Source organism: Mixophyes fleayi, chromosome 7 (genome assembly GCF_038048845.1).
Source record: "Mixophyes fleayi isolate aMixFle1 chromosome 7, aMixFle1.hap1, whole genome shotgun sequence".
NCBI classification, from domain to species: Eukaryota; Metazoa; Chordata; class Amphibia; order Anura; family Limnodynastidae; genus Mixophyes; species Mixophyes fleayi.
Genome location: NC_134408.1, coordinates 153,569,217 through 153,621,207, shown reverse-complemented (window position 1 = coordinate 153,621,207; position 51,991 = coordinate 153,569,217). Strand labels below are relative to the sequence as shown.

The following is a 51,991-nucleotide window of genomic DNA, read 5'->3' as shown; positions in this document are numbered from 1 at the left end:
GCGGACGGTACTGGTTAAAAGTAAACCATCACTCCAGATTGTTCCAGGTCCGTCTTCAGCTCTTTGGATGTTTTCCAGTTTGTACAAACATTCAAAGACTTCTCACATCGATTTTCCTCCAGAAAGGTTCTCACAGTTCCATGAGCAACAAACTTCTTAATAGCATTGTACACTGTTATAACAGGAGATGGCCTTGTACCACGTGAGCACTGACAATTATCACAGGTGATTCATTTTGAATGTGTCAATTTATTAAGTCTAATCTAGCACTTTTAAAAAAAAAAAAAAAAATAATATCTGAATTGCTCAAAAGGAGCCAATAATTGTGTCAGGGAAATCTTTCAATTTCATCGTTTTTCCTACTATTACTTTTTAAAATTATTATTGTTTTATCTTTAGCTGTTCTGTGCCGACCATCAGTGTCTATAGACCAAAGTTATTTCACTGCCCTATCAGGAGATATTGTACATGATGTTCTTAAAGTTCAGGGGTGCTAATAATGTTGACAACAACTGTGTATATATATATATATATATATATATATATATATATAGATTTATTTATTTATTATGTATGAACTTGATCTTCAGTACTTGATTTCAGTAGAATTAATGACGATCGGACCCCTTGTTACACAAGAATAGAACCTGTTACACCATGATGAAAATTTCAGAAAACTTTATTTTTTCCTTATCTCCTCAGTAATTACATTTCTGTATTAATCCCGGTAACATTACCGTAAGCACAAAACATTTGGTTTGTAAACAAAACTTCAACCAATTCCACTGTTCTACATGCAAGTTAAAGCTACAAACTGAGCGTTGCTGTATAACAAGACAAAAATAAAACTGTTAATATGAATAAAATTGGGAGCTTGTTACAACGGTGATTAGGAGACACTGATTAGTCCGATCCTTCAGTATCGTAGAATCCAGTATGGTCGGAGGTCCTCTATTATACAGGGAGGTGGACTCTCCCGCTACTGTATTACAGATGGCAGTAGGGACCATGTGCTAGTGATGGGACGGACATGTCCCCCCCGCTTCTAGAAGGAACATTGAGCCCCTGTAACACAGGATTAGGAATTTGCACACTTGCAGCTTTTGGGGCACTCCTGTAAACACCCCGACACCTTCCCTGTGTCTCCCTCTGGTCCTTACAATAAAGGAAAACCCTCCCCATGTGGACTTCTAAGTTCCTGATCAAACACAAACCTGCTAATAAGAGGTTTTATTAGGAAGGTCTATAAAACGCGTGGGGTGTGGAGATGTGCAACTCAGATACAAGTTTCTCAAACATTAAGAGATGACACTTTAGTACTTACATATATAAAGACCCTTTCAATCCTTTGTTGGACCAATCTATTTTCTGGTGTTATCGAGGTACAATACGATTGCTGTGTGACCCCAATTCTCAGTGTACACAAATATAAATGCAGAAAAGGAATGTGACCGAGGCTGTCGCGGGGGAGAACAGTTCTGGGATTTAGAATGAAGAGGATCAGAGACGCACCTCATCCACGGTTTTCCCAGGTTCCCCCAAAACTCACTTGATTCTCTTCCATTGAAACGAAAACATCTATCCAAACAGAACCTGCAATCTCTCCATGGACGCAGATCAGAGAACACCCCCCCTCTTGTAAGGTCATTGTAGAGGGAAGAGCTTCTCTACACTGGATCAACACATCCAAGTAATGTACAGGTAGCACGTCCAATCCGGCTCAACCAACATTATAGTGAATTAGGGGGGGGGGGCGGGGGAGGGTCTTGTGTAAAATTAACATTTTAAAACAAACAAATGCATTCAGCACAGACTGATCCGGGTCACAATCTCTGTATAGAGGATTGGTCAGCACTGCACTCTACCCCTGAAGTCACAACGATGTCCCATAGTCTGGAGATTTGCTTTTTAGCAAATTCCTTGTTAATAAGTTATATATTTCTGCTGCCCTCTGGTGGAAATGAAGTACTTATGTTATCAATTAGGAATATTCAGAATGCTGGGTATAAATGACTGTAGTGATAAATGTTGGCAGCCGGGTGGGGGTGGTGTCATACTTTGGTTAGACCAGTCGGTGGTGTAACACAGACCGTGGGCTGTAGTGCTCACATAGTACCTGTTCTAACAGGAGAAACAATGGTTTATTATAATACTCTGCTGGGCTCCAAGAGCCCGATGACAGGTAAAACCCCCGACAGCTAAGGTGTCTGATCCTTAACACAAGCTTCAAAATAAACTAAGACTAGTTATATAGGTCTATCATAATCGGGGCAAAATATCTGAAGCAGGTAATGTGTTATTTCTGTGGCCAGGGAAAAGGAGTCAGTTTGATTTACTCCCCCCCCCCCCCCCTTACATAACGCCCCCTCCTGGGTGGATGTCTGTGTCACACATACATAGGCTACTTCTCCAACTCATGGGACCCGCTAATAACAGCTTCCATCTGCCATCCTGTCATATTAAGCAGTGTCCGAGTGCTAAGAACAGACCTCTGGTTTATTTAGAGTTCAACACATTTTCTTCTTACTTCATGACATGGGAAATCTTGGTCCCAATTTCAAAGACAAAAGTGCACAAGGTGTGTAAACCAAATATAACCGAGCTATAGAGAATATACACCAATATGTATCTTCCAGAATGAGACTTAGTAATGTCATATTTGATATGTATGCAGGAAATCATGACCAGTTTATCCATAGGGGAATCCGGTCTCTGGGAGAGATCAGAGGAAAAATATGGAAGTAAAAGAGTATGGATTATTTTTGAACCAACTATGACTCACAGCCGGGGAGGGGGTTCCTCCGCATATTATCATATAACTGACCACTCAGTGGGATCGGTTTATAGATGTGTATAATATTTGTAAAAGGTCAGCTGAGAACAGATCAGGTTATTCTGTCTTGTGCCAGTCATACAGATTATACTGCGCAAGGGTTATATTTCTGTATTTGTATCCCCTTTATTCTGTAACTGTATTGCATGTATAATGTATGTTATTTATTATATCCAATGCCCTGAATTATGTTATATTAAATCTAAAATGTAATATGTTTCGTCCTGGATGCCCTAATGAATCCATTAGCATTTTATAAAGATGCACATTGCTTATCCATGTTAACCCTTCACTACCACGGACCATACTGTGTGCCAGCGAGGACACGTGTGTAACAGAGGGTGGGGTACTATTACTGATTCAGTAGACAGGTGTGTATGGATGTGACAGAGGAATGTTTTGGGGGTGCGATACCGAGTGCTGAAATCCTCTGTAACCCCTACAGTGACGTCATCATGGATGCTGGGAGTGCGTTTCTGACAATCACCGTAACTCTGACTCGGGTAGTAGGACATGTTCATTTATGAGGGAGAATCACAGTAACACTCCCAGAACAGGGTAAGCAATACCCGTCCCTATGAGCGGGCAGCAGGGGCCTCGGCTGGCTCAGGGAACTTTCCTATGGATTAAAAATATTGTTCATTTGGTCATCAAAGGAACATGCAAGAAAGGTCACACAACAGGTGGAGAATTCCGCAGCACACGTCTACCCAGCCACAGATGGGCGGATGCGCGGCGCACGTCTACCCAGCCACAGATGGGCGGATGCGCGGCGCACGTCTACCCAGCCACAGATGGGCGGATGCGCGGCGCACGTCTACCCAGCCACAGATGGGCGGATGCTCGGTACATGTGATCACATTTCCAGCTGAGGTATTATCTGTTTGTGCAGATACCATTATAAGGGATTGCTGACGTAAGCAGCACATTGCAGTATATGTCTCTCCTCACATTCCAGTGCATGTTTGTAAAAAGATAAAAGTCCGATCGCTTCGTACCAAGATTATATTGGTAATTAGTCACTATTCAGCCCAAGCCCTACAGCCCACATTACATTGTCTTATAAACACTCAGTATGTGCAACAGCAAACTCCCCACTTCTTGTTTCACGACCACGTTTAGGGGGAGATTCAATTAAGTGGATGCGCACGACAACCATTATGATAGGAGATCTCCTTAACATTGGCGCCATGTGTCTGGACTGTTCCGGAGACCACGTCCCCTTTAAAGTGACATTGACAAGTCCCCCATCTATTACCCATTACAGGGAAAACAAGGTCACTTAGGCTGACGGAGGCTGAAATCCATACAGAGAACGCGTGGTGGATTCAGTTCTTCTCCCACCTAGAAGTGGAGCCACACTGCGCGGCCGGAGAGAACATTGGCGCAGGGCTGCTGACATGCAGGCTCAGTGGTCACACACAGGTACATTCTACATGCAGGAGCGTAAAGTCCCAACCTATACAAACATTATATTAACAACGCACACAGTACCGACTGAAGCATTTAGTAACAAATGCAGAAAACATTAGGATATAAAAAGAAGGCAAGGTAGCAAAGATTCCAGGACCTGTTCCAGAGCATGCTGGGAAAGCGGACCGTGTTAGTATGTAAACAGTCACTTCATTCCTGCAAGAATTTACCTCATCCCATTATTTTCATATTAAAGTGTGTACTCAAAAAGTCTGCAGCATTTGGGTTTCTAAAAGTTTTGGAAAAATAAAACAAAATAGAAAAAGAAAAAAGTCAGGATCTGGGGTTAATCAGATTTCTTGCGCTCCACGTGAAGAACTTTCCTCCGCTGGTGAAGCATGTGGAAGTACAGCTGTGGGAAGACTGAGGGAGAGAGCGAGTGAGAGACGCTCATACATACATTTCCTCTATTCCCTGTATGTACTCTATAATACTCATCATACCTATATACACTGTATATCTGGCAGTAAGTAGGTATATACATACAGATGTACTCTATGCCCTGTAACTACTCAGCACAGCATCACTCAGTTTAGATCTCTTTATATACACCACCTTTTGTACGCGTAAATAAATGATATGTCCCAGGGTACCAGGGACACATAGACAATGTGGGGTAAAAGAGTTGTACTCACTGGGAATGTAGGACACCATGACGAGGATGAGGAAGGTGTAGTAATCGAATGAGAAGTTGTATTTGTTGGGTAGACTGATGGAATATAACCCCGTCTGCTTGACGTACGGCAACGCAGCATAGATGGTCAATAACTCCCCTGCTACCCCCATGGGGTACAGGACAATGAAGAGGGTGTACCTGAAAGACAGTGGATACTTTGTGAGCGATGTCCTGGTAAATGTACCGTTGTGACTGTGGGATGGATATATAGTGGTTATAAATACATATTCTATCTATATAATATATCTAAGCTCTATCTGGGTTGGGTAAGTTCAGCCAGCATTGCTCACACACTTTAGAGTAATTCCTCCAGGTAAAACACGGACATAGAAGACACCATTTAGTTGGGAGTGGGGTCTACCTTCTATGTACTGGCCACATGGAGCTGTGACTTACATCTATACGTACCTGGCCCACTTGATGATGTAAGGCAGGTGGTTTAGAAGACTGAAGGTATAGAACGAGTAGCGGATAATTTCGGTGATCGTCCACGCCACAACAAACAGCAGCACAGAGTCTTCATTTTGAACCTATGAAACAATATTTCTTATTTAATTCCAATGTCTCCTTAAACCATTGTAAACACAACTCATGGTAGACACCTAGTCAGACGGGTTCTTAGATCTGTACCTCTGATACGATGCAGTTATCAGTGACACTCACCTCCCTCACGCTGTGTGTGACAGCCCACGTCAGGAATACCCGAGATAACACCTGGAAAGCGGTCAGCACCACTGAGGAGGGCACAATCCCTGGGAGAAGACAGAATGTCAGCTGCTTACACAGATAATCTAAGACACCATTATAAGGGACAGCGAGTGGCCGCCTATCCCACAGTTTCTAAATCTCAGGAGCTTTCAATAAAAACTTTTCTTCTAAACACACTTAAACTTTGGAAGAAATGTCAATACATAAATAATTGTGTTTCCTTGCTAGTTCCTGAGGATATGACCCCTAAATTCAGAAACAGATCCTTCTGCAGCCTCAAATACAAACTTGTGTCGCGTACGGCAGAGGGTCTTATTCTCATAGCGAGGTCTCAGTGATGTAATCCTTAAACACAAAATCTACCCAAATGTTCCGGGAAACATATAGGACCAATATCTGGGATTTGTTGTGTGTGTTAGAAACATAACGAGGGATAATTCTTACAGAGACGCAGATTACAGAAGCTGGAAACAAGTGAGAGAAGGAGTTCAGTGTATTTATCAGAGAACGTGCAGTTTTCTGTCTTTGTATTCTTGTGGTTGAGGTTTATTGTAGCATTAATATATAAGGGAAATTGCCTCAATTACACACATTAGCTTTTAAAACAACAATTATACATGTTCCCAAATTTAGGATCCAGTGTATTACAGGGACATAATAGTAATTCCTACAAAGCCGCCGACTCCCAGGAAAATCCATCTGGAACTATTACAGGTAAGAGCCAGAGAGTATAGAATATTACTGCTCGGTCACTGGTCCTTCTGAGCCTCATACGGCCGGTGCAGGGCGTTAGCTGCCTGTTTACACCCCTCTGTGTGGATCAGGTTTGGTTGTATAACCCCTGGACGTCCGACGGCTTCTCTGGACTGTACCCAGCTGCGGCCAGGACTAGATGACCCTGGAGCTGGGCATTTCCTCTATAGACTCCGTCTCTGTAATTATTCAGACCAATCAGATGCTGCTGCTTGGTCACACGGTCAGTATAATATATAGCTGTAATCATTCCATCATCCCAACCCCACGCACAGTGCGGACGCTTCAGGAGAACATTAGTCTTCTGCGCTGTCCATGGAGCTTAGGTAACGGGGAGTTTTGCTGGAGACCCGGTTTGGATCCCAGCGGCAGCTTCCGGTGGTCTCTGTCTGTACAGTGATGGGAACGTTACAATATCTACATAATTATAGATCGGTGCACAATTCCTCAATAATACAGAGAATAAATGTAAAACAAGAAATACAATGAAGTGACATTATAAAGTCACCACAAGATACTACGTATAAACATGTAACACGTATGTTTGTCATACACTTATTTGTAGTGTAAGGTGCAGCGTTCCCTGCAGTGTTTTCGGTCTGTTGGTCATTTGCATTTTTCCATTTACAGGAATTATTTGTATCTTATGTATATTCAGCACTTTCTGGTATAAAAATCAATAAAAAAAGATCTTTACCAAAGCCTCAAACATTGGATAGATTTTATTGACTTACCTACAGCACAATGCACGATCTGAAAACACAGAACAAGATGTCAGTTTCACACAGTTCACATACAAAAATCTCATTTTCTTATTCATTTTTAAATGAAAGCTTTACCTCTAGTAGAGCACCGGTCTGGAAGAACTTCAGGGGGCGCTCTATGGAGTAGTAGAGATTATGATAACTTCCTTTGGCAAGATAGGTACGTACTAAACCGACAGCGATAACCAGCCATCTGCAAGACACAAATTGTTATTAGACCGCGCTTCCAGCTCCTTATTCATATACGGCTCATTTACAGATGACACATCTGCACTTAGAAAATACGTAGGGAGTAAAGTACCTAAGAAGAGCGCGTTTACATATAAATATATTCAGTTGGACGCATTCAGCTCCAAACCAGTAGCGTTTGCACCAGGCGCAGAGAGTGTATACTTACAGTAACCTAGAGATGTGGAGCAACACACTAACCTGTTTCTACACAGTACTGTACTCAGCCGACCTCGCTCGCTGTTCATAGGTCAACAATACACAAATCTATTGTCCAGTTGCAGTATAAAAATATGTATCTCCAATTGTATATAAGCCCCAGTCACAATAAAGCTGTCTGGGAAGGAATATCTTCAATGACTTGGTGTCTTTCTTTATTGTGTAGTTATAAAATAAATAAATATCACCAACTAATTATATGAATCTGTGCCCTGTACATTCATAAACCCTCCAAGAGACACCATCTCAGGGGTAAACAGAGGGGGCAGCCAAATAATATTCAGTTTATAATCCACAGGAAACTCATGCATATTGGTTCCGCCCACAAAACTGCTGCCCCCAGAGTAAATAGGTGACCTGGCCCCTTTAAATCTAGACTATCCTAATGTGTTGATAGCGTGTAGATCACTTACCCAGCTGTCATGATGACATTGTAAATGACCAGATAAGCTGTAGCAAAGGCTCCAGGACCCCTCCTCTTTCTCTGGCTCCCATTGTCCATGGATTGGCTGCTTCCAGACGTAGGACTCGCCATGTCTGTCAGATAATACACTGAGATGTCAGCGGTCATGTCAGGAATGTTACATGCTACATACAGAGGGAACGCTGCAATATCCTCATCCAGGAATCCTGCATTATATCTGTGTAACAGCTTATAAAGGGCGGATGTCGTGGCAGCTACTCTGTTGGTGCTGATAACACATAACTAGATAACACGCCAGAGACCTTGTACTAATATGGCCGAGCTGAACACGATGCAGAGAGAGGGAGAGATAATGAGGGAATGCAGAAAAGAACATCGGGTGAGGCCTGGGGAGCGGATGTAGCTGCTGCTTTATTTGTAATAAGAATCACCTATAAATCTGGTGTCTCTGTACTTAGTATAACCGGCCTCTCGTATCCCTGTGTGCTGTCCATACCCGGCCTTCTCTTGTTCCCCCTTCTCCCGCACATCCCCAGCCTCTCCTGTCCCTCCCTGTTACACAACACACCACCAGCCTCTCCCGTCCCCCCCCCCCCCCCCCCCCCCCCCCCCCCCCCCCCCCCCCCCCCCCCCCCCCCCCCCCCCCCCCCCCCTGCCCCCCCCCCACCCCCCCCCCCGCCCCCCCCCCCCCCCCCCCCCTCCCCCCCCCCCCCTCCCCCCCCCCCCCCCCCCCCCCCAGCCCCCCCCCCCAGCCCCCCCCCCCCCCCCCCCCGCCCACCCCCGCCCCCCACCCCCCCCCAGCACCCCGCCCCCCTCCCCCCCGGCCCCCCTCCCCCCCTGCCCCCCCCCCCCCCCCCCCCCCCCCCCCCTCCCCCCCCCCCCTGCCCCTCCCCGCCCTCCCAGCCCCCCCCCCCCCCCTCCCCCCCCCCCCCCAGCCCCCCCCGTCCCCACCTGCACCGCACTCCCCAGGCCTCTGCCCGTCCCCCCCTGCACCCGCACCCCCCCGGCCCTCTCCCGTCCCCCCCTGCCCCCCGCCCCACCCCCCCGCCCCTCGCCCCCCCCCGCCCACACCCTCCAGGCCCTCTGCCCCCTGCACCGCACACCCCTGCCACCCCGCACCCCTCCCAGGCCTCTGCCTTCCCCGACCCCCCCCCTGCACCGCACACCTCAGGCCTCTGCCTTCCCACTCCCTGCACCGCACACCCCGGCCTCTCGGCCTCTTGACCCCCTGCACCGCACACTCCAGGCCTCTGACATCCCCCTCCCTGCACACTCCAGGCTCTGACCCCCCCCTGCACACTCCGCCTCTGACATCCCCCCCCTGCACACTCCAGGCCTCTGACATCCCCCCCCTGCACACTCCAGGCCTCTGACATCCCCCCCCCTGCACACTCCAGGCCTCTGACATCCCCCCCCCTGCACACTCCAGACCTCTGACATCCCCCCCCCTGCACACTCCAGACCTCTGACATCCCCCCCCCCTGCACACTCCAGGCCTCTGACATCCCCCCCCCTCACACTCCAGGCCTCTGACATCCCCCCCCCTGCACACTCCACGCCTCTGACATCCCCCCCCCCTGCACACTCCAGGCCTCTGACATCCCCCCCCCCCCCTGCACACTCCAGGCCACTGACATTTCCCCCCCTGCACACTCCAGGCCACTGACATTTCCCCCCCCCCCTGCACCGCATACTCCAGGCCTCTGACGTCCCCCGCCTGCACCGCACACTCCAGGCCTCTGACGTCCCCCCCTGCACCGCACACTCCAGGCCTCTGACGTCCCCCCCTGCACCGCACACTCCAGGCCTCTGACATCCCCCCCCCCCCTGCACACTCCAGGCCTTTGACATCCCCCCCCCCCTGCACACTCCAGGCCTCTGACATTTCCCCCCCCCTGCACACTCCAGGCCTCTGACATTCCCCCCCCCCTGCACACTCCAGGCCTCTGACATTCCCCCCCCCCCCTGCACACTCCAGGCCTCTGACATCCCCCCCCTTCACACTCCAGGCCTCTGACATTCCCCCCCCTGCACACTCCAGGCCTCTGACATTCCCCCCCCCCCGCACACTCCAGGCCTCTGACAACCCCCCCCCCCCTGCACACTCCAGGCCTCTGACATCCCCCCCCCCCTGCACACTCCAGGCCTCTGACATTCCCCCCCCCCTGCACACCCCAGGCCTCTGACATTCCCCCCCTGCACACTCCAGGCCTCTGACATCCCCCCCCCCCCCGCACACTCCAGGCCTCTGACATTCCCCCCCCCCCGCACACTCCAGGCCTCTGACAACCCCCCCCCCCCGCACACTCCAGGCCTCTGACAACCCCCAACCCCCCCCCCCCCCCGCACACTCCAGGCCTCTGACAACCCCCCCCCCCGCACACTCCAGGCCTCTGACAACCCCCCCCCCCCCTGCACACTCCAGGCCTCTGACATCCCCCCCCCCCTGCACACTCCAGGCCTCTGACATCCCCCCCCCTGCACACTCCAGGCCTCTGACATCCCCCCCCCCTGCACACTCCAGGCCTCTGACATTCCACCCCCCCCCCTGCACACTCCAGGCCTCTGACACCCCCCCCCCCCCTGCACACTCCAGGACTCTGACATTCCCCCCCCCCCCCTGCACACTCCAGGACTCTGACATTCCCCCCTTCACCGCACACTCCAGGCCTCTGACGTCCCCCCCTGCACCGCACACTCCAGGCCTCTGACATCCCCCCCCCCTGCACACTCCAGGCCTCTGACATTTCCCCCCCCCCCCCTGCACACTCCAGGCCTCTGACATTCCCCCCCCCCCCTGCACACTCCAGGCCTCTGACATTCCCCCCCTGCACCGCACACTCCAGGCCTCTGACGTCCCCCCCTGCACCGCACACTCCAGGCCTCTGACGTCCCCCCCTGCACCGCACACTCCAGGCCTCTGACATCCCCCTCCTGCACCGCACACTCCAGGCCACTGACGTCCCCCCTGCACCGCACACTCCAGGCCTCTGACATCCCCCCCCCCTGCACCGCACACTCCAGGCCACTGACGTCCCCCCCTGCACCGCACACTCCAGGCCTCTGACGTCCCCCCCTGCACCGCACACTCCAGGCCTCTGACATCCCCCCCTGCACCGCACACTCCAGGCCACTGACGTCCCCCCTGCACCGCACACTCCAGGCCTCTGACGTCCCCCCCTGCACCGCACACTCCAGGCCTCTGACATCCCCCCCCTGCACCGCACACTCCAGGCCACTGACGTCCCCCCTGCACCGCACACTCCAGGCCTCTGACGTCCCCCCCTGCACCGCACACTCCAGGCCTCTGACATTCCCCCCCCCCCCCTGCACACTCCAGGCCTCTGACATCCCCTTCCTGCACCGCACACTCCAGGCCACTGACGTCCCCCCTGCACCGCACACTCCAGGCCTCTGACATCCCCCCCCTGCACCGCACACTCCAGGCCTCTGACGTCCCCCCCTGCACCGCACACTCCAGGCCTCTGACGTCCCCCCCTGCACCGCACACTCCAGGCCACTGACGTCCCCCCTGCACCGCACACTCCAGGCCTCTGACATCCCCCCCCTGCACACTCCAGGCCTCTGACATCCCCCTCCTGCACCGCACACTCCAGGCCACTGACGTCCCCCCTGCACCGCACACTCCAGGCCTCTGACATCCCCCCCCCTGCACCGCACACTCCAGGCCTCTGACGTCCCCCCCTGCACCGCACACTCCAGGCCTCTGACGTCCCCCCCTGCACCGCACACTCCAGGCCACTGACGTCCCCCCTGCACCGCACACTCCAGGCCTCTGACGTCCCCCCCTGCACCGCACACTCCAGGCCTCTGACGTCCCCCCCTGCACCGCACACTCCAGGCCACTGACGTCCCCCCTGCACCGCACACTCCAGGCCACTGACGTCCACCCCCTGCACCGCACACCCCCGGGTTTCAGTCACCTGTCTGACCTGCTCTATCTCACGATCCCGGAGTCACAACCGAACCTGCTGACAGATACAACCAGCCCCCTCAGTGATTGGACACCGTAACTGAATGCACCCCGCCCACACAACGCACTGTCCAATCACAGAGGGAGCTGTCTCCTTAATAAAAGGAGTTTGGTTGAAAACTCGGTCAACGGTCACTTGAGAAGGGGAGCAGTCACGTGTCATACTCCAGCCAATCAGCACTCGAACTCCGCTGTCAGTGAGGAGATAGAGTGACGTCTCCCTGGTAACAGACAGAAGCTTCTCCCCCTCCCCGGCACCTGGACCCGGCCGCTGTCACCGCGCTGGGCGATACCAAGTGTGAGAGATGGGGTGACCGGATATAGGGGTACAAGGGGGTGTGGGGATATAAGGGGGCAGTGAGGTACAGGGGGGCTGTGTGTGTGGATATAGGGGGCAGTGAGGTACAAGGGGGCTGTGTGTGTGGATATAGGGGGCAGTGAGGTGCTGGGGGGCTGTGTGTGGATATAGGGGGCAGTGAGGTGCTGGGGGGCTGTGTGTGGATATAGGGGGCAGTGAGGTGCTGGGGGGCTGTGTGTGGATATAGGGGGCAGTGAGGTACAGGGGGGCTGTGTGTGGATATAGGGGGCAGTGAGGTACAGGGGGCTGTGTGTGGATATAGCAGGCAGTGAGGTGCTGGGGGGCTGTGTGAGTATATAGGGGGCAGTGAGGTACAGGGGGCTGTGTGTGGATATAGGGGGCAGTGAGGTACAGGGGGGCTGTGTGTGTGGATATAGGGGGCAGTGAGGTACAAGGGGGGCTGTGTGTGTGGATATAGGGGGCAGTGAGGTGCTGGGGGGCTGTGTGTGGATATAGGGGGCAGTGAGGTACAGGGGGCTGTGTGAGGATATAGCAGGCAGTGAGGTGCTGGGGGGCTGTGTGAGGATATAGGGGCAGTGTGTGGATATAGGGGGCAGTGAGGTACAGGGGGCTGTGTGTGGATATAGGGGGCAGTGAGGTACAGGGGGCTGTGTGTGGATATAGGGGGCAGTGAGGTGCTGGGGGGCTGTGTGTGGATATAGGGGGCAGTGAGGTACAGGGGGCTGTGGATATAGGGGGCAGTGAGGTGCTGGGGGGCTGTGTGAGTATATAGGGGGCAGTGAGGTACAAGGGGGCTGTGTGTGTGATATAGGGGGCAGTGAGGTACAAGGGGGCTGTGTGTGTGGATATAGGGGGCAGTGAGGTGCTGGGGGGCTGTGTGTGGATATAGGGGGCAGTGAGGTGCTGGGGGGCTGTGTGAGGATATAGGGGGCAGTGAGGTACAGGGGGAGCTGTGTGTGGATATAGGGGGGCAGTGAGGTGCTGGGGGGCTGTGTGTGGATATAGGGGCAGTGAGGTACAGGGGGCTGTGTGTGGATATAGGGGGCAGTGAGGTACAGGGGGGCTGTGTGGATATAGGGGGCAGTGAGGTACAAGGGGGCTGTCGTGTGTGGATATAGGGGGCAGTGAGGTACAAGGGGGCTGTGTGTGTGGATATAGGGGGCAGTGAGGTACAAGGGGGCTGTGTGTGTGGATATAGGGGGCAGTGAGGTACAAGGGGGCTGTGTGTGTGGATATACGGGGCAGTGAGGTGCTGGGGAGCTGTGTGTGGATATAGGGGGCAGTGAGGTACAGGGGGGCTGTGTGTGGATATAGGGGAAGTGAGGTACAGGGGGGCTGTGTGTGGATATAGGGGCAGTGTGGGATAGGGCAGTGAGGTACAGGGGGCTGTGTGGATATAGGGGGCAGTGAGGTACAGGGGGGCTGTGTGTGGATATAGGGGGCAGTGAGGTACAGGGGGGCTGTGTGTGGATATAGGGGGCAGTGAGGTACAGGGGGGCTGTGTGGATATAGGGGGCAGTGAGGTACAGGGGGGCTGTGTGTGGATATAGGGGGCAGTGAGGTGCTGGGGGGCTGTGTGTGGATATAGGGGGCAGTGAGGTACAGGGGGGCTGTGTGTGGATATAGGGGGCAGTGAGGTACAGGGAGCTGTGTGTGGATATAGGGGGCAGTGAGGTACAGGGAGCTGTGTGTGGATATAGGGGGCAGTGAGGTGCTGGGGGGCTGTGTGTGGCAGTGAGGTACAGGGGGGCTGTGTGTGGATATAGGGGGCAGTGAGGTACAGGGGGGCTGTGTGTGTGGATATAGGGGGAAGTGAGGTACAGTGAGGTGTGTGTGGATATAGGGGGAAGTGAGGTACAGGGAGCTGTGTGTGTGGATATAGGGGGCAGTGAGGTACAGGGGGGCTGTGTGTGAGGATATAGGGGGCAGTGAGGTACAGGGGGGCTGTGTGTGTGGATATAGGGGGCAGTGAGGTGCTGGGGGGCTGTGTGTGGATATAGGGGGGCAGTGAGGTACAGGGAGCTGTGTGTGGATATAGGGGGCAGTGAGGTACAGGGGGGCTGTGTGTGTGGATATAGGGGGGCAGTGAGGTGCTGGGAGCTGTGTGTGGATATAGGGGGGCAGTGAGGTGCTGGGAGCTGTGTGTGGATATAGGGGGGCAGTGAGGTACAGGGGGAGCTGTGTGTGGATATAGGGGCAGTGAGGTGCTGGGGGGCTGTGTGAGGATATAGGGGGCAGTGAGGTACAGGGGGGCTGTGTGTGGATATAGGGGGAAGTGAGGTACAGGGGGCTGTGTGTGGATATAGGGGGAAGTGAGGTACAGGGGGCTGTGTGTGGATATAGGGGGAAGTGAGGTACAGGGGGCTGTGTGTGGATATAGGGGGAAGTGAGGTACAGGGGGCTGTGTGTGGATATAGGGGGCAGTGAGGTACAGGGGGGCTGTGTGTGGATATAGGGGGCAGTGAGGTACAGGGGGGCTGTGTGTGTGGATATAGGGGGAAGTGAGGTACAGTGAGGTGTGTGTGGATATAGGGGGAAGTGAGGTACAGGGAGCTGTGTGTGTGGATATAGGGGGCAGTGAGGTACAGGGGGGCTGTGTGTGAGGATATAGGGGGCAGTGAGGTACAGGGGGGCTGTGTGTGTGGATATAGGGGGCAGTGAGGTGCTGGGGGGCTGTGTGTGGATATAGGGGGGCAGTGAGGTACAGGGAGCTGTGTGTGGATATAGGGGGCAGTGAGGTACAGGGGGGCTGTGTGTGTGGATATAGGGGGGCAGTGAGGTGCTGGGAGCTATGTGTGGATATAGGGGGCAGTGAGGTGCTGGGAGCTGTGTGTGGATATAGGGGGGCAGTGAGGTACAGGGGGAGCTGTGTGTGGATATAGGGGGCGGTGAGGTGCTGGGGGGCTGTGTGTGGATATAGGGGCAGTGAGGTACAGGGGGGCTGTGTGTGGATATAGGGGGAAGTGAGGTACAGGGGGGCTGTGTGTGGATATAGGGGGAAGTGAGGTACAGGGAGGCTGTGTGTGGATATAGGGGGCTGGGAGGTGCTGGGGGGCTGTGTGAGGATATAGGGGGCAGTGAGGTACAGGGGGGCTGTGTGTGGATATAGGGGGCAGTGAGGTACAGGAGGAGCTGTGTGGATATAGGGGGAAGTGAGGTACAGGGGGAGCTGTGTGTGGATATAGGGGGCAGTGAGGTGCTGGGGGGCTGTGTGTGGATATAGGGGGAAGTGAGGTACAGGGGGGCTGTGTGTGGATATAGGGGGAAGTGAGGTACAGGGGGAGCTGTATGTGGATATAGGGGGCTGGGAGGTGCTGGGGGGCTGTGTGAGGATATAGGGGGCAGTGAGGTACAGGGGGGCTGTGTGTGGATATAGGGGGCAGTGAGGTACAGGGGGAGCTGTGTGGATATAGGGGGCAGTGAGGTGCTGGGGGGCTGTGTGTGGATATAGGGGGGCAGTGTAATATTATGGCTGTATCGGCGATGTCTGTGAATGGAATGGGCAGGGCGGGGGTCTAGTTTTGGTTTCTGCATTTTATTGTGGGTTTTTGTTGCGATTACTTGTATTAGGGTTCAGGGCTTTTTGCGGGATCTGATGGAGAAGAACGAGGGAGGCCATGTCTAACCATAATGTGTGGTCCACAGCTAGGTCCCCTTGGACTCGGTGGAGGAGAAGTTATCTCGGGACCCATAGTTTGCAGAGGAACCTGTACCAGGGGTTGTAAGAGAGGCTGGGCCTAGGGACGGCATGGGGGAGCTGGGACATCGGAGATCTAGTTTATTCTCATAGAGAAGGTTAAGTGGGGAACTGATTTCACCCTGATAAAGCTGTTACATAGATGGCCGTCGTTTTGTTTCCACAGACTTAGTTTGTTGATAGAGACACAGGAACATGTCAAGCCTCTCACGTGGTGAGTATCCAACTCCTGTCAATCTGTCTGTGGAAATGATGAATAAACATCAATATCTGAAGAATAATTATCTGTATAATCCTGGGATAATAATCTGGTCATGTAGAATGTGGTTGTTGAACCATCTGTGTGATTGGAGATTTATAATAATGTTTTCTATATGTCAGTGTAAATGATTTTTCATCTTTCTCTTTCAGTAGTTGATGAAGAGACTTCTAAGGTAACTGAGATGTCCTGTCACGCACACTACCCTGGTCCCATCAGGGACCTGTCTGACTCCTTCTCCCTTATCTACCGGAGACGCCACTAGTGCAATGTGTGTAAGATGTTTGGCGCCGTCTGAGTGGAGCTGCGCAGAGGGAGGGCTCCCTGGCTATGCCCCAATGTCTCCTTGTCCTGTGAGCAGTGCAGAAAACAAATGATACTTTCAAACATTGTCTCTCGTGATTAGTTTAATCCACGAACAATAGAAAGGTTTCATGTAACGAAAGGCTGGCTGTAGTAGTAGACATTGGACCTTTCGGATAGTGCTCCTCATGACATGTCTTCTGTCTCTCCGTAGACCTAGGTCGCACCTTGGGATATGAACCTGGCCCATACTGATCAGTTACATGATCTGACTTCCTGGTGATGAGATTCTCGGTACAGTATTTCCCCCACTATCTGCATATTTATTTCTCATTACAGAAGGAACTGGATGAATGGGAGAACATGAATAAGATTCTAAGGCGTCATGGCTGTAATCCAGTCCACGTGTCAGAGAGCTACAGCATCTCAGGTAACACTAAATGTGACACTTGTGGGGGGTTCCTAACATGGAATTAAGCAGAAGTGGGATGCTGGAGGGGAGGGAGGAGATGAAAGTGGGGGTGTTGTTGTGGCTATCAGCAGGCTGCCTCTAGAGCAGCGAAGGAGGGGGGGTTCGGAGTGAGCTATGTGCTGCCTCTAGAGGGGGATAGCTGGAGAAAGCTTATGGTCCCCGGTGGTGCCCTTATAGATGAGCATTCGGTCTCCCTGACACTTCTCTACATCACCCACTTTAGGTGCGGTTGTGTTGGACCCGCAGGCGTCTCTGGCCCTCAGATCTGCGGTTAAGTTGCTGGTGGAAGACACTGAGAGACGTCAGAATTTGATTCATGGCCTCATCCAGTCCAACAACCAGCTGAAGTAAGACTGTGGTAATGTAACTAATGCGTACTTCTGGGGGTGCAGAGAAATGGATCATCGCTCTCCATTCGTCCAGGCAGGATGTGCGGTTACAGCAGGACCGAGCTGGGCGCCAGGAGCAGAGGGGAAATGAGTTACAGCGCATTCTGGACAGCGTCAAAGTTAAACTCCGAGGCTTGGAGGAGGATTTCATCACTAAGATGCGGCAGCAGCAGTCTGAGATGACAAGTTTACTAAAGGAGAAGCAGGCGGTTCATGTGAGTTACTTTATATCTGTAGCACCTCGTTATTACTTATATATAATGAATGTAGCAAGTTCTCTTGTGTCTGTCTGATTGTTCTGAAGTCATTTCCTGCTATTTACAAAGTATTCTACTATGATTCATTATAATGTATAATATGGATAATATTTAGTTTCACCGTCTCCACTTCTGATAAATGTAACATAGAGAGAAATTAGAATTTCTGGCAGAATTAATTATTCCCACACATTTATTTCATGAACAAGCAAAACTGCTGTTTGGCATTAATATATATGAAAGGCTGTGTATTCTACCTGAAATAACTGCGGGGCCAGTAATATCACAGCAACTCAGTCTAAGCTTTGTGACCTGTATCAGATCCCGTGAGGACACTGTGGGAGGAGCTTAGATGTTTATATTTGACGGGGAGATAATACTATACTGTATAACAGCAACAGGGGAATGTCAGGGTAAATAAAGTATTTTTACATTTTATGGTCCATATCTGTGCACTGGTCCTTTATCCCTGGCTGTTATATAACATGTGGACATTATTATTATTCCGCAGAGAATGCCTTCATCTGGAATTATTTAATTCTTTTGCTGTAATAATTGTTTATGGTCCATTCCGTCTCCTCCTCGGTATTCTAGCTGCTCAGTTACGTCTCAGTGACCCCTGAGCACAGCTCGGACCAGTCATCAGCCGGATGTGTAATCTGTGTCTCCTGTCACATCAGGAATATTGTCAGAAGCACCAGGAGAAGCTGCGAGAGCAGGAGGAGAACATTACTCAGCTGAAGAAGCGTCTTTCTCAGATGGCGGCTGCGGAGGAGAATCGAGTCACGTCACAGAAGAAGTCGTTCCTGCGTCTGATCCACCGGGAACCACGGGGAAACCAGCTCGACCAGCAGTAAGTGACAGGTGGGGTGCCGGAGCCGACCAGCAGTAAGTGACAGGTGGGGTGCCAGAGCCGACCAGCAGTAAGTGACAGGTGGGGTGCCGGAGCCGACCAGCAGTAAGTGACGGGTGGGGTGCCGGAGCCGACCAGCAGTAAGTGACGGGTGGGGTGCCGGAGCCGACCAGCAGTAAGTGACGGGTGGGGTGCCGGAGCCGACCAGGTACCACTGAGCAATACAAGGATCCATTTTATTGGAACTTGAATTAATAAAATTGGGCGCTATAAATTCTTTTTGAAAATACATCATGCAGACGATGGTGTCTGCGCAGCAGCGTGGCCTCTGTCCGTGTGTAAGCTGGTAGCCGGAGGAAGCTCCAGATTACCAGGATCACTTTATCTTTTCCTTTCTTCTTCCAGGATTCTTGATGTAATTGACGGATACGAGAGACAAGTGAAGCAGATGCAGAATGCGCTCAGGTTGGTTTCTGCCGTTATAATTATCTTCTGGATATTGATGAGATCATTATCGGGCCCGCCCTAATACAGACAGAGGGGTAAGAGGGCCCTGCTCCCAAGAGTACAATCTATAGGACAATTGGAGTCAGATACATGAGAGTAAGTGCTACATTTTGCATATTGGTCCAGCCAGATTGCAAAGGTAAAAAGTGCTTACTGGGCTGTATGATCCAGTCACACAGCAATGTTGGTCAGGGGGTGAGAGGGTTGTTGTCCTGTGTGAACTGTGTAGAAGGTGCTAATAGGGTAACCTAGGGAGGTAAGAGGGTGGTTGAGGAATATTATAAGCTTGCCCGAATAGGTGGGTTTTCAAAAAACGCTTAAAAGTTTGTAGACCAGTGGAAAGTCTTACTGTGCGATGGAGAGAATTCCACAAAGTGGGTTAAGCCTGAAAAAAGTCCTGTAACCGGGAATGGAAGGATGTGATGAGAGTGGAAGAGAGACGCAGATCTTGTGCAGAACGGAGGGGTCGAGTTGAGATGTATTTTGAGAGGAGATGTATGTTGGTGCAGCTTTGTTGACGGCCTTGTATGTTAGAAGTATTTTAGATTGGTTTCAGTGAAAAACTGGAAACCAATGTAGATACAGAGTGGTCCAGCAGAGGAAGAACGATTTACAAGGAATCAATCTAGCTGCTGTGTGCAAAATAGATTGTAGGGGTGATAGTCTGATTCGGGGAAGACCAGTAAGGAGGGAATTGCAATAGTTGATGCGGGAGATGATTAGTGCATGAATTATGGTTTTTGCAGTGTCTTGTGTGAGATATGTGCGTATTCTGGAAATGTTTAGATATAGAGTTGATGTGGGGAACAAAGGATAATTCTGAGTCAAGGACCCACACCTAGACAGCGAGCTTGTGGGGTTTATAGTCATGTTGTCAACAAAAATAGAAATGTCAGGCAGGAAGGATTAAGTCTGTCTTTGAAATATTGAGTTTACGTTGGTGAGAGAACATCCAAGACTACGACGAGACTGAACTTCCTCTCTTACCGCTTTGCAGACCTTACTCTGATCATCATCATCATCATCAACATTTATTTATATAGCGCCAGCAAATTCCGTAGCGCTTTACAATTGGGAACAAACATTGATAAGGCAATACTGGGCAATACATACAGAGAGAGAGGTAAGAGAACCCTGCTCGCAAGCTTACAATCTATAGGACAATGGGAGTTAGAAACACAGGGGCATGTGCTACATCATATTGCACAATGGACCAGCCAGACTGCAAAGGTAAAAGTACTGAGTGGGCTGTGTGTGTTGCAATGTTGGTCAGAAGGTTGTTGTCTTGCGTTAGCAGTGTAGAGGATGGCAATAGGGTAATCTAGGGAAATTAAGATGATGGTTGCAGAATATCATATCCTTGTCTGAAGAGGTGGGTTTTCAGTGAACGCTTGAAGGTTTGAAGACTAGAGGTTTGAGACTAGTGCTCACACACTACGGCCTCTTATAACGTGTAGTGCTAATCTAATCCTGATATAATCATTCCTATATGTGTTCCCTCTATTATGTTTGGTATTTATGGCCAGGTCTTATGGTGGTCACAGGACTGCTCAGTTAGTTATGTTCAGTACAACGGTCTCTGATATTGGTGCTTCGTGGGTTCCGGATAGCTCTGTCTGCAAAACCACGTGGTCGCCTTACAAAACTGCTTCACATGTTTTCTGGCTAATTCATTCTTCACTGGCCAGGCACTGCAGCCACCGAGGGCTGGAGATGGCTGTTTATGGAAGAGGAGGAGCTTGTTAACTGCCCCACCTTCTCTGGTGACACCTTTAGGTAGATCCGGGGATTACACCGACTGTACAGGCTGCCAGAGAGGTATAAATCTCACATGCAGTTCATACCATATCTGTCCGGTTATTACTGTAGGAACTATGAGTCCGAGGATTATCCAGTTCGGGAGAGAAAATACTCAGAAGGATCTTTGGATTTGGACCCTATACCGAATTATAAAGCTCTGGTCAAGGTAAAATCTGTTCTGTACACTGTGGTTATTGGTCTGATCCTAATGCTCGAGTTGTGGGATTTCCTTAAATCCCTTTGTAAACTAATGTTTCATTCTTTGAACTCCACTGTGTCGCATCATTCCACTAATCCTGCAATGTTCTGCTCTCTAAAGTCTTATCAAGATCAAATTAAAGAAGCCAGAAAGCAGAGCGAGCAGCTGGTGAGAGAGAATTCTCAGCTTCGAGAGGAGGCGGAGAGCAGGTAGGAGACTCCATGTGTCCTACGTCTTATCATGCTATAATGTCATCCTTCCTCGGCTTGGGCCTAACTGTGCCTGTGGTAAGAGGACGTTTGGACAGTAGCCAATGTAGGCCCAACCTGTGGCTTGGATTTAGGATATGGCAGCAGCTCAGGGTCTCTGGAGCGGAGAACAGTATAGGGCAGGCTGGAAATTGTGATTGTATTCATCAGACCTGGCCAGAGGCTACTCGGTATGTGTGCAGTGGATGGATGGTTGGAAGTGTGTGGTCTTCAGAGAGCTGTGTCCACCATGCCACAATGTCCTCTGCACAAGTGGCAGATGCATTACATGGCTCCCAGGAGTTAGACCATAAGATCGTCTTCTGTTTCCTCCATGATAGGCCGACTGCTCGAGAATTCAAACTGTACAAGCAGCAGATGAGGAAGATGGAGAAGATTCTCCTTCAGAACAATATCCGGTGAGAATCCATATTGTGCTACTCTCCTGGGTGACCATTTATGTAAGTTAAAGTGTTTACATCAACAATGTATTTAGCGCTGATTCTGGGCACCCTGGCAGTGACTGGCATGTGAAATGGCATTACCACCAACATGAGCAGAAGTATTACATTGTGGGGGCCACATTCGGCACAGTTTGATTTTATAGTCTGACTCACAAGTTTCTGATCAGTCCTGTGTTTATGGAGTAGGGTCCGTGGGGTAACACGAGAGAAGAAAGAGACCTCGGTGGACTCAACTAGTACAGAGATCAAGGGTGTCGCTGTTCTGCCAGCTAGCGAGTGCCAACGGCACCTACAGGTATTCACCACGATATCCATGCAGTGCTAGCTACATACATACATACATACATGCACATGTCCTGGCCTCCGTGTAGTATGTACATTCTCTCCTCCACCTGTCACTCGTGTTTTGTGCAGAACGTCTGCAGGGAGCTGAATGTTCAGGATGTGACGGATCTTGTTCCAGTCGCTGCATCTACATCCAGACGAGCAGAGACCTGTTCCAGGCTGCACAAGGTGAGATTAGCATCATTAAAGGTCTATATATTGTATTGTGCTAGTAATATGCCCCCATTGTGGATCTTATCTGTACATGAAAGAACTGCTGCTTCTTCTCTGTCCATTTCTGCACTCGCCATCGACTGACGGAAATGATGGCAAATTCTAAAACCTTTGTAAATGTCCGTTTCACCTAGAAAAGTGTCAGCACCAGTAGTGAGTGACGTGTACACAAGTCTTGTGAACGGTATTAGAAATGCCTCGTACCAAATACAGCCCCCCCCTCCCTTCTTTTCTATATTGGAAAACTTGTTATAAATGTGTCTTTGTCGTAGTCCATGCGCCGGAGTCTGTAAACGTAACTCAGGTGATCCGTCTCAGCAGATTGTCACCGCACATTCATTTTCTCTGATATTTGGTAGCTGTGTCAGAATAATTACTTTGCATTATGTAGTAATTCTGCCTTTCAGATCCTCTGTGACATCAGCTCGGTGCTCAGTGGCCCCCGGGCCCCTCAGCTCCTATATAAACAGAACACCTGGATGCAGAAGAATCAGGGTACAGACACCAGCGATGAGAGAGACTTTATTCTCCTTCTGCCGACAGTAGAATTCTGGGCCGGACAACTGCTGTCACTACAGGTAGGATCTGTGGGCTCCAGAACTCACTGTGGCCATGGGATTTGTGGGGGAGCAGACACTTGAGCAGGGTGAGGACGTTTCTTGCAGAGTAGGTTCCCCCGATGCAACTTAGATTTGTGCAGTCACTAGATTTCCTTTTGAGGAGTGCATTTATTGTAGGGGTTTGGGTCTGTTTTACACCTTATGTTGCATGTCAATGGAGAAGCACAAATATTGTTGAGTAAAAAGCAGTAAACCCTTCATACACATGTGTCACATGTAATACAGACAGTCCCGGTGTCCCCTCACTCTCAGGACACATGTAATACAGACAGTCCCGGTGTCCCCTCACTCTCAGGACACATGTAATACAGACAGTCCCGGTGTTTCCTCACTCTCAGGACACATGTAATACAGACAGTCCCGTGTCCCCTCACTCTCAGGACACATGTAATACAGACAGTCCCGGTGTCCCCTCACTCTCAGGACACATGTAATACAGACAGTCCCAGTGTCCCCTCACTCTCAGGACACATGTAATACAGATAGTCCCGGTGTCCCCTCACTCTCAGGACACATGTAATACAGACAGTCCCAGTGTCCCCTCACTCTCAGGACACATGTAATACAGACAGTCCCAGTGTCCCCTCACTCTCAGGACACATGTAATACAGACAGTCCCGGTGTCCCCTCACTCTCAGGACACATGTAATACAGACAGTCCCGGTGTCCCCTCACTCTCAGGACACATGTAATACAGACAGTCCCGGTGTCCCCTCACTCTCAGGACACATGTAATACAGACAGTCCCGGTGTCCCCTCACTCTCAGGACACATGTAATACAGACAGTCCCGATGTCCCCTCACTCTCAGGACACATGTAATACAGACAGTCCCGGTGTCCTCACTCTCAGGACACATGTAATACAGACAGTCCCAGTGTCCCCTCACTCTCAGGACACATGTAATACAGACAGTGCCGGGGTCCCCTCTCTCTCAGGACACATGTAATACAGACAGTGCCGGGGTCCCCTCACTCTCAGGACACATGTAATACAGACAGTGCCGGGGTCCCCTCACTCTCAGGACACATGTAATACAGACAGTGCCGGGGTCCCCTCACTCTCAGGACACATGTAATACAGACAGTCCCGGTGTCCCCTCACTCTCAGGACACATGTAATACAGACAGTGCCGGGGTCCCCTCACTCTCAGGACACATGTAATACAGACAGTCCCGGTGTCCCCTCACTCTCAGGACACATGTAATACAGACAGTGCCGGGGTCCCCTCTCTCTCAGGACACATGTAATACAGACAGTCCCGGTGTCTCTTTACTCTCAGGACACATGTAATACAGACAGTGCCGGGGTCCCCTCACTCTCAGGACACATGTAATACAGACAGTGCCGGGGTCCCCTCACTCTCAGGACACATGTAATACAGACAGTGCCGGGGTCCCCTCACTCTCAGGACACATGTAATACAGACAGTGCCGGGGTCCCCTCTCTCTCAGGACACATGTAATACAGACAGTCCCGGTGTCTCTTTACTCTCAGGAAACATGTAATACAGACAGTCCCGGTGTCCTCTCACTCTCAGGACACATGTAATACAGACAGTCCCGGTGTCCCCTCACTCTCAGGACACATGTAATACAGACAGTCCCGGTGTCCCCTCACTCTCAGGACACATGTAATACAGACAGTCCCGGTGTCCCCTCACTCTCAGGACACATGTAATACAGACAGTCCCGGTGTCCCCTCACTCTCAGGACACATGTAATACAGACAGTCCCGGTGTCCCCTCACTCTCAGGACACATGTAATACAGACAGTCCCGGTGTCCCCTCACTCTCAGGACACATGTAATACAGACAGTCCCGGTGTCCCCTCACTCTCAGGACACATGTAATACAGACAGTCCCGGTATCCCCTCACCCTCAGGACACATGTAATACAGACAGTCCCGGTGTCCCCTCACCCTCAGGACACATGTAATACAGACAGTCCCGGTGTCCTCTCACTCTCAGGACACATGTAATACAGACAGTCCCGGTGTCCCCTCACTCTCAGGACACATGTAATACAGACAGTCCCGGTGTCCCCTCACTCTCAGGACACATGTAATACAGACAGTCCCGGTGTCCCCTCACTCTCAGGACACATGTAATACAGACAGTCCCGGTGTCCGCTCACCCTCAGGACACATGTAATACAGACAGTCCCGGTGTCCCCTCACTCTCAGGACACATGTAATACAGACAGTCCCGGTGTCCCCTCACTCTCAGGACACATGTAATACAGACAGTCCCGTTGTCCCCTCACTCTCAGGACACATGTAATACAGACAGTCCCGTTGTCCCCTCACTCTCAGGACACATGTAATACAGACAGTCCCGTTGTCCCCTCACTCTCAGGACACATGTAATACAGACAGTCCCGGTGTCCCCTCACTCTCAGGACACATGTAATACAGACAGTCCCGGTGTCCCCTCACTCTCAGGACACATGTAATACAGACAGTCCCGGTGTCCCCTCACTCTCAGGACACATGTAATACAGACAGTCCCGGTGTCCTCTCACTCTCAGGACACATGTAATACAGACAGTCCCGGTGTCCCCTCACTCTCAGGACACATGTAATACAGACAGTCCCGTTGTCCCCTCACTCTCAGGACACATGTAATACAGACAGTCCTGGTGTCCGCTCACTCTCAGGACACGTGTAATACAGACAGTCCCGGTGTCCCCTCACTCTCAGGACACGTGTAATACAGACAGTCCCGGTGTCCCCTCACTCTCAGGACACGTGTAATACAGACAGTCCCGGGGTCCCCTCACTCTCAGGACACGTGTAATACAGACAGTCCCGGTGTCCCCTCACTCTCAGGACACGTGTAATACAGACAGTCCCTGTGTCCTCTCACTCTCAGGACACGTGTAATACAGACAGTCCCTGTGTCCTCTCACTCTCAGGACACGTGTAATACAGACAGTCCCGGTGTCCTTTCCCTCTCAGGACACGTGTAATACAGACAGTCCCGGTGTCCTTTCCCTCTCAGGACACATGTAATACAGACAGTCCTGGTGTCCCCTCACTCTCAGGACACATGTAATACAGACAGTCTCGGTGTCCTCTCACTCTCAGAACACATGTAATACAGACAGTCCCGGTGTCCTTTCCCTCTCAGGACACATGTAATACAGACAGTCCTGGTGTCCCCTCACTCTCAGGACACATGTAATACAGACAGTCTCGGTGTCCTCTCACTCTCAGAACACATGTAATACAGACAGTCCCGGTGTCCTTTCCCTCTCAGGACACATGTAATACAGACAGTCCTGGTGTCCCCTCACTCTCAGGACACATGTAATACAGACAGTCTCGGTGTCCCCTCACTCTCAGGACACATGTAATACAGACAGTCTCGGTGTCCCCTCACTCTCAGGACACATGTAATACAGACAGTCTCGGTGTCCCCTCACTCTCAGAACACATGTAATACAGACAGTCCCGGTGTCCCCTCACTCTCAGGACACGTGTAATACAGACAGTCCCTGTGTCCTCTCACTCTCAGGACACATGTAATACAGACAGTCCCGGGGTCCCCTCACTCTCAGGACACATGTAATACAGACAGTCCCGGTGTCCTTTCCCTCTCAGGACACATGTAATACAGACAGTCCTGGTGTCCCCTCACTCTCAGGACACATGTAATACAGACAGTCCTGGTGTCCCCTCACTCTCAGGACACATGTAATACAGACAGTCTCGGTGTCCTCTCACTCTCAGAACACATGTAATACAGACAGTCCCGGTGTCCTTTCCCTCTCAGGACACATGTAATACAGACAGTCCTGGTGTCCCCTCACTCTCAGGACACATGTAATACAGACAGTCTCGGTGTCCTCTCACTCTCAGAACACATGTAATACAGACAGTCCCGGTGTCCTTTCCCTCTCAGGACACATGTAATACAGACAGTCCTGGTGTCCCCTCACTCTCAGGACACATGTAATACAGACAGTCTCGGTGTCCCCTCACTCTCAGGACACATGTAATACAGACAGTCTCGGTGTCCCCTCACTCTCAGGACACATGTAATACAGACAGTCTCGGTGTCCCCTCACTCTCAGAACACATGTAATACAGACAGTCCCGGTGTCCCCTCACTCTCAGGACACGTGTAATACAGACAGTCCCTGTGTCCTCTCACTCTCAGGACACGTGTAATACAGACAGTCCCGGGGTCCCCTCACTCTCAGGACACATGTAATACAGACAGTCCCGGTGTCCTTTCCCTCTCAGGACACATGTAATACAGACAGTCCTGGTGTCCCCTCACTCTCAGGACACATGTAATACAGACAGTCTCGGTGTCCTCTCACTCTCAGAACACATGTAATACAGACAGTCCCGGTGTCCTTTCCCTCTCAGGACACATGTAATACAGACAGTCTTGGTGTCCCCTCACTCTCAGGACACATGTAATACAGACAGTCTCGGTGTCCCCTCACTCTCAGGACACATGTAATACAGACAGTCTCGGTGTCCCCTCACTCTCAGGACACATGTAATACAGACAGTCTCGGTGTCCCCTCACTCTCAGAACACATGTAATACAGACAGTCCCGGTGTCCCCTCACTCTCAGGACACGTGTAATACAGACAGTCCCTGTGTCCTCTCACTCTCAGGACACGTGTAATACAGACAGTCCCGGTGTCCTTTCCCTCTCAGGACACATGTAATACAGACAGTCCCGATGTCCCCTCACTCTCAGGACACATGTAATACAGACAGTCCCGGTGTCCCCTCACTCTCAGGACACATGTAATACAGACAGTCCCGGTGTCCCCTCACTCTCAGGACACATGTAATACAGACAGTCCCGGTGTCCTTTCCCTCTCAGGACACATGTAATACAGACAGTCCCGGTGTCCCCTCACTCTCAGGACACATGTAATACAGACAGTCTCGGTGTCCCCTCACTCTCAGGACACATGTAATACAGACAGTCCCGGTGTCCCCTCACTCTCAGGACACATGTAATACAGACAGTCTCGGTGTCCTCTCACTCTCAGAACACATGTAATACAGACAGTCCCGGTGTCCCCTCACCCTCAGGACACATGTAATACAGACAGTCCCGGTGTCCCCTCACTCTCAGGACACATGTAATACAGACAGTCCCGATGTCCCCTCACTCTCAGGACACATGTAATACAGACAGTCCCGCTGTCCCCTCACTCTCAGGACACATGTAATACAGACAGTCCCGCTGTCCCCTCACTCTCAGGACACATGTAATACAGACAGTCCCGCTGTCCCCTCACTCTCAGGACACATGTAATACAGACAGTCCCGCTGTCCCCTCACTCTCAGGACACATGTAATACAGACAGTCCCGCTGTCCCCTCACTCTCAGGACACCTGTAATACAGACAGTCCCGCTGTCCCCTCACTCTCAGGACACCTGTAATACAGACAGTCCTGGTGTCCCCTCACTCTCAGGACACATGTAATACAGACAGTCCCGGTGTCCTCACTCTCAGCACACATGTAATACAGACAGTCCCGGTGTCCTATCTGTGACGTGATTAATGTAAGCCGTGACCAGTATATTAGGAGAAAACATAACATGTTAATGCAATGAGAGGAGCGGTGGTGAAGGGGTCGGCGGTTGCTCCATAGAGCAGGGAGGAGGATACACCTGTAAGTGCGCTGGGTGGACCATGCTGGCGTTGTGATGTATAAATGTTAGAGAGTGGTGTTGGATGATTATAACAGTCCCTCTCTCTCAGGCCCTGCACCGAGCACTGAGGACACTGAGCCAGAAGCTGCTGCCGGACCAGCAGTTGTACAGAACACAAGAGCCGCCCGATGGTGTCCGAGTGGAGGAACTTCTGCTCCTTGTGGACACTATGGTGGAAGATGTGGACAGCAGGAATCAGGTGGTGACCTCTGACCTGATGCAAATCTATAAACCGATCACAAAGACTTCAAGTGGCTCATTACCTGCCCGTAGTGGGGACCGCCATTGTTTGGGTTCAGCCAATCATTTCATTAGGAACTAGTGACATCACTGGGGCTTGTGGCAGGCCGTTGGGTGATTGGTTCTGGGGGAGGCCGTTGGGCTGAATAGAACGTTACGAATGTCATCTCTTGTGATCTTTGTGTCCTCAGGATTCCACCAGTGATCCGCGGCACACGCTGCAGGCACTGGTCACGCACTTCCAGAAACTGTTTGACGTTCCATCAGTGATCGGTGTGTATCCGCGTATGAACGAAGTGTACAGCAAGCTGGGCGAAATGAACAACGCCATGAAGAACCTGCGCAGCGTTCTTGGTCTAGGTAAGAACTACCAAACGCTATGTCTGGTCTGTATGTTATATGGACCCTGCAGTCTCTATCACTCCTACAAGCAGCATATGCTGTCCCGCCATTTACACTGCGCATGTCCCTCCTCAGATGACCTGGCCAGTACGGGAACGTTGGTCACCGCCGTATGCAGACTGTGCAGAGAGGTGGAAGAGCAGAGCCAGAATCTGCACCAAGTCCTTGGGACTCTGGATATAGACAGGTAAAGTGACGACGCTCTTACAACAGATGTGTGAGATTTACATAATCCCTGATGCAGCTTCTCCTGAATTGTTTCCTTTCTCATTCCAGTATCATCAACAAGATGGAGGAACACGAGGAGTTCTTTCCAGCGTTTGATGGGTTAATAAAGGCTCTGCTTGAGGTGTTGGGTAGGACATTTACTGTGTGGTGTTGGGGGTAATAGCAGCTGTTCCCGGTGTGTATTGGTCGTTCCCTTCATGTAGTGATGGATAAATGACCCTGTCACTGTGTCCGCACACAGACTATGGACGGTTACAGACTATGGGAGCCGCGAGGTGCCGCTGGCATCACCTTGATGCTGCGCATATTGTCAGTTACTCCGGTACAGATTCTCCGCTTTTTTCCCTCACATGTCTGTGGGACAAACTCGTGGATACATTGTGTCACCTCGCAGCCTATTGAATTTCCCAAATCACTGCTATACTTTACCACAGTAATGGTGGTACTCCCTGTACTGGAAGTACCACTAAATTTGGTGAATACACGGCTAAGGAAATAACACATTTCCCCTTACAGTGATTTTGTGTTCTCCATCCTCCGGAGGTTTCATTGAACACATTAAATATTTTTTAGATTTTTGGTTGTATTTTTTCATATATTTATTTACTAATTTACTTTTGCAGGAATCGGCCACCTAGACGAGATCCTTCCCGAGGTAAAAAGACTAAAAGCGCTGGTCTCACGGGGGCAATAAACTTAATTTCCTCTTCATTTTATCTTTGTTTTGTGTTTGTTTTGTAAATAAATTTGTATAAAACAAGTTTGTGAAATCCCTTTACTTGGAGTACTATATACATGGGGGCTTCTACCCTCCCCATCCCATACTAGTCGTATATATAAGGGGGGCTTCTACCCTCCCCGTCCCGTACTGGTCGTATATATAAGGGGGGCTTCTTCCCTCCCCGTCCCGTACTGGTCGTATATATAAGGGGGGCTTCTACCCTTCCCGTCCCGTGCTGGTTGTGTATATATAAGGGGGGCTTCTACCCTCCTCATCCCACAGTGGTCGTATATATAAGGGGGACTTCTACCCTCCTTGTCCCGTACTGGTTGTGTGAGTGTGTATGTGTGTGTGTATATGTATATACACACACACACATACATACATATGTGTATGGTTGTATCCTATACGGCCTCCCAGCTCAGTGATCCATTACAGGTTATGTTTCTCTGGGTGAATTATTATTCTACATGTTTTTCATCAATGTATCATCTATTTAGTAATTTCTGTATCACTAGTAAAAAAGTAGAGATGGATGGAGATAGATCCATCAGACCCAGGAGAGAAACAGCTTCTAACGTGACCTGACGTATAACTGGGGCACTCCCAAAGCAACATTTAAAAAAAAAATATATATATATGTTTCTATTTTAAAATCCTACCTTTTTATTATATGAAAAAATAATACAGCTTTCAAAGCCCTTTTATTATACATTCCGGCGGGTTTGAAAAACCAATCAGATTCTAGTTATCATTTATTTAGTACATTCTACAAGATGACAGCTAGAATCTGATTGGTTGCTATAGGCAACATCTCCACTTTTCAAACCCACCAGAAAACTCTCAGCTTGATACATTTACCCCCTGGTGTGATATAGTAGGATATAATAACCTGTAGAAATACAGGCTCCCTTATCCTGGAAATAATAATATGAGTAATCCTCTTTTTCTTGTTTTTTAAATAAAAAATGTTGGTTTTTTTTTACAAAAATCTACTTCAAAATCATAAGTATTATTGTCCTGTGATGTCATATTTGTTCTTTAAATATTAGAAATATATTGAATATAATAAACTTTATTAGTCACCAAATAAGTAAAGACTATTTACCCTCTGACAGTCATTTCTTGCATTTAATATTGTGCCCCATTTAACAACTGTTCACTGTTTGGATTATATTGTCGTTTTGTCATAAACAATATCTGGTTATTACACAAACAAATGGAGAGTGGTATTATGTGTGTATCATAGAGAACCACAAGAAAAGACTTGGGGTTATCCCCAGGCGCCTGTAGTGAGGGGACAATCAAGGAATATGTAATAGATGTTTATTGTGATCAAAAACTAAATCAATAAACTGTTTATTGTGCAATCAGCACAGAAACTCTATGCAGCACATGTGACTCATCATACACTATTGTTTGGGGCCTTGTTTTTATGGTGACTGCACCAGTACATTGGACTTTGCTACCATTGCTGCCAACAAACCTACTGAGCAGAATGGGTGTCCATTCAGCATTACATATGTCAGCATGATTGATATGTGCTTGTTGTTTTATTATCAGTGTGATTTAAACATTGTGAGATGCAATAAACATCTATTACATATTCCTTGATTGTCCCATCACTACAGGCGCCTGGGGATAACCCCAAGTCTTTTCTTGTGGTTCTCTATAATACAACCAGGGGGAGGGGTCCCCCCTTTTACAGTGTCCCCGTTTTTGGCAGCCATCTCCTATCTATACTGGTTGTTTGCGCAGGTATTACCCCACAAAATGTGTGTATCAGATCCTGGCTCCATCCCGTCTTCGCAATACGTAGTTATATGGCGGTACAGAGTCTCTGTCCTATTACCGCCTCCACCTCAGATACAGCGCACAGAGGCGCCAGTCACCAATTGTGGCTTTATTATTGGCCACTGATTATACCGCTGCCTTACAGTAACCACACCCACTTCCCCGCCAGCTACAATTCTTATTCCAATCACTTATGTATCCTGTGTTCCCCACTACTCTTAGATTGTAAGCTCATGGGACAGGGCTGTCCTTACCCTCTGTTCCATGTGATTTTATGTTTACTTCTATCATGATGCTGTGTGTTATGTTGGCACATTGACATTATAATATCCATGTTTACTGACACCTTGTTCTACCTCTGAACTTGCCGTAGCAGCAGAAGTTTTTTGATCTTTCAATTGGAACTATGTACCCAAAGGGTTTAAACCAAACAATTGACAATTTTGGATTAGAAACTTCAAATAGGATTAATAAAAGGATACAGAGAGGTGCGGTTAGTGGAGAGATTATATATCTGGTCTAATATGCATCTCTTCTGTAATATATCTTTCTCTTTGATCTCTTTTGGACCTTTCTTGTATTTTTCTGTTTCTTTATTAATAAATATATATTGTGTGTGTATGTGTATGTATATATATGTGTGTGTATATATGTATATATATATGTGTGTATATATATATGTGTGTATATATATATATATATATATAGTCATGAATGTGTTTTATGTATTGATTATTATAGATGTATGTGTAACAATGATGGTTGGCGGCCGGCTGGACTTGCCTTGCCAGCATCCCCTTTCTTTATCCCAAATGCGCCCCTCTTGTCACAGTAGGAGGACCTGTTGCCACCATTAGGCTCCTACATGGTGGCGCCTAGAAGCGCTTCCTTCTGGGTAACTCTCGCTGCTAGTGTACCCCCTCGCTGGTACCCCTGACCTCTTCCTTCAGATCAGGGTTGCTATGGATGGTTCCCTCTGGCCTATCACACTGGCCTGAGCTGCAGGTAGTGGGGAGAGCGTTGGTACTGGGTGCTGGGTCCAAACCTCAGAACACCCGGATAACGAATTAGATGTGGTCTGATCTGTAGGTCACGGGGATTACAGCAGGTAAGTAGGCGTCAAAGCAGGATCTTGAAGCAGGGATGTTTATTAGCTTCAGTGTCCTAATAAGGACAGTTACATACACTAGTTTGTGGTACTAGTGATCTCCAGAAGTACAGATGGTATAATGATACATTACATGGTCAAACAGTGCTCGTTTTGGACACAACCTGGCAGGGGGTAAATCGGACCCTTTTTTTGACTAGACCCCAAGAAGTCTGAAATATTTCATTCAAAGATTAACATCAGGATTTGAGATGTTCTTTAAATTTAGATTTTAAATGCAATTTATACTTAACAAAATTGAAACTAATCTCTGATTTCCCCCATCACCCGGGCTTTCCAGATTCAGGACCCTCAGCCCAACAAATGAGATGGTAGAAGACGGACTACAGAAAGCTGATTCTCTCACAAGTCTGAACCCCTTGGATATATAATATAATATATGTTAGGAACTCCCAAGTCAGTACAGTGAAACTCGGGAACTACTCAGAAGGCCAGGTGTTCGCTGGAGCCCCTAGTGGTGGGGACAGACTGGGCTGCGGGCCGACCGAGGGTCGAGTAACGTATACTGACTTAAAGGAGTTTCCCAGGAGTGATTGGTGGACGGTATATAAGAGAAATCCAAGGTCAAAAGGTCACAGGCACAGATGCAATATCCAAGGGCAAGCGAAGGGTCAAACTCACAGGCAAAGAAGCAAAATCCGAATTCCAGGCAAAAGGTCAAGGTCAGAAGAGAAGGTTCACAGGTCCAATAACAAGCAGGGGTCAAACACGGGTGGTCAAATCTAAGGTAGCAGGAACCTAAATGGATAGCACAAGCAGGCAGCAGGACTGAGGACAGAACGCTATAACCGGCAGTGAGGCATCAGCCCTCATTGCCTTAAATGCAGCCCAGAGCCAATCACAAACAGAGCCACAGTTGCAGACTAATTGCCAGATACTAAAAGGCCAATCAGGGCTTAGCCCTGAATCTCACACCTGCAGGCTAAAGACTGCCCATTCAGCCACAGGCTGAATCTAACTATTAGCCCCTAATGCGCAGGCGCGCCTGGCTGCAGCGACGCTGCCCGGCCGTTGCCTTGGCAACGGTCGGGAGCTGGAAGGAAGCGACGTCCCGGTCGTCATAGCGACGGCCGGGACGCTGGGACCGACAGGATGCGAGCGTGACAATATAGTGCTATTGGTTTTCTAGTCTGTAGTACGTCTGTAATAGGGAATATTGAATCAGAAGACTGATATAACATAAGATGTAGCCCCAGTATAACTATCACAGACAAGAGAAGAAGATATAACAACATGTTGCTCTATGTTCAATTATCAACATAATGCAGGATAATAAGACATCTAAATCTATATTAACATATACTGTACGTTGTGTTCATCTCTATCTCCTGTTAATGCAATGAGAGAAGGAACATTTGAAAATTAAAATCATTTTATTAAAGAACATTCTGCATTGTGAACATAGATTCAGTCTTTATTGTGAATAAATAGTGTGAGCGCCGTCAATTAATAAATAAAAACAGATTTGGGGGATGATTTAATGGTTTGTACATGGTCAGAATATGGAGGAGGAAGTCTATGGTGAGTATTTATATATAATACACTTTACATTTATAAAATAAATACATTGCAGCCACAACCATGTGTGGTCTGGACAAAACAAAAGAATAATATATATTATATATAGATTTTATTTAGCAAAAGTTAGTTACAAATATACATATTTACATATGCAGATAAGATGTAGGTTGATGTAAACGTCCCTGCGTTTAATTAGGAGGTCTGAGGTGGCCGGTTGCTGTCAGCTCAAACCTGGAATCACAGAGGGTCGGTGTTAGAGGAGGGGGCAGAAGGTGAACGTGGGGTATCTAGGGCACAGTTATTATGCACAGAGGGACGATGTTAGAGGGGGGCAGAAGGTGAACGTGGGGTATCTAGGGCACAGTTATTATGCACAGAGGGACGATGTTAGAGGGGGGCAGAAGGTGAACGTGGGGTATCTAGGGCACAGTTATTATGCACAGAGGGACGATGTTAGAGGGGGGGCAGAAGGTGAACGTGGGGTATCTAGGGCACAGTTATTATGCACAGAGGGTCGATGTTAGAGGGGGGGCAGAAGGTGAACGTGGGGTATCTAGGGCACAGTTATTATGCACAGAGGGACGATGTTAGAGGGGGGGCAGAAGGTGAATGTGGGGTATCTAGGGCACAGTTACTATGCACAGAGGGACGATGTTAGAGGGGGCAGAAGGTGAACGTGGGGTATCTAGGGCGCAGTTATTATGCGTCAGTGTTAGAGGGGGGGCAGAAGGTGAACGTGGGGTATCTAGGGCACAGTTACTATGCACAGAGGGACGATGTTAGAGGGGGCAGAAGGTGAATGTGGGGTATCTAGGGCGCAGTTATTATGCACAGAGGGACGATGTTAGAGGGGGGAGAAGGTGAACGTGGGGTATCTAGGGCACAGTTATTATGCACAGAGGGACGATGTTAGAGGGGGGGCAGAAGGTGAATGTGGGGTATCTAGGGCACAGTTACTATGCACAGAGGGTCGATGTTAGGGGGGGGGCAGAAGGTGAATGTGGGGTATCTAGGGCACAGTTACTATGCACAGAGGGTCGATGTTAGAGGGGGCAGAAGGTGAATGTGGGGTATCTAGGGCACAGTTATTATGCACAGAGGGACGATGTTAGAGGGGGGCAGAAGGTGAACGTGGGGTATCTAGGGCACAGTTATTATGCACAGAGGGACGATGTTAGAGGGGGGCAGAAGGTGAATGTGGGGTATCTAGGGCACAGTTATTATGCACAGAGGGACGATGTTAGAGGGGGGCAGAAGGTGAATGTGGGGTATCTAGGGCACAGTTATTATGCACAGAGGGACGATGTTAGAGGGGGGCAGAAGGTGAACGTGGGGTATCTAGGGCACAGTTATTATGCACAGAGGGACGATGTTAGAGGGGGGGCAGAAGGTGAATGTGGGGTATCTAGGGCACAGTTACTATGCACAGAGGGTCGATGTTAGGGGGGGGGCAGAAGGTGAATGTGGGGTATCTAGGGCACAGTTACTATGCACAGAGGGTCGATGTTAGAGGGGGCAGAAGGTGAATGTGGGGTATCTAGGGCACAGTTATTATGCACAGAGGGACGATGTTAGAGGGGGCAGAAGGTGAATGTGGGGTATCTAGGGCGCAGTTATTATGCACAGAGGGACGATGTTAGAGGGGGGGCAGAAGGTGAACGTGGGGTATCTAGGGCACAGTTACTATGCACAGAGGGACGATGTTAGAGGGGGGAGAAGGTGAATGTGGGGTATCTAGGGCACAGTTACTATGCACAGAGGGACGATGTTAGAGGGGGCAGAAGGTGAACGTGGGGTATCTAGGGCACAGTTACTATGCACAGAGGGACGATGTTAGAGGGGGCAGAAGGTGAATGTGGGGTATCTAGGGCACAGTTACTATGCACAGAGGGACGATGTTAGAGGGGGCAGAAGGTGAACGTGGGGTATCTAGGGCACAGTTATTATGCACAGAGGGACGATGTTAGAGGGGGGGCAGAAGGTGAATGTGGGGTATCTAGGGCACAGTTATTATGCACAGAGGGACGATGTTAGAGGGGGCAGAAGGTGAACGTGGGGTATCTAGGGCACAGTTACTATGCACAGAGGGACGATGTTAGAGGGGGGGCAGAAGGTGAACGTGGGGTATCTAGGGCACAGTTACTATGCACAGAGGGACGATGTTAGAGGGGGGAGAAGGTGAACGTGGGGTATCTAGGGCACAGTTATTATGCACAGAGGGACGATGTTAGAGGGGGGCAGAAGGTGAATGTGGGGTATCTAGGGCACAGTTACTATGCACAGAGGGTCGATGTTAGAGGGGGGGCAGAAGGTGAATGTGGGGTATCTAGGGCACAGTTACTATGCACAGAGGGTCGATGTTAGAGGGGGGGCAGAAGGTGAACGTGGGGTATCTAGGGCACAGTTATTATGCACAGAGGGACGATGTTAGAGGGGGGGCAGAAGGTGAATGTGGGGTATCTAGGGCACAGTTATTATGCACAGAGGGACGATGTTAGAGGGGGGGCAGAAGGTGAACGTGGGGTATCTAGGGCACAGTTACTATGCACAGAGGGACGATGTTAGAGGGGGGGCAGAAGGTGAATGTGGGGTATCTAGGGCACAGTTACTATGCACAGAGGGACGATGTTAGAGGGGGGACAGAAGGTCAATGTGGGGTATCTAGGGCACAGTTACTATGCACAGAGGGACGATGTTAGAGGGGGGGCAGAAGGTGAATGTGGGGTATCTAGGGCACAGTTACTATGCACAGAGGGACGATGTTAGAGGGGGGGCAGAAGGTGAACGTGGGGTATCTAGGGCGCAGTTATTATGCACAGAGGGTCGATGTTAGAGGGGGGGCAGAAGGTGAACGTGGGGTATCTAGGGCACAGTTATTATGCACAGAGGGACGATGTTAGAGGGGGGGCAGAAGGTGAATGTGGGGTATCTAGGGCACAGTTATTATGCACAGAGGGACGATGTTAGAGGGGGGCAGAAGGTGATACGTGGGGTATCTAGGGCACAGTTACTATGCACAGAGGGTCGATGTTAGAGGGGGGGCAGAAGGTGAACGTGGGGTATCTAGGGCACAGTTATTATGCACAGAGGGACGATGTTAGAGGGGGGAGAAGGTGAATGTGGGGTATCTAGGGCGCAGTTATTATGCACAGAGGGACGATGTTAGAGGGGGGGCAGAAGGTGAACGTGGGGTATCTAGGGCACAGTTACTATGCACAGAGGGACGATGTTAGAGGGGGGAGAAGGTGAATGTGGGGTATCTAGGGCACAGTTATTATGCACAGAGGGACGATGTTAGAGGGGGGGCAGAAGGTGAACGTGGGGTATCTAGGGCACAGTTACTATGCACAGAGGGTCGATGTTAGAGGGGGGGCAGAAGGTGAACGTGGGGTATCTAGGGCACAGTTACTATGCACAGAGGGACGATGTTAGAGGGGGGACAGAAGGTGAATGTGGGGTATCTAGGGCACAGTTACTATGCACAGAGGGACGATGTTAGAGGGGGGGCAGAAGGTGAACGTGGGGTATCTAGGGCACAGTTACTATGCACAGAGGGACGATGTTAGAGGGGGGACAGAAGGTGAATGTGGGGTATCTAGGGCACAGTTACTATGCACAGAGGGACGATGTTAGAGGGGGGGCAGAAGGTGAACGTGGGGTATCTAGGGCGCAGTTATTATGCACAGAGGGTCGATGTTAGAGGGGGGGCAGAAGGTGAACGTGGGGTATCTAGGGCACAGTTATTATGCACAGAGGGACGATGTTAGAGGGGGGGCAGAAGGTGAATGTGGGGTATCTAGGGCACAGTTATTATGCACAGAGGGACGATGTTAGAGGGGGGAGAAGGTGAATGTGGGGTATCTAGGGCACAGTTATTATGCACAGAGGGACGATGTTAGAGGGGGGAGAAGGTGAATGTGGGGTATCTAGGGCACAGTTATTATGCACAGAGGGACGATGTTAGAGGGGGGGCAGAAGGTGAACGTGGGGTATCTAGGGCACAGTTACTATGCACAGAGGGTCGATGTTAGAGGGGGGGCAGAAGGTGAACGTGGGGTATCTAGGGCACAGTTACTATGCACAGAGGGACGATGTTAGAGGGGGGACAGAAGGTGAATGTGGGGTATCTAGGGCACAGTTACTATGCACAGAGGGACGATGTTAGAGGGGGGGCAGAAGGTGAATGTGGGGTATCTAGGGCACAGTTATTATGCACAGAGGGATGATGTTAGAGGGGAGGCAGAAGGTGAACGTGGGGTATCTAGGGCACAGTTACTATGCACAGAGGGACGATGTTAGAGGGGGGGCAGAAGGTGAATGTGGGGTATCTAGGGCACAGTTATTATGCACAGAGGGACGATGTTAGAGGGGGGGCAGAAGGTGAATGTGGGGTATCTAGGGCACAGTTATTATGCACAGAGGGACGATGTTAGAGGGGAGGCAGAAGGTGAACGTGGGGTATCTAGGGCACAGTTACTATGCACAGAGGGACGATGTTAGAGGGGGGGCAGAAGGTGAACGTGGGGTATCTAGGGCACAGTTACTATGCACAGAGGGTCGATGTTAGAGGGGGGGCAGAAGGTGAATGTGGGGTATCTAGGGCACAGTTATTATGCACAGAGGGACGATGTTAGAGGGGGGGCAGAAGGTGAACGTGGGGTATCTAGGGCACAGTTACTATGCACAGAGGGTCGATGTTAGAGGGGGGGCAGAAGGTGAACGTGGGGTATCTAGGGCACAGTTACTATGCACAGAGGGACGATGTTAGAGGGGGGGCAGAAGGTGATACGTGGGGTATCTAGGGCACAGTTATTATGCACAGAGGGACGATGTTAGAGGGGGGGCAGAAGGTGATACGTGGGGTATCTAGGGCACAGTTACTATGCACAGAGGGACGATGTTAGAGGGGGGGCAGAAGGTGATACGTGGGGTATCTAGGGCACAGTTACTATGCACAGAGGGACGATGTTAGAGGGGGCAGAAGGTGAATGTGGGGTATCTAGGGCACAGTTATTATGCACAGAGGGACGATGTTAGAGGGGGGGCAGAAGGTGAACGTGGGGTATCTAGGGCACAGTTACTATGCACAGAGGGACGATGTTAGAGGGGGGAGAAGGTGAATGTGGGGTATCTAGGGCACAGTTATTATGCACAGAGGGACGATGTTAGAGGGGGGGCAGAAGGTGAACGTGGGGTATCTAGGGCACAGTTATTATGCACAGAGGGACGATGTTAGAGGGGGGGCAGAAGGTGAACGTGGGGTATCTAGGGCACAGTTATTATGCACAGAGGGTCGATGTTAGAGGGGGGCAGAAGGTGAATGTGGGGTATCTAGGGCACAGTTACTATGCACAGAGGGTCGATGTTAGAGGGGGGGCAGAAGGTGAATGTGGGGTATCTAGGGCACAGTTACTATGCACAGAGGGTCGATGTTAGAGGGGGGGCAGAAGGTGAACGTGGGGTATCTAGGGCACAGTTATTATGCACAGAGGGACGATGTTAGAGGGGGGGCAGAAGGTGAATGTGGGGTATCTAGGGCACAGTTATTATGCACAGAGGGACGATGTTAGAGGGGGGGCAGAAGGTGAACGTGGGGTATCTAGGGCACAGTTACTATGCACAGAGGGACGATGTTAGAGGGGGGGCAGAAGGTGAATGTGGGGTATCTAGGGCACAGTTACTATGCACAGAGGGACGATGTTAGAGGGGGGACAGAAGGTGAATGAGGGGTATCTAGGGCACAGTTACTATGCACAGAGGGACGATGTTAGAGGGGGGACAGAAGGTGAATGTGGGGTATCTAGGGCACAGTTACTATGCACAGAGGGACGATGTTAGAGGGGGGGCAGAAGGTGAACGTGGGGTATCTAGGGCGCAGTTATTATGCACAGAGGGTCGATGTTAGAGGGGGGGCAGAAGGTGAACGTGGGGTATCTAGGGCACAGTTATTATGCACAGAGGGACGATGTTAGAGGGGGGGCAGAAGGTGAATGTGGGGTATCTAGGGCACAGTTATTATGCACAGAGGGACGATGTTAGAGGGGGGCAGAAGGTGATACGTGGGGTATCTAGGGCACAGTTACTATGCACAGAGGGTCGATGTTAGAGGGGGGGCAGAAGGTGAACGTGGGGTATCTAGGGCACAGTTATTATGCACAGAGGGACGATGTTAGAGGGGGGAGAAGGTGAATGTGGGGTATCTAGGGCGCAGTTATTATGCACAGAGGGACGATGTTAGAGGGGGGGCAGAAGGTGAACGTGGGGTATCTAGGGCACAGTTACTATGCACAGAGGGACGATGTTAGAGGGGGGAGAAGGTGAATGTGGGGTATCTAGGGCACAGTTATTATGCACAGAGGGACGATGTTAGAGGGGGGGCAGAAGGTGAACGTGGGGTATCTAGGGCACAGTTACTATGCACAGAGGGTCGATGTTAGAGGGGGGGCAGAAGGTGAACGTGGGGTATCTAGGGCACAGTTACTATGCACAGAGGGACGATGTTAGAGGGGGGACAGAAGGTGAATGTGGGGTATCTAGGGCACAGTTACTATGCACAGAGGGACGATGTTAGAGGGGGGGCAGAAGGTGAACGTGGGGTATCTAGGGCACAGTTACTATGCACAGAGGGACGATGTTAGAGGGGGGACAGAAGGTGAATGTGGGGTATCTAGGGCACAGTTACTATGCACAGAGGGACGATGTTAGAGGGGGGGCAGAAGGTGAATGTGGGGTATCTAGGGCACAGTTATTATGCACAGAGGGACGATGTTAGAGGGGGGAGAAGGTGAATGTGGGGTATCTAGGGCACAGTTATTATGCACAGAGGGACGATGTTAGAGGGGGGAGAAGGTGAATGTGGGGTATCTAGGGCACAGTTATTATGCACAGAGGGACGATGTTAGAGGGGGGGCAGAAGGTGAACGTGGGGTATCTAGGGCACAGTTACTATGCACAGAGGGTCGATGTTAGAGGGGGGGCAGAAGGTGAACGTGGGGTATCTAGGGCACAGTTACTATGCACAGAGGGACGATGTTAGAGGGGGGACAGAAGGTGAATGTGGGGTATCTAGGGCACAGTTACTATGCACAGAGGGACGATGTTAGAGGGGGGGCAGAAGGTGAATGTGGGGTATCTAGGGCACAGTTATTATGCACAGAGGGACGATGTTAGAGGGGAGGCAGAAGGTGAACGTGGGGTATCTAGGGCACAGTTACTATGCACAGAGGGACGATGTTAGAGGGGGGGCAGAAGGTGAATGTGGGGTATCTAGGGCACAGTTATTATGCACAGAGGGACGATGTTAGAGGGGGGGCAGAAGGTGAATGTGGGGTATCTAGGGCACAGTTATTATGCACAGAGGGACGATGTTAGAGGGGAGGCAGAAGGTGAACGTGGGGTATCTAGGGCACAGTTACTATGCACAGAGGGACGATGTTAGAGGGGGGGCAGAAGGTGAACGTGGGGTATCTAGGGCACAGTTACTATGCACAGAGGGTCGATGTTAGAGGGGGGGCAGAAGGTGAATGTGGGGTATCTAGGGCACAGTTATTATGCACAGAGGGACGATGTTAGAGGGGGGGCAGAAGGTGAACGTGGGGTATCTAGGGCACAGTTACTATGCACAGAGGGTCGATGTTAGAGGGGGGGCAGAAGGTGAACGTGGGGTATCTAGGGCACAGTTACTATGCACAGAGGGACGATGTTAGAGGGGGGGCAGAAGGTGATACGTGGGGTATCTAGGGCACAGTTATTATGCACAGAGGGACGATGTTAGAGGGGGGGCAGAAGGTGATACGTGGGGTATCTAGGGCACAGTTACTATGCACAGAGGGACGATGTTAGAGGGGGGGCAGAAGGTGATACGTGGGGTATCTAGGGCACAGTTACTATGCACAGAGGGACGATGTTAGAGGGGGCAGAAGGTGAATGTGGGGTATCTAGGGCACAGTTATTATGCACAGAGGGACGATGTTAGAGGGGGGGCAGAAGGTGAACGTGGGGTATCTAGGGCACAGTTACTATGCACAGAGGGACATTGTTAGAGGGGGGGCAGAAGGTGAACGTGGGGTATCTAGGGCACAGTTACTATGCACAGAGGGACGATGTTAGAGGGGGGGCAGAAGGTGAACGTGGGGTATCTAGGGCACAGTTACTATGCACAGAGGGACGATGTTAGAGGGGGGGCAGAAGGTGATACGTGGGGTATCTAGGGCACAGTTACTATGCACAGAGGGACGATGTTAGAGGGGGCAGAAGGTGAATGTGGGGTATCTAGGGCACAGTTATTATGCACAGAGGGACGATGTTAGAAGGGGGGCAGAAGGTGAACGTGGGGTATCTAGGGCACAGTTACTATGCACAGAGGGACGATGTTAGAGGGGGGGCAGAAGGTGATACGTGGGGTATCTAGGGCACAGTTACTATGCACAGAGGGACGATGTTAGAGGGGGGGCAGAAGGTGATACGTGGGGTATCTAGGGCACAGTTACTATGCACAGAGGGACGATGTTAGAGGGGGCAGAAGGTGAATGTGGGGTATCTAGGGCACAGTTATTATGCACAGAGGGACGATGTTAGAGGGGGGGCAGAAGGTGAACGTGGGGTATCTAGGGCACAGTTACTATGCACAGAGGGACGATGTTAGAGGGGGGGCAGAAGGTGATACGTGGGGTATCTAGGGCACAGTTATTATGCACAGAGGGACGATGTTAGAGGGGGGGCAGAAGGTGAACGTGGGGTATCTAGGGCACAGTTACTATGCACAGAGGGACATTGTTAGAGGGGGGGCAGAAGGTGAACGTGGGGTATCTAGGGCACAGTTACTATGCACAGAGGGACGATGTTAGAGGGGGGGCAGAAGGTGAACGTGGGGTATCTAGGGCACAGTTATTATGCACAGAGGGACGATGTTAGAGGGGGGGCAGAAGGTGAACGTGGGGTATCTAGGGCACAGTTACTATGCACAGAGGGACGATGTTAGAGGGGGGGAGAAGGTGAACGTGGGGTATCTAGGGCACAGTTACTATGCACAGAGGGACGATGTTAGAGGGGGGCAGAAGGTGAATGTGGGGTATCTAGGGCACAGTTATTATGCACAGAGGGACGATGTTAGAGGGGGCAGAAGGTGAATGTGGGGTATCTAGGGCACAGTTACTATGCACAGAGGGACGATGTTAGAGGGGGGGCAGAAGGTGAACGTGGGGTATCTAGGGCGCAGTTATTATGCACAGAGGGACGATGTTAGGGGGGGGCAGAAGGTGAACGTGGGGTATCTAGGGCACAGTTATTATGCACAGAGGGACGATGTTAGAGGGGGCAGAAGGTGAATGTGGGGTATCTAGGGCACAGTTACTATGCACAGAGGGACGATGTTAGAGGGGGGCAGAAGGTGAACGTGGGGTATCTAGGGCACAGTTATTATGCACAGAGGGACGATGTTAGAGGGGGCAGAAGGTGAACGTGGGGTATCTAGGGCACAGTTACTATGCACAGAGGGACGATGTTAGAGGGGGGGCAGAAGGTGAACGTGGGGTATCTAGGGCACAGTTACTATGCACAGAGGGACGATGTTAGAGGGGGGAGAAGGTGAATGTGGGGTATCTAGGGCACAGTTACTATGCACAGAGGGACGATGTTAGAGGGGGGGCAGAAGGTGAACGTGGGGTATCTAGGGCACAGTTACTATGCACAGAGGGACGATGTTAGAGGGGGGAGAAGGTGAATGTGGGGTATCTAGGGCACAGTTACTATGCACAGAGGGACGATGTTAGAGGGGGGGCAGAAGGTGAACGTGGGGTATCTAGGGCACAGTTACTATGCACAGAGGGACGATGTTAGAGGGGGCAGAAGGTGAACGTGGGGTATCTAGGGCACAGTTACTATGCACAGAGGGACGATGTTAGAGGGGGGGCAGAAGGTGAATGTGGGGTATCTAGGGCACAGTTATTATGCACAGAGGGACGATGTTAGAGGGGGGGCAGAAGGTGAACGTGGGGTATCTAGGGCACAGTTACTATGCACAGAGGGTCGATGTTAGAGGGGGGGCAGAAGGTGAACGTGGGGTATCTAGGGCACAGTTACTATGCACAGAGGGACGATGTTAGAGGGGGGGCAGAAGGTGATACGTGGGGTATCTAGGGCACAGTTACTATGCACAGAGGGACGATGTTAGAGGGGGGGCAGAAGGTGAATGTGGGGTATCTAGGGCACAGTTACTATGCACAGAGGGACGATGTTAGAGGGGGGGCAGAAGGTGAATGTGGGGTATCTAGGGCACAGTTATTATGCACAGAGGGACGATGTTAGAGGGGGGAGAAGGTGAATGTGGGGTATCTAGGGCACAGTTACTATGCACAGAGGGACGATGTTAGAGGGGGGGCAGAAGGTGAATGTGGGGTATCTAGGGCACAGTTATTATGCACAGAGGGACGATGTTAGAGGGGGGGCAGAAGGTGAATGTGGGGTATCTAGGGCACAGTTATTATGCACAGAGGGACGATGTTAGAGGGGAGGCAGAAGGTGAACGTGGGGTATCTAGGGCACAGTTACTATGCACAGAGGGACGATGTTAGAGGGGGGGCAGAAGGTGAACGTGGGGTATCTAGGGCACAGTTACTATGCACAGAGGGTCGATGTTAGAGGGGGGGCAGAAGGTGAATGTGGGGTATCTAGGGCATAGTTATTATGCACAGAGGGACGATGTTAGAGGGGGGGCAGAAGGTGAACGTGGGGTATCTAGGGCACAGTTACTATGCACAGAGGGTCGATGTTAGAGGGGGGGCAGAAGGTGAACGTGGGGTATCTAGGGCACAGTTACTATGCACAGAGGGACGATGTTAGAGGGGGGGCAGAAGGTGATACGTGGGGTATCTAGGGCACAGTTATTATGCACAGAGGGACGATGTTAGAGGGGGGGCAGAAGGTGATACGTGGGGTATCTAGGGCACAGTTACTATGCACAGAGGGACGATGTTAGAGGGGGGGGCAGAAGGTGATACGTGGGGTATCTAGGGCACAGTTACTATGCACAGAGGGACGATGTTAGAGGGGGCAGAAGGTGAATGTGGGGTATCTAGGGCACAGTTATTATGCACAGAGGGACGATGTTAGAGGGGGGGCAGAAGGTGAACGTGGGGTATCTAGGGCACAGTTACTATGCACAGAGGGACATTGTTAGAGGGGGGGCAGAAGGTGAACGTGGGGTATCTAGGGCACAGTTACTATGCACAGAGGGACGATGTTAGAGGGGCGGCAGAAGGTGAACGTGGGGTATCTAGGGCACAGTTACTATGCACAGAGGGACGATGTTAGAGGGGGGGCAGAAGGTGATACGTGGGGTATCTAGGGCACAGTTACTATGCACAGAGGGACGATGTTAGAGGGGGCAGAAGGTGAATGTGGGGTATCTAGGGCACAGTTATTATGCACAGAGGGACGATGTTAGAGGGGGGGCAGAAGGTGAACGTGGGGTATCTAGGGCACAGTTACTATGCACAGAGGGACGATGTTAGAGGGGGGGCAGAAGGTGATACGTGGGGTATCTAGGGCACAGTTACTATGCACAGAGGGACGATGTTAGAGGGGGCAGAAGGTGAATGTGGGGTATCTAGGGCACAGTTATTATGCACAGAGGGACGATGTTAGAGGGGGGGCAGAAGGTGAACGTGGGGTATCTAGGGCACAGTTACTATGCACAGAGGGACATTGTTAGAGGGGGGGCAGAAGGTGAACGTGGGGTATCTAGGGCACAGTTACTATGCACAGAGGGACGATGTTAGAGGGGGGGCAGAAGGTGAACGTGGGGTATCTAGGGCACAGTTATTATGCACAGAGGGACGATGTTAGAGGGGGGGCAGAAGGTGAACGTGGGGTATCTAGGGCACAGTTACTATGCACAGAGGGACGATGTTAGAGGGGGGGAGAAGGTGAACGTGGGGTATCTAGGGCACAGTTACTATGCACAGAGGGACGATGTTAGAGGGGGGCAGAAGGTGAATGTGGGGTATCTAGGGCACAGTTATTATGCACAGAGGGACGATGTTAGAGGGGGCAGAAGGTGAATGTGGGGTATCTAGGGCACAGTTACTATGCACAGAGGGACGATGTTAGAGGGGGGGCAGAAGGTGAACGTGGGGTATCTAGGGCGCAGTTATTATGCACAGAGGGACGATGTTAGGGGGGGGCAGAAGGTGAACGTGGGGTATCTAGGGCACAGTTATTATGCACAGAGGGACGATGTTAGAGGGGGCAGAAGGTGAATGTGGGGTATCTAGGGCACAGTTACTATGCACAGAGGGACGATGTTAGAGGGGGGCAGAAGGTGAACGTGGGGTATCTAGGGCACAGTTATTATGCACAGAGGGACGATGTTAGAGGGGGCAGAAGGTGAACGTGGGGTATCTAGGGCACAGTTATTATGCACAGAGGGACGATGTTAGAGGGGGCAGAAGGTGAACGTGGGGTATCTAGGGCGCAGTTATTATGCACAGAGGGACGATGTTAGGGGGGGGCAGAAGGTGAACGTGGGGTATCTAGGGCACAGTTATTATGCACAGAGGGACGATGTTAGAGGGGGCAGAAGGTGAATGTGGGGTATCTAGGGCACAGTTACTATGCACAGAGGGACGATGTTAGAGGGGGGGCAGAAGGTGAATGTGGGGTATCTAGGGCACAGTTACTATGCACAGAGGGACGATGTTAGAGGGGGGGGCAGAAGGTGAACGTGGGGTATCTAGGGCACAGTTATTATGCACAGAGGGACGATGTTAGAGGGGGGGCAGAAGGTGAACGTGGGGTATCTAGGGCACAGTTACTATGCACAGAGGGTCGATGTTAGAGGGGGGGCAGAAGGTGAATGTGGGGTATCTAGGGCACAGTTATTATGCACAGAGGGACGATGTTAGAGGGGGGGCAGAAGGTGAATGTGGGGTATCTAGGGCACAGTTACTATGCACAGAGGGACGATGTTAGAGGGGGGCAGAAGGTGAACGTGGGGTATCTAGGGCACAGTTATTATGCACAGAGGGACGATGTTAGAGGGGGGCAGAAGGTGAACGTGGGGTATCTAGGGCACAGTTACTATGCACAGAGGGACGATGTTAGAGGGGGGCAGAAGGTGAACGTGGGGTATCTAGGGCACAGTTATTATGCACAGAGGGACGATGTTAGAGGGGGGCAGAAGGTGAACGTGGGGTATCTAGGGCACAGTTACTATGCACAGAGGGACGATGTTAGAGGGGGGGCAGAAGGTGAATGTGGGGTATCTAGGGCACAGTTACTATGCACAGAAGACGATGTTAGAGGGGGGCAGAAGGTGAACGTGGGGTATCTAGGGCACAGTTACTATGCACAGAGGGACGATGTTAGAGGGGGGGCAGAAGGTGAATGTGGGGTATCTAGGGCACAGTTACTATGCACAGAGGGACGATGTTAGAGGGGGGCAGAAGGTGAACGTGGGGTATCTAGGGCACAGTTACTATGCACAGAGGGACGATGTTAGAGGGGGGCAGAAGGTGAATGTGGGGTATCTAGGGCACAGTTACTATGCACAGAGGGACGATGTTAGAGGGGGGGCAGAAGGTGAACGTGGGGTATCTAGGGCACAGTTACTATGCACAGAGGGACGATGTTAGAGGGGGGCAGAAGGTGAATGTGGGGTATCTAGGGCACAGTTATTATGCACAGAGGGACGATGTTAGAGGGGGGGCAGAAGGTGAACGTGGGTATCTAGGGCACAGTTACTATGCACAGAGGGACGATGTTAGAGGGGGGGCAGAAGGTGAATGTGGGGTATCTAGGGCACAGTTACTATGCACAGAGGGACGATGTTAGAGGGGGGGCAGAAGGTGAACGTGGGGTATCTAGGGCACAGGTATTATGCACAGAGGGACGATGTTAGAGGGGGGGCAGAAGGTGAACGTGGGGTATCTAGGGCACAGTTACTATGCACAGAGGGACGATGTTAGAGGGGGGGCAGAAGGTGAACGTGGGGTATCTAGGGCACAGTTACTATGCACAGAGGGTCGATGTTAGAGGGGGGCAGAAGGTGAATGTGGGGTATCTAGGGCACAGTTATTATGCACAGAGGGACGATGTTAGAGGGGGGGCAGAAGGTGAATGTGGGGTATCTAGGGCACAGTTACTATGCACAGAGGGACGATGTTAGAGGGGGGGCAGAAGGTGAACGTGGGGTATCTAGGGCGCAGTTATTATGCACAGAGGGACGATGTTAGAGGGGGGCAGAAGGTGAACGTGGGGTATCTAGGGCACAGTTACTATGCACAGAGGGACGATGTTAGAGGGGGGGCAGAAGGTGAATGTGGGGTATCTAGGGCACAGTTATTATGCACAGAGGGACGATGTTAGAGGGGGGGCAGAAGGTGAATGTGGGGTATCTAGGGCACAGTTACTATGCACAGAGGGACGATGTTAGAGGGGGGCAGAAGGTGAATGTGGGGTATCTAGGGCACAGTTACTATGCACAGAGGGACGATGTTAGAGGGGGGGCAGAAGGTGAATGTGGGGTATCTAGGGCACAGTTACTATGCACAGAGGGACGATGTTAGAGGGGGGGCAGAAGGTGAACGTGGGGTATCTAGGGCACAGTTATTATGCACAGAGGGACGATGTTAGAGGGGGGGCAGAAGGTGAACGTGGGGTATCTAGGGCACAGTTATTATGCACAGAGGGTCGATGTTAGAGGGGGGGCAGAAGGTGAATGTGGGGTATCTAGGGCACAGTTATTATGCACAGAGGGTCGATGTTAGAGGGGGGGCAGAAGGTGAACGTGGGGTATCTAGGGCACAGTTATTATGCACAGAGGGACGATGTTAGAGGGGGGGCAGAAGGTGAACGTGGGGTATCTAGGGCACAGTTACAATGCACAGAGGGACGATGTTAGAGGGGGGGCAGAAGGTGAACGTGGGGTATCTAGGGCACAGTTACAATGCACAGAGGGACGATGTTAGAGGGGGGGCAGAAGGTGAACGTGGGGTATCTAGGGCACAGTTACTATGCACAGAGGGACGATGTTAGGGGGGGGCAGAAGGTGAACGTGGGGTATCTAGGGCACAGTTACTATGCACAGAGGGTCGATGTTAGAGGGGGGGCAGAACGTGAACGTGGGGTATCTAGGGCGCAGTTACTATGCACAGAGGGTCGATGTTAGAGGGGGGGCAGAAGGTGAACGTGGGGTATCTAGGGCACAGTTACAATGCACAGAGGGACGATGTTAGAGGGGGGGCAGAAGGTGAACGTGGGGTATCTAGGGCACAGTTACTATGCACAGAGGGACGATGTTAGAGGGGGGCAGAAGGTGAATGTGGGGTATCTAGGGCACAGTTATTATGCACAGAGGGACGATGTTAGAGGGGGCAGAAGGTGAATGTGGGGTATCTAGGGCACAGTTACTATGCACAGAGGGACGATGTTAGAGGGGGGCAGAAGGTGAACGTGGGGTATCTAGGGCGCAGTTATTATGCACAGAGGGACGATGTTAGGGGGGGCAGAAGGTGAACGTGGGGTATCTAGGGCACAGTTATTATGCACAGAGGGACGATGTTAGAGGGGGCAGAAGGTGAATGTGGGGTATCTAGGGCACAGTTACTATGCACAGAGGGACGATGTTAGAGGGGGGCAGAAGGTGAACGTGGGGTATCTAGGGCACAGTTATTATGCACAGAGGGACGATGTTAGAGGGGGGCAGAAGGTGAACGTGGGGTATCTAGGGCACAGTTATTATGCACAGAGGGACGATGTTAGAGGGGGCAGAAGGTGAACGTGGGGTATCTAGGGCGCAGTTATTATGCACAGAGGGACGATGTTAGGGGGGGGCAGAAGGTGAACGTGGGGTATCTAGGGCACAGTTATTATGCACAGAGGGACGATGTTAGAGGGGGCAGAAGGTGAATGTGGGGTATCTAGGGCACAGTTACTATGCACAGAGGGACGATGTTAGAGGGGGGGCAGAAGGTGAATGTGGGGTATCTAGGGCACAGTTACTATGCACAGAGGGACGATGTTAGAGGGGGGGGCAGAAGGTGAACGTGGGGTATCTAGGGCACAGTTATTATGCACAGAGGGACGATGTTAGAGGGGGGGCAGAAGGTGAACGTGGGGTATCTAGGGCACAGTTACTATGCACAGAGGGTCGATGTTAGAGGGGGGCAGAAGGTGAATGTGGGGTATCTAGGGCACAGTTATTATGCACAGAGGGACGATGTTAGAGGGGGGGCAGAAGGTGAATGTGGGGTATCTAGGGCACAGTTACTATGCACAGAGGGACGATGTTAGAGGGGGGGCAGAAGGTGAACGTGGGGTATCTAGGGCACAGTTATTATGCACAGAGGGACGATGTTAGAGGGGGGCAGAAGGTGAACGTGGGGTATCTAGGGCACAGTTACTATGCACAGAGGGACGATGTTAGAGGGGGGCAGAAGGTGAACGTGGGGTATCTAGGGCACAGTTACTATGCACAGAGGGACGATGTTAGAGGGGGGGCAGAAGGTGAATGTGGGGTATCTAGGGCACAGTTACTATGCACAGAGGGACGATGTTAGAGGGGGGGCAGAAGGTGAACGTGGGGTATCTAGGGCACAGTTACTATGCACAGAGGGACGATGTTAGAGGGGGGGCAGAAGGTGAATGTGGGGTATCTAGGGCACAGTTACTATGCACAGAGGGACGATGTTAGAGGGGGGCAGAAGGTGAACGTGGGGTATCTAGGGCACAGTTACTATGCACAGAGGGACGATGTTAGAGGGGGGCAGAAGGTGAATGTGGGGTATCTAGGGCACAGTTACTATGCACAGAGGGACGATGTTAGAGGGGGGGCAGAAGGTGAACGTGGGGTATCTAGGGCACAGTTACTATGCACAGAGGGACGATGTTAGAGGGGGGGCAGAAGGTGAATGTGGGGTATCTAGGGCACAGTTATTATGCACAGAGGGACGATGTTAGAGGGGGGGCAGAAGGTGAACGTGGGGTATCTAGGGCACAGTTACTATGCACAGAGGGACGATGTTAGAGGGGGGGGCAGAAGGTGAATGTGGGGTATCTAGGGCACAGTTACTATGCACAGAGGGACGATGTTAGAGGGGGGGGCAGAAGGTGAACGTGGGGTATCTAGGGCACAGGTATTATGCACAGAGGGACGATGTTAGAGGGGGGGCAGAAGGTGAACGTGGGGTATCTAGGGCACAGTTACTATA

General features: G+C 50.9%; 2 protein-coding genes across 11 annotated transcripts; one reads left to right on the top strand and one right to left on the bottom strand.

The window, feature by feature from the left end:
* Window positions 1-663: 663 nt before the first annotated feature.
* On the bottom strand, window positions 664-12,127 carry HACD2 (3-hydroxyacyl-CoA dehydratase 2). 4 transcript variants are annotated; one of them, XM_075181236.1, is made up of 8 exons: window positions 12,032-12,127; window positions 8,068-8,191; window positions 7,283-7,400; window positions 7,178-7,196; window positions 5,646-5,734; window positions 5,391-5,512; window positions 4,942-5,120; window positions 664-4,669 (listed from the first exon to the last, which is right to left on the bottom strand). In XM_075181236.1, the coding sequence occupies exons 2-8, from the start codon at window positions 8,187-8,189 to the stop codon at window positions 4,593-4,595; spliced, it is 726 nt and encodes a 241-aa protein (XP_075037337.1). In that variant the 5' UTR covers window positions 8,190-8,191; window positions 12,032-12,127; the 3' UTR covers window positions 664-4,592. The 4 variants fall into 4 exon arrangements, with proteins under 4 accessions (XP_075037337.1, XP_075037336.1, XP_075037338.1 ...); XM_075181235.1 differs by having other exon boundaries at window positions 12,023-12,125; XM_075181237.1 differs by lacking the exon at window positions 12,032-12,127 and adding an exon at window positions 8,510-8,613.
* Window positions 12,128-12,234: 107 nt separating this feature from the next.
* Window positions 12,235-30,341, top strand: CEP70 (centrosomal protein 70). 7 transcript variants are annotated; one of them, XM_075181232.1, is made up of 19 exons: window positions 12,235-12,370; window positions 16,255-16,302; window positions 16,503-16,522; window positions 16,990-17,080; window positions 17,346-17,469; window positions 17,546-17,726; window positions 18,449-18,621; window positions 19,027-19,086; window positions 20,998-21,094; window positions 21,248-21,336; window positions 21,717-21,794; window positions 22,026-22,134; window positions 22,254-22,352; window positions 22,805-22,975; window positions 28,760-28,909; window positions 29,142-29,310; window positions 29,428-29,539; window positions 29,629-29,708; window positions 30,204-30,341. In XM_075181232.1, exons 2-19 carry the CDS (start codon window positions 16,284-16,286, stop codon window positions 30,272-30,274), a joined length of 1,893 nt encoding a protein of 630 aa, XP_075037333.1. In that variant the 5' UTR covers window positions 12,235-12,370; window positions 16,255-16,283; the 3' UTR covers window positions 30,275-30,341. The 7 variants fall into 7 exon arrangements, with proteins under 7 accessions (XP_075037333.1, XP_075037329.1, XP_075037334.1 ...); XM_075181228.1 differs by having other exon boundaries at window positions 16,500-16,522; XM_075181233.1 differs by having other exon boundaries at window positions 12,242-12,398.
* The last annotated feature ends 21,650 nt before the right edge of the window (window positions 30,342-51,991 follow it).

Bases quoted from the DNA above. Each gene is read 5' to 3' on its own strand.
- HACD2 (XM_075181234.1), bottom strand. From the start codon at position 8,225: ATGACCGCTGACATCTCAGTGTATTATCTGACAGACATGGCGAGTCCT. The intron at 7,401-8,067 runs GTAAGTGATCTA...TGTGTCTTGCAG, and splicing joins AATGTCATCATGACAGCTGG to ATGGCTGGTTATCGCTGTCG. The intron at 5,513-5,645 runs GTGAGTGTCACT...ATTGTTTCATAG, and splicing joins TCACACACAGCGTGAGGGAG to GTTCAAAATGAAGACTCTGT.
- CEP70 (XM_075181227.1), top strand. From the start codon at position 16,933: ATGAGATTCTCGGTACAGTATTTCCCCCACTATCTGCATATTTATTTC. The intron at 17,727-18,448 runs GTGAGTTACTTT...CTGTCACATCAG, and splicing joins AGGAGAAGCAGGCGGTTCAT to GAATATTGTCAGAAGCACCA. The intron at 22,976-28,759 runs GTAGGATCTGTG...CCTCTCTCTCAG, and splicing joins GACAACTGCTGTCACTACAG to GCCCTGCACCGAGCACTGAG.